Genomic DNA, 72,089 nt, shown 5'->3' on the forward strand with positions numbered 1-72,089 from the left:
ATTTTTGATAGAGCTGCACCTTACATTTTATTTTAATTGAAACTTGTGACTGTCAACTAGTATATATTAAAACTTTTGAAGAAGTCATGATAGAAAGGACAATTCAGATGATTTATAACAAAATGGATGATCAAGATTAGCAAAACGAATCCCATATTAAATTAACAAAACATTACCCCCCCCCCCCCTCCTCTCTCTGTCTCTCATCCTTAGAACCAATCAAACTCTTATACTCAACTGGAATTAAATAATTTTTTTATACATAAAAAAAAAAAAAATCATGTAAGATCCAATATATATACTAGTATATCTAATATTTTCTCCAGTCGAAAAGTCAGAGGTTAGGACTCATAAATCTTCAAAAAAAAAAAAAGAAGTTTGAATTGAATGATGTGTGTTGCTTCTGCTTTCAGAAGAGACAGAGAGGTCAAAGTATTTAATGAATTTCTAAATACCGTGTTTAAGCTTTCACTGGATTTGGAGGAAATAGGACAAGGGGATTAGGTATGTAGTCAGCAAATGCTATGGGTTGGGGAAGTAAACCCTTTTTTTTTTTTTTTTTTTTGTTATTTTAGTCAGTTTTTTTTTTCATTATTTATTTTTGGGTTATTTAGTGGAGAAGGAGATAACCCACTGGAGAGGAAATCTGAATAATTAATAGTTTTGTAATTAATTTATTATTATTAGTTGGTGGGTCTCTTGTCAAACACTTTACAAATATTATCCTAGCTTGTGTAAATACTAATTCTCAACAACCCACTTTAGTAAAAGCATAATCTCTTCCACCACCATTCTCTCCACCACCCACCAACCACCACCACCGCCCCTACTCTGTTTTTAGAGAAACATGTCTTATTACGTAAAAGTTTGATGATATATATTGCTGACCTACAACCTAATAGTTTAAATTTTTAGATAAAATAGTAATTTAACATGGTATTAGAACTAGTTACCAGGATGTCCTGAGTTCTAATCTCATCATCTGCTTTAATCTTACAAGTTTAACCTAATTAGACAATGTAATGACTAATTAATACTAATTTGATAGATGCAAATTAATTACCAATGCAGCTTCGAATCCTTTGTTATGTCGTATGAGTTGTACTTTGCATACTCAAAATTTTGATACCTAATATCATAACACTAATATGAATTAAATGATGTGTGACTATTATTATGCGTCAATCATAGTAAAGTCCTGGGTAAATTGCGATCCTAAAATTTTAAAGCAAAGAAACTCAGAGGATATGAAAGCAGCAATCCATTGCATGACATGAGTTTTTATACCTTGAAGTGATGATATTATTCTTTTATTATAATGACAAAAAAATAAAAATATTTCATTTATACTTCATAGAGTAGGAATGAATCATTCCCCTTCCCTAGACATGGAATGATTAGACGGACTAATTAATCCTACTTATTCACTTTTTGAATTCTTAACAAGACTTTAGTTTGTTGTTTAACAAAATGAATAGTTGAAATGTTGAAAAAATTAAAATTATAGATATATATAAGATTTATTCTCGACTTCCAAGTAAGACCGTAATCACCGTGGATAGACTATAGGTTTAATAGTGTCTCAACAATAAGAGTGATAAACTCAAGTCATAGAACAAGTGCTCAATTCAACATGAAGATACAATTGGTTAATTCACTATTTGAAGAAAAGAAAAGTTTCAATATTAAGAATGTGTGGTATTTGCTTTTTTTCTTTAATGCTTTCTTCCTTTTATTAGTTTTGCACTTCCATCTTCCAACCATTACCTAACACACCTACTTTATTTTGTGAAAATAACTTTTCTTTTCACTCAAAGTCAATTGTCTCTCTCATTTTTCTTTTGATTTTACGTATTATTAATATTTAATTTTTTTCAATTTTCAATTATATAAAAACAAACTTTCATTTTGAGTAGAATTTAATATAGAAGAAAAACACAATGTAAAATGAATTCCTCCTTATTTTCGTTTCATTTCGTTTTTCCAAGTAAAATTCTTGATCCAAACGGACCATTAATGCTTTGGGTGTGAGTGGTATTAGTTTTAACTTTTGATTATGAGAATTAATTAATCTAAGAGTCAAAGATGAGTGGTGGTGGTGAACAGCTATATGCATAAAGTTAGATTAAAAGTAGTTAACAAATTGACCAGCAAATTAACCATTGGAAGAAGCTAGGCAGCATTTTTGGAAATGAAAATACAACATGGCGGTACTGTACTGTATTAATTGTATATATGTCATCTACCACTTAACTTCGTATCATACACTTACAAATTTGTAGGAGACCTAATTGAAGTTTTCTCAATGTAGTCTAAGCCTTCCAGTTGAAGCAAAGACTTGGACATCTCAACCATTAATTATTTTAACTCTCCCTTTCTCTCTCTCTCTCTCTCTCTCTCTAATCCAATTCATCCCTTGCAAGCTAGCTAGCAAGCTTACCTTAGCTACCTGCCCTATCTCTCTCTCTATATATACTTTCTGCTTCTTTCTTTTTATCTACTGCCACAAATCAATCTCTCTCTCTCTCTCTCTCTCTCTCTCTCTCTCTCTCTTCTTCTTCTGTCTTCTCAATGCATGCCACAGTTCAATGCTGCTGGTGAGGGCAGGAGCAAATTTGACTATGTATGCATGGCTTTCTGAAGAAGGTATGTGGCTGTGTGGGTGTATGCACACGCACAGAAGGTACGCATGTGTGTGTGGTGTAAAAACTAATTGGGGATATTGGCCAGGTTCAATCAGATAAAACCTTCCTATGGGACTTAAAAGGGTAGTTTAATCTGATTGAGCCGTGCCAATATCACATATCACATATGCATGCTGATTGATGACTGAGCAAACCCAATTTATTTATCAGTTTGTGTTATAGAATTTGTATGTTGCCTATGTTGATTAATAATTAAGACGATGCGAATTTCGTTTTTAATTAATTCTTTCACTCAGATCCCGTTTAGAACTTGAAAATATTAGAAAAAGAAAAAAAGAAATTAAGAAATTCAAGTTTTCATGTTTGGTTATCAAAGAAAATTATTGAAAGAAAATAAAAATATATCAAATTCACTAATTTTATTTTTTAATCATATAAAAACTAATTTTAATTTTTAATCATATAAAAACAAACTTTCCTTTTTTAATAAAATTTAATATAGAAATAAAACCCAATAAAAATAAATTTCTTCCTTATTTTCCTTTACTTTTTTTTCCCTTCCCTAAGTAAAATCTTTGATCCATACGAACCATCAAAGTTTGTATTATATTTAATTAAATTTGGACTCGAAACTCAAGTTTTATTTAAATTTATACAAATTCAAATTTAAAATTTTGAATTTATATTTTTTTAATGAAATATATATATATATACACGTATGTTTGTATAAGTGAACAACCTGCCTACCTAATTTTTGAAAAATAAAAATGGATATTGCAATTCACTTGGCCAGAAGAGTCTCCAAATCATATTCTCCACATAAAATTGAAAATACTTCAAATACGAGACAAAAAAAAAAAATCTTCTCACTATAGTATGAATTTTATGTCTTAAATTTGAATTTGGTGAACAAATTTCAATACAACTTGGAATTTGACTTTTCCTAACATAGGGTGAGGGCGTTTCTATTGGAGAGGAATTAAGGGCATATATCAAAAGGTTTCCATCCATCATTGGGTCTAATAGGGCTTAAGGCTTAGTGGGCTGTTCATGTATAGGGAGCTTTAGGGCTAAACTTCAATCATTAGCTCTAGAATTGCTTAGGCAACCACTTATTCAACCTCGCAAGTGCCAGACCTTCACTGTTTAATTAAGAATACTCATTTGTAATTCTTTTGTCTCTGCCGTAATTGTTATTATTATTATTATTACTATTGTTGTTGCTTTAAGAGAACAAACATAAACACAATGATCACCTTTAAATTAAGAACAATTATGCATTGCATATTATTCAGATTCAGTTCAGACTCGAACCTCTCAAAGGAATAAATGTCAAACCACTCTTGTATAAATTTGGTTGGCTTATATCCTAAAACCTTTATATGTGCAGAGCTCTTCATATTTACTCTTGGACATAAAAGGTTACATTAATACAGCCTGTGACCATCAATAGGAAGAACCATTACAATGGATCTTCCCCCTCCCACAACACACCCCTCCTATTCTCTCTCTGTTGAGGGGAAATCACACAATTGAATTAAAAAAAAAAAAAGACTCGAGAGAAATATTATGCAACCACCAATCCATCAAAATGCATCAATCCCAGATAGTCTCAAGAAAAACTTGCATGCAAGAGGACACTACATGTAATTTACAACGCACCAATTTCATTGTGCCATGTCAACATTTTTCAAATGGGAATCCATCAGAGCCATCCTCATTTTGGTGCAAGTCGATTGCGTTTTCAAAAAAGAAAAATTGACAAAGCACAGTGAGATTGGTAAATTATAAATTCATTGACAAAGCACAGTGAGATTGGTAAATTATAAATTCAGCATCCCCTTCGAATGCAATCGTGCCATTGATCTCAAAGAGAAACAATAGGCAAGAGCTAATGCTCTGAAACCGGTGGAGTATAGGACATCACAAGATAAATGGTGCTGTAAGCATGCAGGCAGCAACGGGCATTTTCTTCGCAACTCCCTTTCCAAATTGAGCTTGAAGAACAGCGACCAATTTCCCTGCCGCAAAAGATTCCCGCAACTGGCACCCCAGGGAAGTTCTCCGTGAATGGGGAGCTGTCAATATTGGAACACCCAAAAAACGACTCACCACGACCACAGCAAGAGAAGAGGAGACCCCCAAAAACTTCCTTCTTCTCACCATAACTGGCAGTACCCTCCACATAATTTCTTAAGTTTGCAGAGGTATTGTTACAAGAAGAAAGTGCAGCATTGGAATCTGAATGGTAGAACCGGAAGAAATCACCCGTTCTAATACCAAAACCATTGATGAAAAGGTACTCCTCATCTCCTCTGTTGAAAACGAAAAACACCAAACAATTTTTCAAGAACAACTAAAAAATGCAAGAAAGCTGTGATATTATCCTTTTCTCTTTTTGAGAGAGAGCACAAGTGGTTCTCTCAGATAAGGTAGCACCACCCAGACGTGTGACAGCTATGTTTTCTTTCTGTTCTAATTTATTAATGGACTTAATGAGAAAAATCTAAAGATATAACGAGGAGAGTTCCATATCTTACCCTAAAACCTCATGGAAAGCCAAAGATGTCATCAACTTCACCTTCCCCGGCCCAAGAGAGTATTTTCTTCGTTCCTTAACCCCAATGTACAAATCAGGGCATTCAATATGATCCCCCATCTGTTTTAAATTCAGAAAGAGCATAAAGTGAGAAGATATAAAAATGCTAATGCAGACATTAAATGCTTGCAAATTCTTTTCTTTTAATTACTTGTCTTCGAAGCTGTGCAGCAACTTAGGAATGTACCAGTGCACGAGCTTAAAAACAATTAAATAACTCAAAGTCGACGAAATTGACATTCCCAAATATGTACTAGCATCAATTTTTTCCTCTCTATTTACAAGACAATAATGCCAGACCATGTAGTGACTACAAACTAAAAACTTTCAGGAAGGGGAAGTTCTACTAGGAAATAAATCAGCATTAAGTTCCCAAGAAAGAGACTGCCTCAACATAAGGCAACAAATTTCCAACACAAAATTGAGAATCAAGTAAGTTCTATTTAGAAAAAAAAGAATATTACTGTAGCATATACAGTTCTAAATTGAGATTCAAATCGTGGATTGAAATCCCAGTTTTGCCAATAGAGAATTGATAATCAGAACGCACCACAAATTTTCAAAACCTATTCCCAATGAGATGTATATGTATAAAAAAAACAAAATACAATCGTTAGATATTTTAACAGATAAGGACTGAGTGCCAAGTGGAATAGCCCTTGCATTCAAGAACATACAATACTAAATTTAATCACAGAGAAAGTAAGAATATAGTGCTAAATAAACTGTAGAGACCATAATAGACGTGTGTAATAATTGACAGAATATAATTAAAAATTAAGAAATCAAGAAACCTAATAAAAAATGAATATTATGGCATTTAACAATTAAAATAATCATATTTTATGTGTATACTTTCACCAGGAACTAGAAAGCAAGGAAAAAAACAAATAAAACCAAGAAAATAATTTTAAAAAACTAATAATTAAACTTTGAAGTAAAGAATTCTCCAAAGCCTCAAAACTCCAAAACTTCAAATAAAACCAAGAAAAATGATTAAACAAGAACTGAACTTTAAAGTTGAGTCTCCAAAACTTCAAACCCGCCTCCAGCCAACCAAGGTTGCCGTCGAAGAGTCCCTTTTTCAATGGAAAAACAAGAGAAGCCCCACAAGTTTGAGAGGTGAATCACACAGAACCAGGCTTCTCAATTCATCAGATACCAGAAGGCCAAGAGTCATATATTTTTTGTCTCTTTGAAACTGTAGTTTTAAATAACTGCTGCAACCGTTACATGGAGCAGCATTTTTGGGATCTTGATACAGTTAAGACATTGCAAAAGCAGTGAGAATAACGATCACATCATGGACTGCTACTTCTATGCCCTCCAGAGTTTGTAAGGAGACCGCTACAGTTATTGCACTACTATTATGAAAAATGTATATTTTTCATCTATTATTTTTCTTATCATTTTCAATAATTTTTCCTTTATCGTCAATGCAAAGATAAGAAGATTATAACAAGATGATAACTGTTGAAATACATTGGAAATATTTTGAATATCATGCATACTTGGTGAAATTATTCGATATGATAAAATATACAAAAGTGTCGTAATATTGATGTCATGATACACATTGTGTTAATTAACACATCACAAAATGTTCAGATGATTCCAGAACTTAGTATATGATTGAGTTGAAACTAAATTGAAATGAATAACTTTGATTCTGGTACAGCACGACCATATGAGCACATTGAGCAGACTCGTGAGTCAGCTCAAAGACAAGTAAGAACCGATTACTGCCATTTTGTCATAGCTCAAGTTTTAAGTGTTTGCATGGATATTCTGGATTAATCTCAGTTCAATTATTTTATACTTGATTGTTACATGTGAATAGACATTTATATATGATTATCTAGCATTAAAAATTGAATTTTTATTTATATTTATATTTAGTACGATGCCAAATCTAGACAGCAACACTTGCTCCTCAATGCACATAATTTTAAAATGCACATATTTTCTAATAAACTCAAATTAACATTTGTTGCTTTTTTTTGCTCTTATAGCTCTGAAGTTTCCCAAATTAGGGAATACAATCTTACCGTATTGTTGCATGATGTTCATTCAAGAAAACTAGGTTTTATTAACAAAAGCAAAGAGATGATGTGTCATTCAAAGTCTCAAATGGCTAACCCTAACCGCATGCATCTACATAACATTCTCTAGTGCAGCTTCAACATAACAAGAAGAGAAAAAGAAAAGAGAAGAGTAAAGACACAGTTGTTCATATAGTCAAAGGGAGATACAAAAGTGGATCGAATATATTCTTGAATGCTCTTTGATTGCAAAGCTCAAGTCTATCAATCAGGCTTATTCTAAAAGAGCAATCTTTTTGAAAGTTGTGAGACTTAAAGCCTATGTGAACTGTGAAGCTCCACTGTAGATTCAAGGCTTCTAAACAAACAGTTTCAGTGAATAAGCTGTGGGAGAAGTTCATTCAATGTGCAGCTCATCCTACGAATCTGTCAACTCATGCTAAAGCTCAGGAACTGCTTAGCCATATGACGTGCCACATACTTGTGCTCATTTACTTGGTTGAGAGTTTTTTTTGGTAGTTTTGGATCTAAATCAATGAAGATCGAGTATGCTTAGACTAGTAGTTTGACTGTTTGTTCAAACTACGTATCTAAGCTGTGGGAGAAGTTGATTCAATGTGCAGCTCATCCTACTAATCTGTCAACTCATGCTAAAGCTGAAGAACTGCTTAGCCATATGATGTGCCACATACTTGTGCTCATTCACTTGGTTGTAAGTTTTGTTTGGTAGTTTTGGATCTAAATCGGTGAAGATCAAGTATGCTTAGACTAGTAGTTTGACTGTTTGATCAAATTAGGTATATCCATGGACTAGTCGTCCCGTTGATTGATTGTATTGATTTGAGAATCCGTGTGCCAAGTGCGCATGTGCTATTGTCAAATAGTGGAATAATAAAGTGAGTCCCTTGGGTATTGAAATAGGTCGCATGAGACGACCAGTATTAGTTTTGGTGTATTTTCTGATTTCTTGTTATTGGTTTATTATTGTTTAGTTGCTTCCGTTAATAACATCCATGATATTCTTGTCAAAATTATTAATGATGTTAGTTTTGTTAAGACAAAGAATGAATGTAATAATATAGATAATAGGAAAATGAAACTAAATGCAAAGTCCATAAACTTGACGCAATGTATACTTGATCCAAAAGAGTATACAAGGGAAACAAACCAAGTGATAGAATCTAAAATAAATATGCAAATGCATGAATATGAGATATTTTGTATGAAAGAGAATGAAATTATGTTACTGGCATTATTTAGCCCAATGAAAGCATAGGGAAGTTGTATACTGATGATGATGATGTGAAAAAAGATTCCAAGGTCGTTACACCCAAATGGGAAGCTAAAACGGCAGTAAGCATCTCAACAAGCTAGAGCTTGATGAATTAATTGGGTCACTTACTACCAAGGTCTTAAATTTCAATTTCGACTCAAATTTCGAAGCTCCAAAAGTATGGAAATTTCTATTTCGAATTGAAAAAATAATGAAAATTAGTACTAAAGCATGTAATTCTTTGTGAAACTTTAAAAATGGTTAACAAATATAATAATGTTAGTTTTAGAACTAATATATTACAAGTTAAATACATTTATGTTGTGTATGAGGTGGAAAAGTTGTAATACAATATGTGTATCAAACATATTTGTAAGATAAATGTGCATTAAACATATTCAGTTAATACATATGAAATTCATAAATCATTTAAATATTATTTATTATATAAATAATGATAATTTAGACATGAATGGTTAAATAAAATATTGTTGTGAGTTTATTTTTTCATATAATTTCAAAATCATTTATCTTATGTTTCAATAAAAATAAATAAAATAAATTAAGAGAGAAATTTTACTTCACTCCTAAATTTCTCATTTGAATTTCAAGGAAATTTCATTGCATAGTTAAAATTTCAAGAAGTTTCGCAAAAAAAATTTCAAGATTTCGATAAATTTCAAATGATTCATTGAGATTTTGACAGCAATTATGCAAGACAGAAATCAACTACTATTTCGATTTCGAGGGTGATGGAAACCGAAAATTTTGACAATTTCATGGAAATTTAAGACCATGCTTACTACCCATGAGATCACAATGAAGAAAAAATGTAAAGGAAGCCACAACGAGTCATTGCAATTGCAGAAAAAGATAACTCATTCTTAAGTCGAGAAGGTTCAAATGGAGATGATCAAAACAAAAGTCATTCTTGCTTGAGTAGCAAATTCCTTAAGAAAAAGGGTTCTTTCAAGAAGAGGTTTTACAAAAGTTGGCAACAAAGACAACCAAAATAAGAACAAAGAAGTGCTACGAATGCAAAAGGCCAGTGCACTATAGAAACTTTTTTTTTTGGGGGGGGGGGGAGAAGATAATAAAAAATATATTAAAATAGAAAATACAAAGTACAATGTGTGAAGGACAAGACATCCTCCAAAAAACAACTAAAACAATTACAATGATGCTTCCCTCCAATCCAATCCCTAGATCAAACGGTGACATCCGCCAAAAAGAACTCAAACGAGTGTGCCCAAAGAGAAGCCAAGAAAACTACTCTATGTCACAAAAAATGAGGAGAGACTGCATTAGCCTAAAAAATTCTCATATTCCTCTCAATCCAGAGTCCACACAATAACAAAGACCGCAATACCCACACTTCACCAAATCAAGAAAAGGGGCACAACAAAATTGGTTCACCACCCAACAATGAAGAAAAAGGTGTACATTAGTTTCATTAGACTCATGGCACATTATGCACAGATTACAACTGAGTGTCTTATAGGGTCTTCTAACCTGAAACAGATCACACAAATTAATCACGTTGAGAGTCATGGTGACACAGGGGCTGCATCAATGATCTGCAGCCAAGAAAGATAGAAGGAAGAGAATGGAAAGGAGAGGGTAGAGAGGAGATACAAGGGGGAAACACACGTTCGCCTTGTCAAATCAAATTCAACACCAACTTTTACATGGTGTTAGGGAGTGACAATGTAATGGGGAAAAGGGGGAGAGAGATACTGCTATAATTGTATTCTCCAGGGATTTAGAATGAATATATGTTTATCTATGTTATCGTTTGTATGGTTATTCTCTTATAGTTGAATAATACAAGTAGTCATTTTCATTGTGGTGTTTTGTTGCCTTGGATTGTGATGTCTCTGATTGTTATAGTCTTATTTGGTGTATAAGAATATATTGCTTATGTGATATCCCATTGTTCCTTGTTTTTCTTAAGTATTGAGACTCACCTGGTACTCGTACTTGCAGGCTTGAACATGTGAGACTTGACTGACTTGTCGAGGGAGAGCTCTCAACGAGTGCCACACGGCCCTTACTTGAGTCCCATTTTGGGGGTCCGTGACAGTTGGTATCAGAGCACAGCGTGTGCGAGCACCATGAGTGGTAATATGAGAAACAAGTTAGGAAAAGTGGAGCGCATTGAGGCGCTTGAGACGAAACTTGTAACCCTGGAGACAACGTGCAGTGAACTCCAAGGGTTGGTGGCAACATTGATAAAGGAGAAAGGCGTGCCAACAGAGCTTGAGGACACTGAAAAAAACCCCAGAGAAAATCTCTATGGGGTATCAAAAGTTGTAGAGAGACTTGAGGAACTTGAAAAATTAATTCGACGTGTGAAATCCTTGGAGAAAAGGCCAAGATAGCTTGAGGCGGCTGGAACATATTGAGGGCATATTGCCATCTCTTTCATCCCAACGGGGAGAGCCAATAGAGCTTGAGACCTCCTTACGGGAGCTAACAGATAATTTTGATTTCCTTGCAGAAGATGTTAAGGAGTCCATTACTGTTTTGAAGGAAGATTTGAAGGAGATGGGCAATGTCCAAAATGTGGTGGTCCAGGTCCAGAGGGATTTACAATAGAAAACTGTGAAAGTAAATGCAGTGGCACAGATAGCTCGAAGGCCGGTTGCAGATCCAAGTGAGGGTTTTCGATTGAAGGTACTAGAACCTAAAAGTTTTGGGGGTACGCAAGATGCAAAGGAGCTGGACAATTTCTTCTTTGATATGGAGCACTACTTCACGTGCTCACGAGTGGATCTAGAAGTGGACCAGGTAAATATGACAACGGTATACCTGGTTGGGGATGCAAAATTATGGTGGAGAACTAAATGGAATGATATTTAGCACAATAGATGTGTTATTAACATGTGGGAGGGGTTGAAACAAGCATTGAAGACCCAATTCTATCCAGAAAATATGGAGTACATAGCAAAGTGCAAAGTAATGAAATTGCAACAAACCGGCTCAATAAGGAGTTATGTACGGGAATACCAAGTCTTGATGTTGGACATCATAGACATGACTGAATCAGATAGACTGTTTCATTTTCTTCAGGGTTTGAAGACATGGCCAAGGAATGAAATACGTCGGCAAGGTGCTGGTGATCTCTCTTCTGCCCTCGCTGCTGCTAAACGGCTGGATGATTTTTCAGACAATTCTAGGAAGCGAAATTTCCCTATGTCCACCAATAATGATTCCAGGCCTAGTAAAGTGTACAAGCCCACAAATGAGGGAAGGGATAGGGAGACAAATAGTTCTTGGAAAGATAAAAGAACGCCCATGAATAGAGAGTGGAGGGGCGGACGAACAGGGGGTGGAGAGCGTCGTGTGCCGATCTCATGTTTTCTTTGCATGGGTCCACATCGAGTGGCGAAGTGCCCTAAAAGGCTTTGAATGCTTTAAAGGCCCTTCGAGGGGTAACCGAAACATCGATAGCAACCCCAAAAGAACAACAGAATATGGTGGGAGCATTGAGATTTTTGGGGGCATTAGAGCGCCAAGTAGTTACCAACAAATCTCAGGAGAAGGGATTAATGTACGTTGATCTACTTTTGAATGGAAAGAAAATCAAGACCATGATTGATACAAGAGCCATCCATAATTTCATTGCTGATTCAGAAGCCCAACGGTTGGAATTACAAGTAGATAATGATGTGGGGAAGTTAAAAGCAGTGAATTCTCAAGCATTAACCACGGTAGGAGTGGCACCTAAAGTAGCCTGCCAAATGGGGTCGTGGTCTGGAACAGTTGATTTCATCGTGGCACCCCTCAACGACTTTGATGTGGTATTGGGGATGGATTTTCTTAAAGTGACACGCTCAATGTCGATCCCAGCTGCGGATTGTCTTGTGATAATGGGAAATATACCTTGTGCGGTCCCCGTAGCCTACAACAATTTCGATGAGAAAAAGTTGCTTTCATCCCTTCAATTCAAGTAGGGAGTAAAAAGAGGAGAAGCTTCTTTCGTGGTTCTACCGGTAGTTTCAGAAGATAAAGAGATAGGGAAATATCTAGTTGAAATTAAGGAAGTTTTAGAAGAGTTCAAGAAGGTAATCCCGGAACAGCTACCAAGGGTTTTACCACCCCGACGACAGATTGACCATGAAATTGAGCTTTTGTCGGGAGTAAAGCCGCCAGCACGTGCCCCTTATCGAATGGCGCCGCCGGAGTTAGCTGAACTTAGAAGGCAACTGAATGATCTATTTGCAGCAGGGTTCATCTGTCCTTCAAAAGCACCTTTTGGGGCCCTAGTGTTATTTCAGAAGAAACAAGATGGTAGTTTGCGCTTGTGTGTAGATTATCGTGCTCTTAATAAGGTGACGGTTCGCAACAAGTATCTCATTCCACTGATTGCTGATATTTTTGACCAATTAAGTACAGCCAAATATTTCACTAAACTGGACTTGAGATCGGGATATCATCAAGTGCGCATTGTAGAGGGAGATGAACCGAAGACCACTTGTGTCACCCGGTATGGAGCATTTGAATTCCTTGTCATGCCTTTTGGGCTAACAAATGCAACTGCTACCTTTTGTTCTCTAATGAATCAGGTTTTTCGGGACTACCTTGATCAATTTGTGGTTGTTTACCTTGATGGCATAATGGTTTTCAGCGCATCCTTAGAAGAACATAAAGATCATCTTCGGAAGGTGTTTCAAAAACTTAAAGAAAATCAGTTATATGTAAAAGGGGAGAAGTGTGGTTTCGCTCAAAAGCGTATTAAATTCTTGGGGCATATCATTGAGGAGGGCCAGATACGGATGGATTCAACTAAAATACAAACCGTCAAGGAGTGGCGAGCACCTACATCCATCAGAGAACTGCGATCTTTCTTGGGCCTAGCCAACTACTATCGAAAGTTTACAGAGGGGTACTCCAGAAGAGTTGTATCGTTAACATATTTACTGAGGAAGGGGGTACCATGGGCGTGGACAGAAGAGTGTCAATCAGCATTCGTTGAATTAAAGGAAAAGATTGTAAAGGATCTTGTGCTAATCCTTCCTGATGTGACAAAGCCATTTGAAGTGCAAGTAGATGCCTCAGACTTTGCATTAGGGGGAGTTCTCTTGCAGGAAGGGCATCCAGTTGTTTTTGAAAGTAGAAAATTATCGGGTGCCGAACGGAACTATACAGCACAAGAAAAGGAGCTTCTCGCAGTGGTACATTGTCTTCGAGTGTGGAGGCACATCTCTTGGGGTCCAAATTTGTGGTAAAAACCGATAATGTGGCAGTTACTCACTTTTTGTCACAACCTGGACTAACGTCAAAACAAGCCCGTTGGCAGGAGAAGCTAATTGAATTTAATTTTGATTTTGAATACAAAATAGGGAAGACGAATGAAGTGGCCGATGCTTCAAGTAGAAAAAACGAATTGGCAGCATTGAAACTCATCAGTCATCTATCAACTAGTAGGGTGGCGTTATCCTTGAAAAATCTTATCAGGGAACATTTAAGTATAGACCAGCAGGCGTAGTCACTGAGCAAACTAATAGAAGAAGGTAAGATACGACAATTCTGGGTAGAAGATGGACTGATAATGACTAAAGCCAGGAGAGTCTATGTGCCCAAAGCTGGAAACTTGAGGAAAACTTTACTAAAAGAGTGTCATGATACATTGTGGGCTGGTCATCCGGGATGGTGAAGAACTCATGCATTGATTACACAGGGGTACTATTGGCCGAATATGCAAGATGATGTGATGAGTTATACCAAAACTTGCTTAATCTGTCAATAAGACAAGGTAGAAAGAAAGAAGACCTCAAGTTTATTGGAGCCATTGCTAGTTCCTGCCAGGCCATGGGAGAGTGTCTCTTTGGACTTCATTTCCTCGTTGCCAAAAGTAGAGGAGTATGACACAATTTTGGTGGTGATTGACCAATTCTCAAAGTATGCAACTTTCGTACCAGTCTCGAAGCCATGTTCAGCAAAGAAGACAGCTCAGCTATTCTTCAAGCACGTGGTGAAATATTGGGGTGTTCCAGAAAGCCTAATCAGTGATAGGGATGTCAGATTCACGGGGGGATTTTGGGGTGAACTCTTTCGCTTGATGGGTTCAAACCTTAATATGTCCACCAGCTATCACCCACAAACAGATGGTCAAACCGAACGTTTTAATGGGATGCTGGAAGAACACTTGCGACATTTTGTTAACTCCAATCAAAAGAATTGGGTTACTTTATTGGACACGGCACAATTCTGTTTTAACTCTATGAAATCTGTAACTAATAAAAGCCCTTTTGAGATTGTGACAGGTCAACAACCGACTCTCCCGCACACTCTGGATGGTCCATACAAAGGGAATTACCCGAAAGCATACCAATTCACGAAAAATTGGTTGCAAAACATCGAAATCACCCGAACTCAGTTAGAAAAAGCATCTAAGCGCATGAAGAAATGGGCTGACAAAGGGCGACGACCACAACAATTTGAAGCTGGAGATCTGGTTCTTGTAAAAGTGCCGCCAGAGACATTTCGCTTTCTTCGTGGTAAGGATAAAAGGCTGTTACGCCGTTATGAAGGTCCAATCAGAGTGATCGAGAAGGTGGGACATGCATCTTATCAGCTTGAGCAACCCGAGTGGATGAAAAGCCAAAGACGTCCAGTCCATCCCGTGTTTCATGTAAGCAATTTAAAGCCATTCCACACAGATGAAGCAAATCCGCACCGACAAAAGTTAAGGAGATCAACAATTTCCAGAAGGCAGCCTGTCAACAAAGAAGTCCAGGAGATCATTGCAGACAGAGTCGTCAATGCAGAAGGTCGTCAACAACAACAATTTCTGGTTCAGTGGCTGGGGCTGGGGGAAGAAGAGAATAGTTGGGAAAAGGCAGAAAACCTTCAGCATGCCATACAGAAGATTGAAGATTTCAAAAATTTGAAGACAACGACATCAACTTCAACAACAGAAGAGTGAGAAGGCCTTCTACAACACATCGACGAGGACGTCGATAAAATGAGTGGGGGAGGATGTTAGGGAGTGACAATGTAATGGGAAAAAGGGGAAGAGAGATACTGCTATAATTGTATTCTCTAGGGATTTAGAATGAATATATGTTTATCTGTGTTATCGTTTGTATGGTTATTCTCTTATAGTTGAATAATAAAAGTAGTCCTTTTCATTGTGGTGTTTTGCTGCCTTGGATTGTGATGTCTCTGATTGTTATAGTCTTATTCGGTGTATAAGAATATATTGCTCGTGTGATATCCCATTGTTCCTTGTTTTTCTAGAGTATTGAGACTCACCTGGTGCTCGTGCTTGCAGGCTTGAACGTGTGAGACTTGGCTGACTTGTCGAGGAAGAGCTCTCAACGAGTGCCACACGGCCCTTACTTGAGTCCCATTTTGGGGGTCCGTGACACATGGCTTTCACACACTATTCATAAGAGAGCCTCTAACACATGAAATTACACATATACCCATAAAAATACACTAAATTACAAACATACCCCTAAAATACACAAACATTACAAACAAACCCCCAAATACACATAATTATATTCTAGTTAATATTAAACACACATAACAAAATTGATTAATTAAACACAACAATTCTTGTCCAATTCTTCTCCATTAATCTCTAACAAGGGTCAACCCATGGTTTAGGTTCTTGACCTACATCAAACCTCTCCCATTCCCCAATTAGAAAAAATTCAGCCTTGAATTTTGAAGTGCTGGAGGATCAAAAGTTAGAAACACACTTGAACTCTTCAAAAGTCGACACTTAAGTGAAACAAGAAACCATGCTCTATTGACAGCACTATAGAATTGAATTGAGAACCGACATCAATGAACCCATGGTGGACAAACTCAACAATAGGAATGTTTGAGACTCTCGATGTCCTCAAACACATATCCTAGCTTGTAGTGTCTTCAAGTTGAGTTTCTTTGGCTGATTCTTTGTCTTGGTTGGTTTGTAGAGTGGGCTTCAAGATGATCTTCTTACCATTATAGTAGAAGATATGTGTTCTCATGTCCTTGAGTCACACCCAAATCATCCAACCAAGGAGAACCAAATGAGTATATGGCCAATATTCATAGGTATGATATTGTTGGGTTGGGTTTCCCTCCTAAGTGAGGATGGCCCAAACTTGCCCAATACGGGCCCATGTGTGGAGAGGCCCATTTGGGAGAATAGGGTTAAACCCTATCCTTTGTTGTTGCAGAGTGTGGTGAACAATCAGAAAATAAGAAAGAAAAGAAGAAAGAGTCCAGTCTTGATCAACTGCTCCGATCAATGAGCGTTTGTGGGTCGATTGAGCTGAAAATTTACAGGGATGTTCATGACACGTGAGTCTTCATTGTGAACGGTGGAGATTGGATTCTGAGCATTCGGTGTCATTTTTCAGCCCGTGGACAGCAGCCTCTGTTTTGGTGAGATCTTTCTTTAATTCTTATAGAAGTTGATTTAAACCAAGGAATTCTATTTCTTGAAGATAGTTGCTGATTGTATGCCTCTAGTTGAGACTAGAGAAGACTCATGTATCCCATAATTTTTGATAGTGGAATTGTTTGAGTGGACTACAGTCCCATGGTTTTTCCTTCTCATACCGAGAAGGTTTTCCACGTAAAAATCGTGTGTCTTGTACTTCTGGTATTTGGATATATATTTTCCGCATATATATTGCTCTATTATATAGTTTCCTGCAAATTCACACAAAGAAGGAATTTGAGTATTGTTGTTTCTCCCTACAAGTGGTATCAGAGCTAACAGTTTGGTTCGTAACTCTGGGTGAGCGACATCGTAAAAGTCGAGACGTGAAACTAATTATCCTAACGTGCTAACAGTTGGAGGACCAAGTGTGTGACCAAAACCAATAAGGATCACCTAGGCCGGGGATGGATCCGAATAAGGTCAAGACATAGGAGGTAGGATTGGTTCAGAGGCACGTAGAATGCAATCCGAAGTACGTAAGGCTCCAGTGGTAAGGCCCACTTGAGCAACTATTGGGGAATTTGACTTACTGTAAGCGGAAGCCTAGAATTACATTAAATTAATTTTTGATATGTACATCCCAATCTTATATAATACAATCACCTATTCTAAACAAGGAAACACTCCCCTTACCGAATAATATCAAATCCCCCACATTTACCCACTTTCCTAATTTGTTTATTATTTACAATGATACTTGGGATTTTAACACTCCCCCTTAAGTTGGATCATAAATATTAATCATCTCCAACTTGTTAATGAAATCATCAAAGTCTGTCATCCCAACCATTTAATGAAGATATCTGCAGTTTGTTCCTTGGTAGGTACATAAGTCATACAAATAATTCCTTCTTCAATTTTCTCTTTGATAAAGTGTCTCTCCACTTCCACATGCTTAGTCCTATCATGTTGAACTGGATTGAGAGAGATGTTGATAGCTGCCTTATTGTCACGATAGAGTTTGATAGGAAATTTCACCGAGACCTTTAATTCTTCCAAGAGTTTCCGTAACCACAGTCTTTCACATATCCCTTGAGCAACTGCCCTGAATTCAGCTTCAGCACTAATACGAGCCACTACATTCTGTTTTTTACTTCTCCAAGTTACCAGATTTCCCCAGACGAATGTGCAATAACCAGTGGTGGACCTTCTATCTTCCACTGATCCTACCCAATCTAAATCTGTAAAGATCTCTACTTCCTTGCTTTCACATTTCTTGAAGAAAAGTCCTCTTCCCAGGGATCCCTTGAGATATCGAAGGATCTTGTACATGGCATCTAAGTAGGCTTCTTTTGGTGAATGCATGTGTTGGATTACTACACTGACTGCAAATGCAATATCTAGTCTAGTATGTGATAGGTAGATTAGCTTGCAAACCAATCTCTGATACCTTTCCTTTTCAACTGGTATTCCACAGTCTTCAACCCTCTTTACTGTTTCAATCGGGGCTTCGCTAGGTTTGCATCCAAGCATGCCAATTTCAATTAGGAGATCAGTAACATACTTTCGCTGAGAAACACTAATTCCTTTTCTCGTTCTCGCAATTTCCATGCCCAAAAAATACCGCATTTGTCCCAAGTCTTTAACTTCAAATTCAGCAGCCAAAACTTTCTTCAATCTCTCCATCTCTACTGTATCATCACCAGTAAGGATTACATCATCAACATATACAATTAGAATTGTTATCTTACCTCTTTCAGACTGTTGGAAGAACAGGGTGTGATCTGATTGCCCTTTTCGATAACCTTGATTCTTTATTACTTTTGCAAATCTGTCGAACCATGCTCTGGGAGATTGTTTGAGTCCATACAAGGACTATTTGAGTTTACACACTCTGTTTTCTTCACCTTTCCCACTAAATCCTAGTGGTATAGTCATGTATACTTCTTCTTCTAACTCGCCATTTAAAAATGCATTCTTAATATCAAGTTGTTGTAGTGGCCAATCTAGGTTGGCTGCCAAGGGCAAAAGGACCCAAACTGTATTTAAGTTTGCCACTGGTGCAAATGTCTCCGTATAGTCAATGTCATAAGTCTATGTAATCCTTTTGCAATAAGTCTGGCTTTATATCTTTCAACTGTCCCATCAGATTTATATTTCACTGTGAAGACCCATTTACAACCCATTGGCTTCTTCCCTCTCGACAAATTTATCAACTCCCAAGTTCCACTTTTTTCTAGGGCCCACATTTCCTCCATGACTGCCTCTCTCCATTTAGGTATTTCTAGAGCTTCCTAAATGTTCTTTGGAATTCTCATCCTATCAAGGTTAGAGACAAAAGCACGATATCTTGTAGACAAGCTTTTATAAGACATGTATTTAGACCAGGGGTATTGAGTACATGACCTAGTTTGTTTTCTAATTGCAATAGGTAAATTGATATCATCAGGTACAGGATTATCAGAAGAAAGCTCAATTACCATATCAGGATTGGGCGTGGACTCATGGTTATTCGGAGCCATCACCGGTTCCAACGCTCTTGGTGCCTCAGGTACGAGATTCTCCCTATTCTTTGTGTTCGGCTTTCTTGAGTAAACAAGTATGTCTGCTTTGTTTTGCTTTCCTGTTTCTCCCCCTGAGGTTAAGTGTTCTGTTGTGTTTGGCAGGTCAAGAAGTGATGCAATGGAAGGCTCGATAGTTGGATCAGGGAATAAAGCAATGGGAGGCTCAATAGGTGGTACGAGTTAATATGACCCAGATTCGGTAGTAAAGAAGTCAAAGACTCGATCTTCACTCCATTTCTCCCTCTGAAGAGAGGGCATTGGGAAATACGGAGTGGTTTCAAAGAAAATAACATTAAGACTAACAAACAGCCTTTTTGAGACAGGAGCATAGCATTTGTAGCCTTTCTGGGTAGGGGAATAACCAAGGAAGACACATTTAATGACACAGGGATCCAATTTATCCCAGTGGTGTGCACGAACATGAACAAAAGCAGTACAACCAAAGATTTTCAGCGGTAGACTGGAGCGGAGTTGAGAGGTAGGAAAGTGTTCTTGGAATTTCTGAAGAGGGGTGGCAAAGGAAAGTACTCGACTCGACATTCGATTAATGAGATGTGTAGCTGTTAAGATGGCATCTCCCCAAAAATAGTTTTTCATGTGGGTAGTGAACATTAATGCCCGGGCTACTTCAAGTATATGTTTATTTTTTCGTTTAGCGACCCCATTTTGTTAAAGGGTATCCACACAAGAACTCTAATGAACAATCCCATTTTCTTGAAGATAAGTTCCCAGAATAGTATTAAAATATTCCGTACCATTATCAGTACGTAAAATTTGAATATGAGTCTAGAACTGTGTATGAATCATGGAATGAAAACTGATGAAAATGAAGCGAACTTCAGTTTTGTCTTTCAGCAAGTAAACCCAACAAAGACGAGTATGGTCATCAATAAAAGTGACGAACCATTTTGTATTGGTGCGATTGAGAGAACGTGAGGGACCCCACAAATCACTGTGAATCATAGTAAATGGGCGAGATGGTTTGTTTATGGATGAAGGGAAAAAAGTACGGCGGTGTTTTGCAAGCTCACACACTTCACATTGAAACTCAGAAGACATTTTATTTGAACAAACAGAAGGAAACAAACATTTTAAATATTGGAAATTGGGATGACCCATCCTTGAATGCCATAACAAAAGTTCACTATCTCTAGAAATAGATGCAGAATCACAAATTGCAGTATTACATAATTCACTCAAGCTTGCCTCCTCAAAGTAGTAGAGTCCCTCATATGCCTTAGCAGTGCCAATCGTCTTTCCAGATGATAGGTCCTAAAAAACACAATGAGATGAAACAAATTTAGCAGAACAATTTGAGTCTTTTGTGAACTGGCTGATGGATAATAGGTTGCAAGATAACTTGGGAACATGTAGGACAGATTTTAAAGTTACAGAGTCAAATATGCAAATACTTCCCTTACCAGCAACTGGTGAGAGAGAGTCATCTGCCATTTTTACTCTCAAATTCCCAACATATGGTGAGTAGGATGAAAACAATTGATAAGAACTAGTCATATGATCAAATGCACCCGAGTCAATTATCCATGGAGATTTGTAACAGGATGCAGTATTTAAGGCTGACAAATAATTACCTCAGTGAGCCAGGGAACCAGAGGAAGACTGACCCAATTTGTTTGAATTGACAAAATCATTTTACACAACTGATCTAATTGCTCAGGATTGAATGCACTACTTGGGGAGGTATTATTGGTTTTTTCTCCTTGTAATTTTTCAGTTGACCCATCAGTGCTAGCCTGGTACCCACGATTTTTTTTGGTATTGTCTCGGCTTCCAATCTGCCGATTTTCCATGAATCTCCTAGCAGGTATCTTTTGAATGACTTGTTTTGTGGCAATGTTCACACTATAATTTACCTTTTTGTGGTCGTTGACTGGATCCCCCTGAGCCTTTTGATACAAGGGCTGAGACATCAGGCCCATTAGTGTCCCCATTTGAATTTGGGGCAGATACGGATAGGTCCAGCCCGACCCAGTCACCTTGGGGCCTCAGCATCACACGCCTCCTACTCTCCTCCCTCCTAACTTCTGCGAAGACCTCTCGGGTTGAAGGAAGAGGTCGCCAGCCAAGGATGTGTCCCCTCACGTCATCCAGATCTCGGTTGAGGCCAACAAGAAACTTGAAGACCCTTTCTTTTTCAAGCCTCCTTTGGTATCGTGTGCTATCACCGGAGCACTCCCACTCCTCGTCGATGCTCAGATCGAGCTCCTTCCAGAGATGGGTCATCTCCATGAAATACTCCGTGACTTCCCTATCACCTTGCCTCGTCTGCCACAACCAAGATTTGATGTCAAAGATTTGTGAATAGCTCTCAACATCGGAGTAGGTTTCGCAAACGGCGTCCCAGACATCCTTCGTCATGGGTAAGAACAAGTATATTTTACCAATCGCTGGCTTCATCGAGTTAACGAGCCAAGTCGTGACCATGGAGTTTTCGGATCTCCATGTTTACAAGGTGACAGCATCAGTAGGGTTGGGTTTCCTCTTTTCACCAGTAAGGTAACCTAGTTTCCATTTTCCTTCAATCACCAACTTTATGGATTGAGCCCATTCTCGAAAGTTTTTCCCATTCAATTTCTCCACTGAGAGTGCAAAGATTGTATTGTCCAGCCCATTCAAACCCCCAGCGGACGTAACCTCGGAATCCCTGTCGGATTTTCCAGATGAGGTTGCCCCTTTGCTGGTGCTGCTGGCCATTGTTAGCTAAGGTTAAGAAACCCTAGCTCTGATACCATGTAAGCGAAAGCCTAGAATTACATTGAATTAATTTTTTCATATGCACATCCCAATCTTATATAATACAATCACTTATTCTAAACAAGGAAACAATACCCTTACCGAATAATATCAAATCCCCCATATTTACTCACTTACCTAATTTGTTTAATATTTACAATGATACTTGGGATTTTCACACTTACTCTCATAAGGGAGACGATTTCCGTTCAAGGAGGAACAGTTGGAACTCCAAAGTGAGGGGGAGATTGTTGAGAATTCCACTTGTGAGTTTGTCTCACATTGGAAAATTTGAGTGGATGATGGGTGCTTATATACATGGTTAGGCCAAGACCCAATAGACTTAAGCTTTTAAGTCAAGTTGGTGTTCACCCCATGTGTATCAAGCCCACCCATCTTCCATCCAAATTTTCCAATATAAGACAAACTCACAAGTGGAATTCTCAATAGATATCACACCAAACATTAGCAAAACAAACACCCATTTAGATAGGAACCAAACATTTTTCACAGACATGTAACATGGTCTTATCAATCAAAGATATCTCATAAAGCTTCGGGTAAGGTTCAGGATAAAGTTACAAATGGGTGACCCAATTTGTGGATACCATATCCAAGGGGATCTTCCATCAATGATGATTTTTCAAATGCACAAAGTACAATAAATGGCATCCTTTTTCCAATAATTTGCTGCCATATTGCTGGATTTATACAGATATGTACACCGCAATTATATATCACCAGAGGACCTTAACACAGTTTGGCCACAATTCTCAATCTATTCATGTAAAATCAAAAAGTTTGACTCTCGATTTTCAAGAAACATGTTCTAGTCACCTTTAACCTTGAGCGTCATGTAGAAATGAAACAAATTCACTTAAAGAACTCATAAATCGCAGCAATAAACCTGACTTTTTATGCTGGCAGCAACAATTTTTCCTTTTTTCATAGCAAATTATCACACTTGCTCGCAAAATATCAAGTCCATATGCAAAATATCATGCCGCAAATCAAAATATCACATAAGAAACCAAAAATATCATAGCTGGATCAATCTCTGACAAGCATAGCAGTTGCTGGAAATTTTTCCCACGCACGCTGCCAGCACACAAAGTGCATGAGTAACTGGCAGCAACTTTCCAGTGAAAAATTTTGAGGAGAAGATAGATCAAGCAATGAGTATTGCAATGGCGGTGGTTGTGTGCAAAAATAGTTCCAGGAAATTAGGGATTTAAGAGGGCTGATGGCTGAAAGTTTTTTCTGCCAGCCATGGAAGAAGAGACGCTGGCAGCAGGGACAGAGCAAAAAAGAGGAGAAACTTCAGATAAGCAGAGAGAAGGAAGAAGAGAAGAAGAAAGGAGGGACGATGGGGAATCGAAATGGAAAAATGAAGATGGAATTTAGGCTCTCACACCAAACGATGCAGGGGCAGCATCAATGATCTGCAGCCATGAGAGATAGAAGGGAGTAAAGGGGAAGAAGGAAGAGAGAAGGGAGGAAGAGGAGATACGAGGGGGGAACACATGTTAGCTTTCTAAATTCATATTCCACAACCAACTTCTACATGGCTTTCACATGCTATATATAAGATTTTCTAACAAATGACTACACTAGTACCCCTAAAACTACATTAAGTTACAAAAATATCCCTAAAAAACACAAATATTACAAACAAGCCCCCAAATACACATAATCCTATACTAGTTAATACTAAACACACATAATGAAACTAATTAATTAAACACAACAGTCCTTGTCCAACTCTTCAGCATTAATCTCGAACAAGCGTCAATCCATGGTTCGGCTTCTTGTCCTACATCACATAGTCCAGATGAAAGTCCAAATCTCAAAAGCAATGTTTGCCTCCCAGAGATATGGTTCAAAAGGAAATGATTGGGGGAAGGGCTTTCAAAAGGTAATGGAAAAAAAAAAAAAAACAAAACAAAACAAAAAAAAAAACAAAAAACAAAAAAACAAAAACAAAAACGAAAGGAGAAAGAAAAAGACCCCAATGAAACCCCTATCTTCTCCTATACCCGTATTGCAGGGGGGGAAAAAATGTTCCAGAACACTAAGCAAGGCACTCAGTTCATCAACCTCTCTTTCATTGAGATTCCTATAGAATGGAAATCATAAGAAAGACAACCCGCTCAAGAGAAGAAGAGATGAATGGTGCATTGTAAAGTGAAGATAGCTTAAATAGATGGTGCACCAACCTCTCCAATGAAACCTTACCCACGCAGCATTCTCCAAAACTGAACCTTTGTGCCATTTCCTCCTCTAAATCAGGTAAGAGGAAAGAAAAAAAAAATGAAATAACTTGGGAAACAAACTTCCAAGGACTCGCATTAAAAACAATACCACTTCCTCTAGTATCCATCCATTTTGAAGAACTCCATACTTGCTTCTAATTACCATGTTCCATAGGAATTAACTTCTAAAGAGAACCTTCACAATCATAAAAGAGGTTTTTAAGATACCACATTAGCAAGCCCTAGTCCTCCTTCAGACTTAGGTTTTTTAGCCACATCCCAACTAACCACATGGTCCCTATCATTCTCCCCTACACTAGACCAAAGAAAATCTCGCACGAGCCTCTCTAGCAACCTAGTCACGCTCATGGGACTCTAAAAAACAAAGAAATAAATGAGCATGTGATGCAGGGGCAGCATCAATGATCTACAGCCATGGAAGAGATGAGAAGAAATTGAGGGGGCAGGGGGGGCATTTGGTTCTTGGCATCTTTCAAGATTCACAGAAATGTGATGCCTATGGCATCTCATTCCCCCATTTGTTTGAGCATGAGAATCTGACGTGGTGGAAGTGTTCACATTCGTCGGAAGAAAGGATTCCCACGAAACATGGGCATCCTATTCCCACTTCCCCCCATGGATAAGTTTTCCCATAGGAGTATTACTTTTTGGACCAAATTGCCCTTACTATCTTGGCTTCTAGAGTCCTAGACAACAACGCCCTTATAATATAATATAATTACTATTATTATATTTAAAATAATAAATTATTAATGAAATAAAATTAAAAATTTTAAGTTGGTATAAATATTAATTGTTGGGTGACTAGGTAACAACATATCTAAAAAGTAAAAGTTGTCAAAATGAGAATGCAAAAATGGATGAGTGGTATTGTAGGAACCCGAACCCGGAAAATAAAAGAAAATGAATATAGAAGAGAGAAACAAAGGAAAACAAAAGAAAAAAAAGGAATTTAGCAAGGCAGGGACAAAACCGTACATGGTTTTCTCTAAAGAAGAAAAACTGTCACCGATTTTAGGTCAATAGGGCGGGTCAACCAGAAAACCGGCGACGGTTTTGTGGTGACAGGGGAAACCGTCGCCGGTTTTCCTCTGGGCCTGCTCACCTATAAATAGGTTTGAGTTCATTTTTTTTTAGAAATTCTCAAAACTCTCTCCTCTCTCCTAGGGTTTTGGAACTTTTTCACTATAAAGCCTTTCTGAACTCTGTTTTGGGTCCCGATTGTCTCTCCCATCCACAGTCTAGCAAATTCACAAGTTTTCACCAGTTGGAAATTCTAGGTTATTGCCATTTCGAGTCGTTCGAGTTCGTTTTTACATAAAAAGGTAATGGGATTTGTTTACATCAGTTATTTTAGAAAACTAAACCGGTAGAACTGTAGCTGATGTTTATATGTACATTATGACTGTTCATTTGGAAAATTCTACCAGGTAAAATTGTCGGTTACGGTTTTGGTAAAAACTAGGATTTTCGCGTATGATCTCCAAACTTCTCAAAACTCCTTTATTTGCAGTAAACTTAACGTAGAAGACGCTAGAAACCCTTGTTTTTCATTTAAATGATATTTTACGAGCCATATACCATGTATAGCATATTTTGACCAAATGAGTGTGACATATGATATGAAATGAGAATATAATGAACTGAGATACATGTTTATGAATTATGGGAACTGGAGTTCCAAATGATTGTCAGGAAATGCAAAAAAGAGATGTCGGTTAGATACCGAGCACTATGTATGTAAGAATTAAATCGAGAGGATATGTTCCGGTTTATACCACAGAAAGAATGAATGTGTGAAAGAACGAACGAAAGAATGAAAGTGTGAAAGAATGAATGAATGAGATTGTGAAAGATACTGGAACTACATAGATGATTTATGAAATGAAAACAGGTTAATATACTTTTATTATAAATTATATAACCGCCTTAGACAGCTTGTTACTATGAAAGCCTTAAAAAGCCTATTATTATCAGAGAGCCTTAAAAAGCTTATTATCAGTAAGCGCAGTACCGTTGCTAGAATATGAGGTAAAGTGCAACCACACAACAGTTTCTTTTGGTGTGGGTATCGAGATAGTCAGTTTGGTATGAAGGGCCACTGGTCGACTTAAGGGCCAGGGTGGTGATGGCCAAATCGAACTGGAGAGACATGATGCCTGACAATACTTGCACGAACAGGGCTAGATCAGAGCTTTATTATCACACAACCCTTGCCATGGGGGCAGTAGATGACTTAGTTATGATGTTTCAAAGCTGGGATGAGTTCAATATGCATATACATGATTTAAAAACTAAATTGGGCAAAGTCACAGGTTTGAGTACCAAGCGGAGGGATTATACAGTGTATGGGCCTGTACCCTACCCTAACCTCGGGAACTCTCGCTTGTAATGATGTTAAATTATCTTTTGCAGGAATTATACATATATCTCCAATATTACAGGATTGAGAATGTTTTAAATGTTTAACTGCTTCTACTGCAATAAACTCATGTTGTCACACACTGATGTAATATTATCCACCTTACTGAGAAGTGTCTCACCCCTATATACAACCTTTGTTTCAGGTCCTACAGGAAACCGGTCTTAGCTCCTAGAGGGATTTTTGGATCGTAGTATTGTTTTTGGTTTACGTAAGTTAATTACCCTACGCATGATTTAGAACTAGCAATTGTTGTATTTGCACTAAAGATCTGGCGGCACTACCTTTACAGCGAAAAGTGCGAGATCTTTACGGATCACAAGAGCCTCAAATACTTCTTCACCCAGAAAGAGTTGAACATGAAACAACGCAGATGGCTTGAATTGATTAAAGACTACAACTGCACCATTAGTTACCACCCAAGAAAATCCAATGTGGTAGCTGATGCCTTGAGTCAGAAGTCAATAGACGCGTCAGTTCCAGCAGTTGTTATGCAGCATCAGGTTATGATGGATCTAGAGAGGTTGAGAGTGGAGTGGGTGGACCAGGATCCACAAGCGTTCATTTCCAGTCTAGTTGTTTAGCCAGCTTTGCAGGAAAGAATCAGAGTTGCTCAGAAGGAAGACGCAAAGCTGATAGAGATTATGGAAGGGGTCCAGGAGGTTTTAAAGCCAAATTTCAACGTATCGGGAGATGGGATATTGAGATTCCATAGCAGGATTTGTGTAACGAATGACGCCGGGATTAAGCGGGCCATTCTACAGGAGGCACACCGTTTGCTCTACACCGTACACCCAGGAAGTACGAAGATGTACAGAGATCTGAGGGAATCTTTCTGGTGGTCTAACATGAAAAGAGAGATCGTCCGTTTCGTAGAGCAGTGTCTGACATGTTAGTAGATTAAGGCAGAGCACCAGAGGCTAGTAGGACCACTTCAGCCACTTGATATTCCTAAGTGGAAGTGGGAACACATCTCGATAGATTTTGTATCGGGCTTACCTACAACGGTGCACGGGCAGAACGTTATATGGAATGTAGTAGATCAGCTGACGAAAACTGCACACTTTATTCCCATCAAAGTCAACTATTCTTTGAATAGGCTGGCAGAGTTATATGTGCAAGAAATTGTACGACTCCACGGCATCCCAGTTTCTATCGTTTCAGATCGAGACCCACGTTTTACTTCTCGATTCTGGAAGAGTCTATAGGATGCCTTGGGATCGCAGCTCACATTCAGTAGATCATTTCAACCGCAGACAGATGGACAATCCAAGAGGACTATTCAGACTTTAGAGGATATGCTACGAGCGTGTGTATTGGATTTTGGAGACAGTTGGATACGTTATTTACCACTCTTGCAATTTGCGTATAATAACAACTACCAAGTCAGTATAGAGATGGCACCATATGAGGCATTGTATGGTCGTCGGTGTCGATCTCCGTTGTACTGGGACGAGGTAGGCAAGCGGAAGATACTAGGACCGGAACTGATTCAGCAGACCTCCTCAAAGGTTGAGCTGATCAGGGAGAGGATCAGGGCAGCACAGAGTCGGCAGAAGAATTATGTAGATACTCTCCGATGAGAGCTCGAGTTTGAGGTAGGATATATGATATTCCTGAAGATTGCTCCAATGAAAGGAGTGATGAGATTTGGGAAGAAGGGGAATCTAAGTCCTCGGTATATTGGGTCATTTGAGATCCCAGAAAGGATAGGTTCGGTGGCTTATCGAGTGGCATTACCCTCAGCACTATCTAGAGTTCATGACGTGTTTCACGTATCAGTGCTGAGGAAGTACGTGTCAAATCCTTCACACGTGCTGAGTTATGAACCTCTGGAGATCGGAGATGCATTAGCATACGAGGAAGTACCGGCACAGATTCTAGATCAAAAGGTACAGAAGCTACGCACTAAGGAGATACCCTTAGTGAAAGTGTTGTGGCGGAACCACACAGCAGAGGGAGCTTCATAGGATTTAGAGTCAAAGATACGTCAGAAGTATCCTCAGTTATTCACAGGTGGTCAGTACTAGATGGGTAAGTAGAATGGTATGTAAGTAAGCACGTATGTATGTATGGTAGAGTAGGATGTTTAGGTTTAAAGTATGTATGGTCTCCGGGAGAGTTTTGTACGAATATTGTAATCTCCAGGGACATTATGATGTAACCATGGTATTCCTCCGCCATAAGTGAGGGCAGGTAATAAACTTGGACCAAAGCCGCTATGTGGGTGGCTGCCGACTCTTCTGTAGATCTAAGTCATAAGTATAGAGCATTCTTAGTAACGGTTAACAAATTTCAAGGACGAAATTCTTACAAGGAGGGGAGATTGTAGGAACCCGAACCTGAAAAATTAAAGAAAATGAATATAGAATAGAGAAACAAAGGAAAACAAAAGAAAAAGAAGGAATTTAGCAAGGCAGGGACAAAACTGTAGACGGTTTTCTCTGAAGAAGAAAAATCATCGCTGGTTTTAGGTTAATCGGGTAGGTCAACCACAAAACCGGCGACAGTTTTGTGGTGACAAGGGAAACCATCGCTGGTTTTCCTCTGGGCCTGCTCACCTATAAATATGTTTGAGCTCATTTTTTTCTAAAAATTCTCAAACTCTCTTTTCTCTCTCCTAGGGTTTTGGAACATTTTCACTACAAAGCCTTTCCGAACTCTATTTTGGGTCCCGGTTGTCTCTCCCATCCACGTTCTAGCAAATTCACGAGTTTTCACCGGTTAGAAATTCTAGGTTATTGCCATTTCGAGCCATTTGGGTTCGTTTTTACGTATAAAGGTAAGGGTATTTGTTTACATCAGTTATTTTAGAAAACTAAACCAACAGAACTGTAGCTTATGTTTATATGTACGTTATGACTGTTCATTTGGAAAATTCTACTGAGTAAAATTGTCGGTTTTATGGTTTTGGTAAAAACTAGGGTTTTGGCGTATGATCTCCAAACTTCTCAAAACTCCTTTATTTGCATTAAACTTAACGTAGGAGATGCTAGAAACCCTTGTTTTTCATTTAAATGATATTTTAAGAGCCATATACTATGTATAGCATATTTTGACCAAATGAGTGTGACATATGATATGAAATGAGAATATAACGAACTGAGATACATGTTTATGAATTATGGGAACTGGAGTTCCAAATGATTATCAGGAAATGCAAAAAAAAGATGCCGGCTAGATACCGAGCACCATGTATGTAAGGGTTAAACCGAGAGGATGTGTGCCGGTTTAGACCACAGAAAGAATGAATGTATGAAAGAAAGAATGAACGAAAGAATGAAAGTATGAAAGAATGAATGAATGAGATTGTGAAAGATACTGGAATTGCATAGATGATTTATGAAATGAAAACAGGTTAATATGCTTTAATTATAAATTGTATATATGATGTTGGAACCGCCTTAGACAGCTTGCTACTATGAAAGTCTTAAAAAGCTTATTATTATCAGAGAGCCTTAAAAAGCTTATTATTAGTAAGCGTGGTACCGTTGCTAGAGTATGAGGTAAAGTGCAACCACATGACGGTTTCTTTTGGTGTGGGTATCGAGATAGTCGGTTTGGTATGAAGGGCCACTGGTCGACTTAAGGGCCAAGGTGGTGATGGCCAAATCGGACTGGAGAGAACATGATGCCTAACAATGCCTGCAGGAACAGGGCTAGATCAAAGCTTTATTATCGCCCAACCCTTGCCATGGGGGCAGTAGATGGCTTAGTTATGATATTTCAAAGTTGGGATAAGTTCAATATGCATATACATGATTTAAAAACTAAATTGGGCAAAGTCACAAGTTTGAGTATCGAGCGGAGGGATTGTACAGTGTATGGGCCTATACCCTACCCTAACCTCGAGAACTCTTTTTTGTAATGATGCTGAATTATCTATTGCAGGAATTATATATATATATCCTATATTACAGGATTGAAAATGTTTTAAATGTTTAACTGCTTCTACTAAAATAAACTTATGTTGTCACACATTGATGTAATATTATCCACCTTACTGAGAAGTGTCTCACCCTTATATACAACCTTTGTTTCAGGTCCTATAGGAAACCGGTCTTAGCTCCTAGAGGGATTTTTGGATCGTAGTATTGTTTTTGGTTTACGTAAGTTGATGTATAAGCACTGCGTTTTAGCCAGGTTGTCTTTTTGGGAATGTAATGACAGATTATGTTTAGTATGCATGGATGTATGTAAGATACAGTTAGATACTCTGGAAGTCTATTAGAATATGTATGAAAGTTTATGTTTTCCGCTGTGCATGAGAATACAGATCAATATGATACACCCGTATGTCCCTGTTTACGGCAGGTAGTTTATGTATGTTACCAGATATATGCAGGTTATGTATGAATACTAGCACTCCGGGCCCACAAGGAGGGTCGGGGCGTTACAGTTGGTATCAGAGCCATAGCAAGCCAGAAGTGTGATAAGATTCACACTGTCTGGTTATGGAAATGCTTAGAACTTAGGTTGCTAAATTCTGTAGACTAGACTTTACCAGAGTATAGGATGAGAATAAGATCTTCGAGTTTTGCTTTGCAGACCTGGAAACAGAAATCCATTGAAAGACTTCTATGCTTTTCTGGATCAGTCGACGGTTCAGAAAATCACGGCAATCTATTAACGGTTTTGTTTCTAAGTGGAGGGGCGAAACTTGAGTTAGAATGAGAATGTTGAGTTATCAGAGTACGTCGGTATTAGGAATGTTAATTTAGGGAAATGAGTTTTATAGTATTGTAGTATTAGCCTATATGTAGGTTATTAAGTTTCTAAACAATTTTCTCAATTGCTTCTTCAGGATGGAGTCCAGGAATAATACTACCAACGATGGAGACAGTAGCAGTGAGGGAGCTGGCCTTGAGGCCGGCAGCGACTCCACGGTTGTACTACGGGACTTCGCGCAGTAGCTTATGGATGAGGTGGTGCAAACAAATAGGAGGCAGGACCATCCCACAGCTGAGTTGAGATGCTCCATCGATCAGTTCACCCGATTGAAGCCTCCGGCCTTTGCAGGGATCCATACCCGATCCGAGCCGAGAATTGGATTCGGGAGATCGAGAAGATCCTGGATGTCTTGAACTGCACGGAGAAGCAGAAAGTGGCCTTTGCAACGTTCAAGTTGACAGGCGAGGCAACGAGATCGTGGGAATTGGTAAAGATGCTTGAGGAGCATCAATCGATACTAGTGGCGATCTCATGGGGCCGTTTTAAAGAGATATTCTTTGAGCGGTACTTCCCAGCCACGGTCAGAAATGCGAAGATGTAGGAATTTATGAATCTAACGTAGGGGCAGTTATCAGTTCAACAGTAATCTGTCGGGTTCTAGGAGCTATCATGATTTGCTCCATTTATGGTACCGGATGAGGCAATGAAGGCCTCGAAGTTTCAAAGGGGTCCGAAGAAAGAGATCCGAAAACAGACAGCGATCCTGTAGTTGCAGAACTTTGCTATTCTGGTAGACAAAGCCACTGTAGCATAGGAGAGTCTGCAGGAGGATATTGAGGTGCAGATCCCAAAGAAGAGGTCAGCGCCTCCCAATTCTTATTCGGGTGCAAGGCAGGGTGCTTGGAAGAAATATGGAGGTGGGGAAGGCCAGTGGTGAGAGACCGGGGGTGGTACATCTCAGAGTACCCCATTTTCCCAACTTGTCCTTCTTGTGGCAAGCATCATCCAGGGAAGTGTTTCTTGGGTTTAGGAACTTGCTTTCGGTATGGTAAGGCAGGACATCAAATGAAATATTGTAACATGCCGAGGAGCAACGCACCCCCACAATAGCCATATAGAGGAGGTGCTCAGGCACAACGTGGTGGTAATCAGAGGGGTACAGGCCAGGCAAAGGTGTATTCCCTAAGTCCGGGCGACACAGAGAACGCCGGGGATGTAGTCATAGGTATTATTTACATGCTTTCGAATAAAGATGTCATATTATTTGATTCAAGAGCGACGCATTCCTTTATTTCCCGGGGATTCGTCAAACTATGTGGCTTAGATGTGCAGCAGTTAGATGATGATTTAGCAGTGGCTACACCGCCAGGGTCAGTAGTCGTCTGTAATAAGGTGACTCGGGATTTCCCAGTAGAGATTCAGGGGAGAGTTTTACCAGTCAGCCTTATTATGTTTGATATGCATGGCTTCAATATCATTCTAGGTATGGACTGGCTATTAGCCAATTATGTCAGTATCAATTGCCATAGGAGAGAGATAGTATTCAGGCCTCCTGGGGAGCAGGAATTCAAGTTCGTAGGGTCGTGTGTGCGTTCTGCACCACGGACCCTCTTAGCTATCTAGGCTAATAGATTACTCCGGGAGGGATGCCAAGGGTACTTGGCGTGTGAAAGAAACGCCGAAAAAAGAACTTAAGCCGGAGGAGATTCCTGTAGTGAGCGAGTTTCCCGATGTGTTTCCAGAGGACTTGTCGAGATTACCTCCAAATCGCGAGGTGGAGTTTGCTATAGAGTTGATTCCGGGTACGATGCCAATATCGAAAGCTCCATATCGTATGGCTCCAACAGAATTGAGGGAATTGAAGGAGCAGCTACAAGAGCTATTAGATAAAGGATACATCCAACCGAGTGTTTCACCCTGGGGAGCACCGGTACTGTTTGTAAAGAAGAATGACAGGTCGGTGAGGATGTGCATCGACTACAGAGAGATTAACAAGGTGACAGTAAAGAATAGATACCCGCTATCCAAAATTGATGATTTGTTTGACCAGCTACAGGGCACGCAGATCTTCTCTAAGATCAATCTGTGATCTGGGCATCACCAGCTGAAGGTGAAAGCGGAGGATGTACCAAAGACAACTTTCCGAACCCGGTATGGCCACTACGAATTCTTAGTTACGCCATTTAGTTTGACGAATGCACCTGCAGCATTTATGGATTTGATGAACAGCGTGTTTCACGAATATTTAGACCAGTTCGTTATGGTATTCATAGATGACATCCTAGTGTATTCTAAGAGCACTGCAGAGCATGAACATCATTTAAGGCTGGAAATGCAAGTACTCAGAGAGAAAAAGTTATTCGCTAAACTGAAGAAATGCGAGTTCTGGCTGGAACAGGTTGCATTTCTAGGGCATGTAGTGTCCAAGGAAGGAGTATCAGTGGACCCTAACAAAGAAGAGGCGGTAGTGGACTAGGCGAGATCGAGGAACGTACATGAGGTTCGTAGTTTCTTGGGTCTGGCCGGGTATTATCTTCGCTTCGTCAAGGGCTTTTCTAAGTTGTCGGGTCCTCTAATGTAGCTTACGAGGAAGAATAGCATATTTAAGTGGACTGAAGAATGTGATCAAAGCTTTCAGGAGCTGAAGCAGCGTTTAATTACTGCTCCAGTACTAACCATTTCGTCAGGGGTTGATGATTATGTGATTTACAGCGACACATCCCAAAAGGGACTTGGGTGCGTATTGATGCAACGAGGTAAGGTTATTGCTTATGCTTCTCGTCAACTCAAAGGGTATGAGAAGAATAACCCTACGCATGATTTAGAACTAGCAGCTATTGTATTTGCACTAAAGATCTGGCGGCACTACTTTTACGTTTAAAAGTGCGAGATCTTTACAGATCACAAGGGTCTCAAATACTTCTTCACCCAAAAGGAGTTGAACATGAGACAACGCAGATGCTTGAACTAATTAAAGACTACGACTACACCATTAGTTATCACCCAAAAAAAAAAAGCTAATGTGGTAGTTGATGCCTTGAGTAGGAAGTCAGTAGACGCGTCAATTTCAGCAGTTGTTATGCAGCATCAGGTTATGATGGATCTAGAGAGGTTGGGAATGGAGTTGGTGGACCAAGATCCACAAGCGTTCAATTCCAGTCTAGTTGTTCAGCCAACTTTGTAGGAAAGAATCAGAACTACTCATAAGGAAGACTCAGAGCTGCTAGAGGTTATGGAAGGGGTCCATAAGGGTTTAAAGCCGGATTTCAATGTCTCAGAAGACGGGATATTGAGATTCCATAGCAGGATTTGTGTACCGAATGACGTCGGGATTAAGCGGTCATTCTAGAGGAGGCACACCATTCGCTCTACACCGTACACTCAGGAAGTACGAAGATGTACAAAGATCTGAGGGAATTTTTCTGGTGGTTTAACATGAAAAGAGACATCACCCGTTTCGTAGAGCAGTGTCTGACATGTCAACAGGTTAAGGCAGAGCACCAGAGGCCAGCAGGACCACTTCAGCCACTTGATATTCCTTAGTGGAAGTGGGAACACATCTCGATGGATTTTGTATCAGGGTTACCTGCAACGGTGCATGGGCAGAATGTTATATGGGATGTAGTAGATCAGCTGACGAAGACTGTACACTTTATTCCCATCAGAGTCAGCTATTCTCTGAATAGGCTGGCAGAGTTATATGTGCAGGAGATTGTACAACTCCACGGCATCCCAATTTCTATCGTTTCAAATCGAGACCCACGTTTTACTTCTCGATTCTGGAAGAGTCTATAGGATGCCTTGGGATCGCAGCTCACATTTAGTACATCATTTCACCTGCAGACAGATGGACAATCCGAGAGGACTATTCAGACTTTAAAGGATATGCTGCGGGCGTGTGTATTGGATTTTGGAGACAATTGGATACGGTATTTACCACTCGTGGAGTTTGCGTATAATAACAGCTACCAAGCCAGTATAGAGATGGCACCATATGAGGCATTGTATGGTCGTTGGTGTCGATCTCCGTTGTACTGGGACGAGGTAGGCGATCGGCAGATACTAGGACCGGAACTGATTTAGCAGACCTCCTCAAAGGTTGAGCTGATCAGGGAGAGGATCAGGGCAGTACAGAGTCGGCAGAAGAGTTATGTAGATACTCGCCGATAAGAACTAGAGTTTGAGGTAGGAGATATGATATTCCTGAAGATTGCTCCAATGAAGGGAGTGATGAGATTTGGGAAGAAGGGGAATCTAAGCCCTCGGTATATTGGGTCATTTGAGATCCCAGAAAGGATAGGTTCGGTGGCTTATCAAGTGGCATTACCCTCAGCACTATCTAGAGTTCATGACGTATTTCACGTATTAGTGCTGAGGAAGTACGTGTCAAATCCTTCACACGTGCTGAGTTATGAACCTCTGGAGATCGGAGATGCATTAGTATACGAGGAAGTACCGGCACAGATTCTAGATCAAAAGGTAGAGAAGCTACGCACTAAGGAGATACCCTTAGTGAAAGTGTTGTGGAGGAACCACACAGCATAGGGAGCTTCATAGGAGTTAGAGTCAGAGATACGTCAGAAGTATCCTCAGTTATTCACAGGTGGTCAGTACTAGATGGGTAAGCAGAATGGCATGTAAGTAAGCACGTATGTATGTATGGTAGAGTAGGATGTTTAGGTTTAAAGTATGTATGGTCTCCGGGAGAGTTTTGTACGAATATTGTAATCTCCTGGGACATTATGATGTAACCACGGTATTCCTCCGCTATAAGTGAGGGCAAGTAATAAACTTGAGCCGGAGCCGCTATGTGGATGGCTACCGACTCTTCTGTAGATCTAAGTCATAAGTATAGAGCATGCTTAGTAACTGTTAGCAAATTTCGAAGACAAAATTCTCATAAGAAGGGGAGATTGTATGAACCCGAACCCGAAAAATAAAAGAAAATGAATATAGAAGAGAGAAACAAAGGAAAACAAAAGAAAAAGAAGGAATTTAGCAAGGCAGGGACAAAACCATAGACGATTTTCTCTAAAGAAGAAAAATTGTCGCCGGTTTTAGGTCAATAGGGCGGGTCAACCAGAAAACCGGCGATGGTTTTGTGGTGACAGGGGAAATCGTCGCTGGTTTTCCTCTGGGCCTGCTCACATAAAAATAGGTTTGAGCTCATTATATTTTAGAAATTCTCAAACTCTCTCTTCTCCCTCCTAGGGTTTCAAAACTTTTTCACTATAAAGCCTTTACGAACTCTGTTTTGGGTCCCGGTTGTCTCTCCCATCCACGGTCTAGCAAATTCATGAGTTTTCACCAGTTGGAAATTCTAGGTTATTGCCAATTCGAGCCGTTCAGATTCGTTTTTACGTAAAAAGGTAATGGGATTTGTTTACATCAGTTATTTTAGAAAACTAAACCGGTAGAACTGTAGCTTATGTTTATATGTACGTTATGGCTGTTCATTTGGAAAATTCTACCGAGTAAAATTGTTGGTTTTACGGTTTTGGTAAAAACTAGGGTTTTGGCATATGATCTCCAAACTTCTCAAAACTCCTTTATTTGCATTAAACTTAACGTAGGAGATGCTAGAAACCCTTGTTTTTCATTTAAATGATATTTTACGAGCCATATACTATGTAAAGCATATTTTGACCAAATGAGTGTGACATATGATATGAAATGAGAATATAACGAACTGAGATACATGTTTATGAATTATGGGAACTGGAGTTCCGATTATCAGGAAATGCAAAAAAAATATGTCGGCTGGATACCGAGTGCCATGTATGTAAGGGTTAAACCGAGAGGCTGTGTACCGGTTTATACCACAGAAAAAATGAATGTATGACAGAAAGAATGAACGAAGGAATGAAAGTATGAAAGAATAAATGAATGAGATTGAAAGATACTGGAATTGCATAGATGATTTATGAAATGAAAACAGGTTCATATGCTTTTATTATAAATTGTATATATGATGTTGGAACCGCCTTAGTCAGCTTGTTACTATGAAAGCCTTAAAAAACTTATTATTATCAGAGAGCCTTAAAAAGCTTATTAGCAGTAAGTGCGGTACTGTTGCTAGAATATGAGGTACAGTGCAACCACACAACAAATTCTTTTGGTGTGGGTATCAAGATAGTCGGTTTGGTATGAAGGGCCACTGGTCAACTTAAGGGCTAGGGTGGTGATGGCCAAATCGGACTGGAGAGAACATGATGTCTGACAATGCCTGAACGAACAAGGCTAGATCAGAGCTTTATTATCGCACAGCCCTTGCCATAGGGGCAATAGATGGCTTAATTATGATGTTTCAAAGCTGGGATGAGTTCAATATGCATATATACATGATTTAAAAACTAAACTAGGGCAAAGTCATAGATTTGAGTACCGAGCGGAGAGATTGTATAGTGTATGGGCCTGTACCCTACGCTAACCTCGGGAACTCTCACTTGTAATGATGCTGAATTATCTATCGCAAGAATTATATATATATATCTCCTATATTATAGGATTGAGAATGTTTTAAATGTTTAACTGCTTCTACTGAAATAAACTCATGTTGTCACACACTAATGTAATATTATCCACCTTACTGAGAAGTGTCTCACCCCAATATACAACCTTTGTTTCAGGTCTTACAGGAAACCGGTCTTAGCTCCTAGAGGGATTTCTGGATCGTAAAATTGTTTTTAGTTTACGTAAGTTGATGTATAAGCACTGGGTTTTAGCCAGGTTGTCTATTTGGGAATGTAATGACAGATTATGTTTAGTATGTATGGATGTATGTAAGAGGCAGTTAAATACTCTGAAAGTCTATTAGAATATGTATGAAAGTTTATGTTTTCTGCTATGCATGAGAATATAGATCAGTATGATACACTTATATGTCCCCGTTTAGGGCGGGTAGTTTATGTATGTTACCAGATATATGCAGGTTATGTATGAATAGTAGCACTCAAGGCCCACCAAGAGGGTCAGGGCGTTACAGTAACATTAAAAGACAAATTAAGGAATAAACATATTCGCATAAGTTAGACACAACTCCTATAGAAGATAAGATAATGGAGGGACGACTCAGATGGTCTAGGCACCTGCAACATAGGCCAAATTGTGCACCAGTAAGGAAGAGTGTGCTAGTTACTATGAGGGACAGAAGAAGGGTTAGGGATAGACCTAAATAACTTAGAATGAGATAGTGACTAAAAATTTATTAGCCCTAAACTTGTCGAAAGAAATTTCCCATGATCATATAAATTGGAAAAAAAAAGAAAAAAATCATGTAGCCTACTCCATCTAGTGGGACTTAAGGCTTGGTTTTTAGTGGTCATAGTTGTTGTTGTTGTAGTATCAATATTAATTATTTTTAATTAGAAAAATATTATGAATGTTAATTAGAGATATAAATTATTTTTAAAATGTCTAAAAACGTGTAATTATTTATGTTAATTAACATCTTATTTGACATTTGTAATTTATTAAATAAAAATAATATTACTATATTGCCCTCAATAATTTAGGTCCATCAACTAGTAAGTGTTATTAAATTTATAATTGTTGAAAATTTTAAGATATAGATTTAATAAAGTATTTTTAGTAGGTTTTTGGGTTGGAAAAATATAATTGCTCTTATATTAGTTAGACACATGTCAAGGATATAATGGTCATCTTCTTAAAATACTTGTTAGGATTTCCATGTTGAACTAAACATTGACATGGGAATCCTGTCTACATTCCTAGGGATCTTACAATGCGAACCAAACAAAAATATTCCCATGAAACAAGCATCCTATTCCTTGAAAGGAGATTCTCAAGAATGTTATTCCATGGGAATTTTTTTTTACATAGCAAACCAAACAACCCCTAAAGAGAGGAAATGGAAGAGGGGAGAGAGGAGATACTGGGATGCAAGGGGGAATCAAACGTTCAACTCAATTCAAATTCATCAACAACATGGCTTTCACAACTATTTCTAAGAAAGTCTCTTCACATGAAATTACATAAATATCCCTAAAACTACATTTTGTTACAAACACATCCTAGAATACACAAATATTACAAAAAGTCCCCAAAATATAATCCTAATAAAGGCAAACTAAACACACATAATAAGACAACTAACTAAGCACATTTGGGTTTAGGACCCAATAAACCATAGCCCTATTCTTCAACATAGGCCTAAAACGTTTCATCCAAATGCCTGCTTCTTGTCCTACATCAATTCCATCCTTCCAAAAAAACTCAAACATCCTACATCAATTCCCTCCTTCTAAAAAGAACTTAACGTCGTTGAGTTGAGGAAAGTACCAAGGACTACATCACAATTAATAGAATCACCTTGTTCCACAAGAAATGAACCTGCCATGTGCTTTAACTTGGTTAGTGGAAGAGCTCGAGATGGCATCAACTTAAACTCCTCCAATGGTGAGGGAATAAGAATTCTCATATCCATCATGTTTAACCTTCCTATCAAATACCATGGACAACCAAAAAGGAAATGACAAATTTTGAGGAAGGATACACATTGCACTATTTACACAATGGAACCAATCTTGAAGTTAAGTAAGCCACAATCACGGACCTTCAAGTTGGTATTATTTACCTAAGCAATTTCGTATGGTTCGGAATGAGGCTCAGCTTCCAAATTTAACTTCTTCACAGCTTCTTCAGAAACTACATTTGTACAACTACCAGGATCAATAACTAAAATACAAAGTTGCTTTTGGCATATCACCTGAGTTCGAAAGGTGTTGATCTGCCTGACTGCCTCCAATCTTCTTTCTCTTCAACCTTGTGGGAAAAAACATATGTCAAAGCACTAAACAGATTTTTACATCGCCATCATAATCTAAGTCACTTGGGTTTTTTGTTTCAACTTCAACTACTTGGTGTCATCATCATTATTATCTTCTTTTTCTGCAACAGCCATGACGTGGTTATGACATTCTGCAGCTCAATGTCCAAAACCTTGACATTTAAAGCATTTGAGTGATGGTTGGCTCTTAGAAGTTGTTCCGAAATGCTCAATAATCTTCCAAGCAGAATCAGTATTAACTCCTTTAGCCACTTGCTCAAGTCTTCTCTCATACAACTCCATTAGTACTCTTCTCAAACAAAGGGCTGATGTAGCTCTAGGAGGATTACATTGCATGTCTTTTCAATCTGAGTGGCAACCTGTACTATATCCCCAACTGTAACAAGATGGCATGCAGCAAGTTTGGAGGCAATAGCTGGCTTCACCCCTTTTCTATACAAAGCTATCATCACATCCTCTTTCCATTCTACATCGGCACGAGTAGCCAAATAGAATCTACTAGTGTACTCCATCATTGTCTTTTTTTCTTGCTTCATATCAAAGAGTTGGAGAAGAACACACTGATGTTAATTGAGACGCACAAATTGCTCCTGCATGGCTTGCTTCATCTCATCCCATGTTGTAATCTCACCAAATCTTGTTCTTCTAAAGATCTCTTATTTAGTCCACCAAATTCGAGCAATACAACTTTATAGCCTCATTTACGTCATACCATGGGAAATAGTGCTTCAAAGAATACATCCAATCATCATTCATCAGGAGAACCATCAACATTAAAATCTGAGACTTCTAGTTTAATGCCTTTACTCAAATGATTATTTCAGCCTTCACACAATTCGAAAGTATGAGGGACAGCAGCTATTCCACCATCTTGTTTGATAGGAAGATCCATGGGTCTTCTACCTAAGGCTGCAACTTCGGTTGTTAGCCTATTCAAAGCATTGTAATAGTCTCCAAGAAATTTTCCACGTTTTGTACCCTACCGGATAACAGTTCCACCTCTGCATACACTTCAACATTGGTTACGCTGATGTAATTATATATCACCAAGGATTCTTGAACAATTTACTAAGAATCCTCAATTATTCATGGAAACCACAAATTTTACTCTCAATCTCTTTAGAACAATCTTCAAGTAAATCAACTCTCATAAACAACTTACAAATGGCAGCAAATTGCAGCAGTTTTGTCTCATTATTGATGTTGGCGAGCAAATTTCTATCCGTTCAAATCATATTATTATGCTTGCTCGCAAAATATCATGTCCGCAATCAAATCATCACGTTGCAAGCCAAAATATCATAAAGAAAACCCAAAATCTTGCAACTGGAACAATTTCTCACAAAATTGGGAACTGCAGGACAGATTGGAAGTTTTTCTCATGCACGTCGCCAGTGCGTGAACCTTCAGCAATGAAATTTCAGCAAAGGTATATCAAGGGGTGGGGAATACAGTGATAGTGGTGGTGCGATAAGAAAAGTACAGGATGTAAGGGATTTTGAAGGGCTGGCGACCAGAGAATGTTTGGCCGGCACATGGGGGCCTTCTGGTGGTTGGATGGTGACAAAATTTTAGGGCAAGAAGTTTCGGAGGTTCTGATCATGACGGTGTGGAAGGTTTCAAGAAAATCTTCCTGGAAAGATGTTTTTGAAAAAGGGGCACATGACTGGAATTTTTTAAAATGTTCAGAATTATTTTTTTTTAGACTAAAATTTTAGGTCAGAGAGCATGGCGGAAGCATCTGGATTGGGGGTTTAGAGTAAAAACGCAAGAGACAGAATTGAGTGAGAGAAAAATAGAGAAGAAGAAAGAAGAAGAAGCAGCAGTGCAGAACAGAAAGGAGAATCAGATCAGAAGCAGATCAAGGAGGGGGGAGAGAAGTAACAGAACAAAGAAGAGAAGGGAGAAGAGAAGAAGAAGAAGAAGGGAGGAGGAAAAGGAAGAATGATTGGAAGAAAAAATGGGGGAATGAAAATGGAAGACTTGTTACAGCTCCCAGGAGATAGGTATGTCCTCTTCTACACCTTGACCCTCCTACCCACCCTCCCAACCATACGGCCACAAAAAGTCGAAAAAGCAACAGAAGTAGGATTACCACCTAAAGGGAGACCTAATAGGACTGCACCCAAGCAAAAGAAATGCAACCGCCTAACACCATAATACCCACCGAACTACCAACACCCACAAAGAAGCAGCCTAGAAGCAAAAAAGATGACTACACTAGCCACATGGAGAATTGGTAAGAGTGAGAGCTGCTCAGAAAGTGAATTCAAGAAAGAGGAGATGGTCAACTTGTGTCTTATAGAACAACTAGAAGAAAGTCATGTGGTAAATGAAATCTCTTATACCCGTACTATTAATGAACTGCAAATGGAACTTTACTCTCAATGTTTTGGCACTTCATGGTTTGAAACAACCATCACATGCTTGGTATGATAGATTGAATAGTTTTTTTAAATTGAAAATGAATTTATTAGAGGCAATGTTGATAAAACCTGGTTTACTAAATCCAAGAATAGTGAACCTTAGTGGATGATATTACTTTTGGTGCTATGGATGAATCCTTGCGAATAGATTTCCTTGAGTTGATACAAACTGAATTTGAAATGAGTCTCATGGGTAAGCTAAACTACTTCTTGGATCTCTAAATTGAACAGTGTGAAAATGGCATATTCATTAGCCAAACAAATTACACCCAATAATTACTAAAAAAAATATGGCAAGCAAAACTCAAAAGACAATGCTACATCTGAGTACATGATTAAAGAAAGACTTCGAACAAAAAGGATAAATCATTTTATAGTAAACTCTATCGAGGTATAAAACTGGATCTATAACCTATTTAACTGCAAAAGATCTAATATTTAACTTAGTGTTTTTCTAAAGTAAAGCTTGATATAACCTAATAGCTTAAGTTTTTAGGTAAAGTCGTAATCCAAAATGGTATCAGCGTTGTGACTGCCAAGAGGTCCTGGTTCTAGTCTTACTACCCGCATTTATAGCGTCGTGGTTATTGTTTGTTTATCTCTCCATGTGCAACCCGGGGAGTGTTAAATTTTGTTATCAGCATGTTATCAATCTAACCAAGAAAATAATCTACATGATAACACATGATATTTGGGGTTAGGATTGTTTCACATTTAATTTCTTCTTTTTTTTTATAAATGATTGTTTCACATTTAATGAGCTCATTTAGATATTCTAAAATATTTCTAAGAGGCTTTTGATGACAGATAAATTTTAATTTTCTTATTTGCTTGATCCTTGTACGTGTATGAGATTATGATTTTTACAAGCAAATATGTTCCAAATGATTTTTATTTTTAATATTATTATTATTATTATTATTATTATTAAATAAATGGTTTCTCAAAAAAGAAACAAAAAAGTGAGAACTAAATAACAAACCCAAACAGTACCGCCTGCCATCCAAAAGAAACCCAACAGACACTACCAAAGAAAACCACTTTTCAATCCCTTTTCATCATAGTTAATGGAACATTGCAAAGTCGCTAATTCCCGTTGTCCCTTCTTAGCCTTTTCATCATAGTCGCATAAACCACAAACCTATTTTATCTAGCAAACATTGAACAGAAAACCCAAGGTGTGCAAAATACCAGCCTTAGTCTGCTCAATCTTCTCCCCTTCCTTGCCTATGCCATCATCCTTTAAAAATAAAAACTCCCTTTAAACCATCCATTGAAGATGGAGGCATTGAAGAAACATCACCCAATAAATCAACAGAATCTGACTCACAACCTAAGGGTCTCTTTGGTAAGATAGTATCACTGTCAAAAATTATAGAAAAGAAAACCAAAAGTAAAAACCGAAAACCCGAAATAAAAACTAAAACCTAAAGACTAGTAGTGAATATTTCCCAAACCTAAACAAATTAAAAGCCGAATTGAACTCAAGTTTGTCTTTGTCTTTGAATCAAACAAAAATTAGAATCTACAGTTTTAAAAATAATACAAATGAAAAAGAATACAAATAATTACAATAATATTATTTAATTATTATATTTTTAATCTCAATTTGTAGTGCTCCAAGAACAATCTTACAGTCCGTTCAATTCAAAATGGTAAAAAATTAGTTTTTTTTTATTGACTTCTATTATTTTTTCAAATTTTTAGAAATTTCTTGGATATTTTACTTATATTTGAAATTCACAAAATCATTTTTATTGTTTTAATCAAATATTTTGTATAGAATGAAAATTTAATCCACAAATTCGTGGACATAAAGTAATATAGCACAAAGTCGCCACAACAACTGAAAACTATAAAATCTGGTTTTCAATTTTTACCACAATCCAAAACAGAAAAAGAAAACGAGCAGTACAAATAAATGCGTTGTCATAACCAGTTTCTTCCTTGTACAGCAACAAAAGCAAAAAAATAAAAATAAAAAATTATGCCAAATAGCCCCTAATTGATCATGAACCTCATACATATGTATCCCCCGTCACAATGAAAATCACTATCAATGCAAACTCATCATCAAATGCATCACCCTGTTTCTTCTCCTTGATCATTTTTTTAAATCTTTGAAAAATGGAGGCAATTTTATTGGTTTATGCAAAACTGACTCCATGAGATGTCTCATGCAGTACAGGGGAGACTACGTGCGTTCTCCCTCTATCTCTAAAATCTTAGCTGTTGGGTGACAGAATCTACATTGTTGCTCATAATCATCAGGACAGCACACCTTCATGGACAGCATTCTCTCAGTTGCAGCCCTAGCTGATCATAGCCTTTCAGGTGCAGAACCATCTGCTTATAGTCTTTCAACCTTCACAGCTAGCATTCTCTCAGTCGCAACCCTAGGGACTCACAGCCCAGCGGAAGCATCTGCTTGTAGTCATTCAAAGCCCTTAACCCCTCTTTCTCTCTCTCCCATGCGCACTAATGGTTACTTGCAACCAAGGTGGATCTTGCAAAAGTTGTGGCCTTCACCCACTTTTACAGGAGAATCCACATAAAAGAAAAGAATCTTTAATTAAGCTCACAAATGATTGAATGAGTAACCTCCAACACTAATGAATCACTCTATGAGTCAACTCACGGTTCACTAGTGTCCTCAGTCATAACCACACAAAAATTTGCTTTGCCCACGTTGAACACACACCCATACCATGTGGTTCCTGCTTAGGAGTTAGGAATTAAGACCCTTCCACCTAAACGCCCTGTTCATTTATACTTTGAGAATCCTAACACCTTTGGCTGACATACCACTCAATTTTAATCCCAATATGTCCTCCTTGGCCATAAATTTTAAATTCTTCAAAGTTGAAAGACTCAATTTCCATAAACTACTCAAATTTCAAAATTGGGAATCCTTAAGTGCAATTAGCTGAACCCTACTATCCTCCAGTGGTAAAGATTTCTATCCAAATCTCATTGATAATGTGTCCTACTCCAAATTTCCCAGTCATAGTTGAGCAAAGGGCACCCATGTTGGGTTTACCCCTGAACTAATGGGGTCTTTGTTTGATGTACCTACGCATGGAATATCTTCCATCAACAACCTCAGGAGGAGAAAATCTTTAAAAACATTTTATGGGTCAAAATAAAAATCAAAATTAGACCTTAGTCTGAGTTGTGAATCCGTGACAGGGTCCTCCATGACAAGGTTGCCTGTAGCCTCCAACTCCTCATTATTCCCATGCATACTTCTAATGACATAGTGATGCAGTCATGCAGGACCAAATGGCAAAATACATTCAGCAAGAATATAATAGAAAATTAAGAGAAAACTAAGAGGATATAACAAAAAATAAATGGAACAATAAGGAGAAAGGAAAATCAAAGCAAAGGCTCAATTAAGGGCTTAATTCTCAATATCCAGATCTGCCTCTCATGGTTCAACACCAAGCCTTTATATAGGCTTTCTCTTAATCCTTAACAAGTAAACAACACCTTGGGAATTGATATCAAATCCTAATTAATGAAACATAACATCAAACCCCAAAAAATTAGAACACATAATCGTAAAATATATAAATCATAAAAACCTTAGATAAGCATAAAGACCCTAGATAATCTACTGATTATTAGCTTATAGAATACCAGTCTAAAAATGCTGCAAAAAAAATAGACAAAAAATTCTAAAAATAATAAACTAAAAGATTGCCCAAACATCCTAAAAATGCCAAACATTTCCATCGCATGTCATGAAGCTCATATTGCATCATGCTCCCCCCGTCTAGTAAAAATTTGACCTCTGATTTGAAATATTTGAAGGATAAAGAACTGACCAACCAAACAAACTCGTATTGGACAGCATAAGCAGAATCATGAGTCAGCTCATGGACAAGCAGGACCAAGTACAGCCATTTTGTCATGACTCATAGCTCAAATTTATGTGTTCACATGGATTTTTTGGACTAATCTCGGTTCAGTCATGCATCAGTTTGGAGCATTAAAGATTCAATTATATATTTATATATACTGTATAATGCCAAATTTAGAGAAGCAGCACTTGCCCCCTGAACGTGCATAATTTTAAAATTCAAATTATTGAGTTGTGGCTAAATGTTTTCTAAATTCAGATTAATTTTTGTTGCCTTATTCTTTGCTCTAATAGCTTTGAGGTTTCCTAAATCTACGGAATACAATCTGGGCTTCATTAACCAAAAAGGAAAGGAATATTGTCCCATTCAATGCCTCAAGTGGCTAACCTAGCCATGTGCATCCATTTAATATGATGTAGAGCAGCTTCAACTTAAAAACAAGAGAAAAAGAAAAGGAGAAGATCAAATTCATATATTCAAAGAGATGCAAAAGTGAAAATAATGCGTTGTTGAGAGCTCTTTGATCCCAAAGCTCAAATCTTTCATTCATGCATATTCTATAGTAATCCTAAAGCCTACATGAAGGCGAGAGGTTGTGTTTATGGTGGAGATTGGACCCACCCAAAGGCCTTAACGAAAAATCAAATATTGATTTTATTTCTGATCTCTTATGATTTGTTTATGGGCAATATTTCTATGTAGAAAATTAGGAAAGTTTGTATTTTAGAATTTTGGGAACTAAATACTTGTATATAGTGGGTTTTAAGCCTTTGAAGGTCGCATGGCGGACATCCATATGGAGATCCAGGACCCCAGTAGACAACTGGCCAACAAGTTGGCTCACATGGTCACCAAAATGAGAGGAAAGGAGTGGGTGATGATACTAGACCTTCCGGCTCAACTGCACTAGCCAACATATACTAGAACTTGCTGCTCAACTGCACTAACCAACAAGTAAACCCCAAAAACCCATCTGGGTAACTTAAATCGTCAGACCTAACCCCGATTATGGAATCAAGGTCATGCTGCTCAATTCTAATGGGGAAAGTGAATTGGATGACCTAGTGGTTAACCATTTAAACAGTTAAAGCCATACCCTATTTTTAAAGGGCTACGCCAACATTTGGCAGAGTAATACCAAGTCACAGAAAAATAAGTGTATAGTGGGGCCCAAACTAGGTGGATCCAAATGAAAGAGGTGTTGATTCAGAAGTCTGTGCCAGTTAACTATGCCTGGGAAGTCTATTCTCAGTTGTGTTCATTGACTCAATATGGCAAGGACACTGATACATACAACAGAGAATTTCACCGACTCCTTGCCCAATGTCAATTCGATAGGAGTGAACAGCAAGAAATCATGAGGGGCGTGGGACTAATAGTACCGCATCCAGGTCAAGCTCAACAACCAACACCTTGTGATGAGACTGTGTCCTGTGATATGGACATAAAAAGAGAATTTATCTTTATGAAGGACAGCAAGAAAAAGTGATCAGATCACAAGAATCTGAAATTTGTGGCCATATTGAGTCCCCCAAAGCCTATAGATGATCGCTGAAAATCCCTAAATACAATGCTAGGAGTGCGGGAGAAGGATCATGTATCTCAGAAGTGTCCTAAAAATAAGCCCATACATATAGAGGAAGAGAAGATTGGGCTGAAGGAGTACAATGACTTCTAAGAACCTTTTGACCCAATTAGCAACGATGAATAGGATTTCAACAATGCAGAAATTAGAACTTGATTCAGTGTGCATCATTTGTGCCATTGACTCATCGGTCAACTGGGATTACATGTTCTAGAAATGGAGGCAGTGCACATTTCAGATTTTGAGAAGGTTTTGGATGAGGAGCGAGGGAATATGCCATGGCATCTTGGAATATGCCTCCGACATATCGTATTGATCATAAGGGGAATTTTCATCAAGTTACAATGCTATATTTGATATTCTCTCACTACAAAATGTTGGAGAGGCCTTCAGTCCAAGTATCACATGATCTACAATGTTGTGAATATGCTATCCAACGTTGGTTTAAACCATAAACAGAGATGTGCAAAAACATTGGGTTGTCTTGGACCCATTCCCATTCTCTAAGTCCAACTTCTGATTATCAACGTTCGAGATCGAACTTCTCTATGGTGGGGAAGAATGATGGCAAGAGAAAGTATTAAGTGTAGAGGCTTGGATCCACCTGGAAGACTTGCATATTATTCAAGAAAAGATCCAGATTTTGATTTAATTTCTTACTTCTTATGATTGGGTTATGTAAGATTTCTATACAGCAAATTAAGAAAGTTTTCTTTTAGAATTTTGGAAAATAATTACTTGTATAAAGTGGGTTGGAAGCCTTTGGAGGAAGCACTGATTAATGAATTAAAATTTGGGGTTTTTGTTACGGTATTAAGAGTGAATTGATTGTGTGCCCATGTGGCATCATCACATGAACCTATAAAGCTCCATTGTAGATTACAAGCATATGAATATACTGAGTTTACTGCATCATCTGTTGGAACAGTCAACTCACTCTGCTGCTTGTCGTACTTATCAGTCGATTCATGCTAAAGATCATGAGCTACTGAGCCATCGATTTGACATGCTAATTCACCACATACTTAAAGCTCTGATCTTCCATATCTTGTGCTCTATATAAGTCTCATTTATTTTGTTGTGATATTTGTAATACTTGTTGATATACTACTTCTTGTAGTTTTGGATCTAGTATTTGTTTGGATCAAGTATCCTTACACTGGTAGTTTAATTATTTGTTTGGTTTGAGTATCCGTGGACTAGTTGTCTAGTTGATTGATTGTTATTATTGTTGGCTTGCTTCCGCAATTTGTTTTGACCGATCATATTTGCACGAATTTTTTAATGACACCCAATAACCCCTCCACGCCCACTTGGAATCATAACCAGACCAAAACAATACATAATTGTTTATTGTTTGCAATTTTCACGCGAGATAGGTAAATTGAGAATCTGAAGTGTGCAATACTTTTGTTCAAAATTTTATTTATTTTGATAATATTAGTAATTTGGTTTTTTTCCTATATTTTTCAACTTCAACCTTCCTTTTTTCTAGCTTTTGTCTTTTATTTTTAGGAAAAATACACTGACGTCCCCTAATGGTTGTCAAAAAGGCATGGACCTCCTTAACACTAACAAAAAGATAATGGTTTCACCTAACATTTAAATATAAGACACATATATCCAAATAAAATGGTTTCACCTAGCATTTAAATGTAAGACACATATATCCACTTTGTAGCTCACCTTACATGAAGTCACCATATGCCCTTAAATAATATGTGAACAACACTAGCACTAACCAATGCAAAGTTGACCCTTTCAAACAACATGTCGATGGATAAGAAGAAGAATAAATATGAAAAGATGTATCAAGTATTTGATTCACGTGTTCGTTTCTCCAAATATTTTCACAATTTAGATGTTAGCTACCAATAAGGGCAACACAACAACTAACTTTTATTTTTGTAGAAGATGTCAAGTGATGGATGGGGTATAAGTGCCATTTATTTAAATGTCAAGGGAAGCGGCATTTTTTGAATGTCAAAGGAGGTTATGTCTTTTCAAAAAACCTTAGGTCAATGTATTTCACACTTTATTTTAATGGTAAATTTTAGGATAATACTATATTTTTAAAGCTTAGGTTATACTATATAACTAGTTAGTCTATTTTTATTAGATTTTTATTACTTTAACTAGGGAACTTGTTTAATTTGTTGTATGTTCTATGTGCCAAATAGATTAATGGAGTGTATCATATTAAAAGCTAATGTATTTTGTTACATTAATTTATTCATCAAGCATATGATTATGAAAAGTGAATATACATATATATATGCATGTATATAATATATTATTTTGTCAATAGCATTTTAAAACCAATGTAAAATTTATTACCCTTACAAAACAATGTTAGTAAGTTTAACTAAAGGATCAAGAAATACAATAAAAATCTTTTTCAATGGATTAAGCTGTTAAGGGCTTAAATCATATGATAAGATCATGTATGCTCGAAAAAGTTTACAGCCATTACACTAATTCCAAATATGTGATATTCTCAACTCTTGCTTTTTGCTACACTTATTACAATTATGCCATGCTACACACAACTCCCAAAACAATGTTGAAGACAAAATACTGCCAAACATGGAAACAAAGCCTTTTTGTGAGAGAAAAGCAATCAAAAAGGTTATTTTTTAGAAGTTTAAAACCAATCAAGTCTAACTAGTGTTAATCGACCTAATTGATTCATATCAATTGACTGATTTGCACCTGAATTCATCAGTTCAGGGTCAATTCAGTCACATTCTTGATTCACCTATACAATTCATCTCATTTTGAGGGTGATCCAATCCAAAGTATGAGCCAATTCTAACAAGTAAACCTCTCACGCAGATATGGAAGTTCCAACATTGATAGCCACAAGTGAGGTCTTCGGACAACAACAACTTCCAAATGGTCCAACTTATGACTCAGCTGATACAACTCAAATCCCAAAATCAAACACAGATAGGGGCCAGCTGAGAAAATAGAAACAAAAATAAAAAACATATTTAGGAAGTTTCATCAGGTGATTGCCAAATACTTAATGGAACCAACTAAAAACAGTACAGGATCACAAACTAGATAGGTTACATTAACTGGCTAAAAACAGTAGAGGATCACACATTAGATAGGTTCAGCTGTGTCCCCTAATGCTAAAATAAATACATGAACATGCAATCAAAAACCACATATTGTACCTGCAAAGAATATAAATACTCAGTGATCATGAAAAAATATGAACCCGGCCTTCAGCCAATGTGGTTCATCACCTGGCTCCCTTTGGGGATGTCCAGGGTTTGATTCCCTTGGGATTCATCTCCTCCCAGTTTTTAAAGGGAGGGGGATTGGGATTAGGGATTAGGGATTGGAGTGGGGGTTGTGTATTGAGGAGGGTTGTCCTTATCTTCAAAAAAAAAAATTCATGAACGAATACTTAAGTTTTTACAAAATCAACAAAATTTAATGATCTAATAACAAGATGACTGATAAATGTTTAAATAGCTGTTCTCATTGTGAACAATAAAATCATCATTAAGAAAATATGAATCCAATTCAATAACAAAACAATTAAATTTATTACCTCTTCTGTACCACGAAAAATCCAGAAAGAAACATTTTATTAGAAATGACAATTACACTTAACCGAGAAACCCACTCAAATAGCCACTTTAGTAAGTTCGTGAACAACTAGGCATCATTAAAAATATATATATTCAATCCAGTTTGATAACAAAGTACTTGAATGTATTATCTCTTCGGGAAATAAAAAACATTCTGCTGGAAATGGTAATTACCAATAAACTGCAAGTTCACCTTTGAAAAACACTTGGTTACCTCATCATTAATAAATGGTAATTACCAATAAACTGCAAGTTCACCTTTGAAAAACACTTGGTTACCTCATCATTAATATCATTTAGAATTCTTTGACCATCAAGAATCTCATTGAGCCCTTCTCTTCTGGCAGTAAGCCATGTAGAGAGGTCAGAGCCCTTGGCTCTGGCAGAAGCTGCTTTGTATAAGGGACCCACTGGTGACAAGCCGCTTGATAACTCAACATGAAATTGAATTTCCCCTATACCTGTTATTGAATCCCACCAAAGAAAAAAGTACATAATAATAAATTATGGTTTTATGTAAATGAGGGAGAAAAAAAAAAACTCAAAACACATAATTACAAACAAAACATTATGATTTATGCTTATTGATAATAGCAGTAAACCATTGAGAGCTCAAACAGCAGAATTATGTAGTCCTAAGTCATGATCATTAAGTAGAGACAGAAGGCTGAGCATGGCAAGGTGCCTTGACTCAAAGGAAAAGGTGAGGCAACCTTAAGGAGTAACAACATAATGATAGTTGTCTTAAGCCAACTTGCATTCACTCACCCGAGTCTCCTTATATAGACCTTGCTGCTCTTATGGGCATAAGACCGTCTCTTAAATTTCTCAGAAATTGTCAAAATTTCCGTTGAAGTTTCCACTTTCCGCCACCCATAGAATCAAAATGGCAATCAATTTCAGTTTTACAAAAATTCTGTCTGAATTTCCATAAATCACCCGAAATTTATCAAAATCTTGATACCAGCAAAATTTGTCAAAATTTTAACCACAGAATGAAAGTTTCTTGAAAATTAATCTTTACATTCAAACCCCAAATTGAATTTTCTCTCTAAATCTATCTTCTTTTTTGTTGAAACTAAAGAATATTATAAGAAGGATATAATTAGCTTTCATACTTTTGAAATTATATGAATAATTAAACTTAGATATTAACTACAACAATTTATTTGAGACCGCTTATGTATATACTATCTAGATTTGTATAACAAATAAGACCTAATTGACTTGTGAACTTCATTTATATGAATTGAATATGTTCAGTGTGATTATTATATAAAAATTATTCCACCTTACTCACAACATACCTGTTTTTGATGTATCTTATTTAAATATTTTGGTTCTAAATCTTGCATTATTAAGTCCATTAATAGGTTCTAAAGTTTCATGAAAGAATTCCATGCTTCACAGCTAATTTTTATCATTTTTTAAAATTCAAATCAGATTGACATCGACATCAAAATTTCCATCAAAATTCCAGTGCTTTTGAAGCCTCGAAATTTTAGTTTAAATCAAAATTTAAGATCTTGAATTGGTCATTTTTAAGTTCAGTCAATGTGGGCAACTGCATCAACTGACTTTGCAAAAAGCTTAAATACACCTATTATATAATTTTATTTTTTTTTTAAATGGCTTTGGAATTTTTTATAATTGTCCCTTCTCCAAAGATAACATTAGAGTCAAATTAAAATATTAAACATTTCATGCTTCTTTCAAAAAAACTATAAAAATAAAAGCAAGGTTTGGATTTAGGGAGCAGTTATACATTAAGATTGTGATATGTCTCCATATATGAGCCACATGAAATCCCATTAAGAGAAAGTTATCATTTTTTTTTTTTTTTTGCATCAAATGATACTTAATTAAAAGACGGCAAGAAGTCCTTAAAACTAAAAATGAAAAGAAAAATTATTTTGCAATGGCAGATTATATTGTCACAAAATAATTTCAGATATCTCAAACCAGATAATATAATCTGTCACAAGATGAAAATAAATATCATTTTCTTTTGTTACAAGGTATGCATTTCGTCAAACAAATCAGCGCATGTTTGAAATTAGTTCGAAGGAATAAAACAATTTTCTTAGTACCACCCAGTTAAACAAAAAGAAAAGAAGAATTACTGCGAGATTTGTCTCTATCCCTTGCAAATACAAAAGCAACAGCATCAGAACTGTATTCTACACTTCCATACACATTTCTAGCATCGTCTCTGCTTCTGTATAAGAAACTGCTACTAGGATCACCAACAATGGCAGTTTCAACAGACAGTGCCGCATCTGCAGTGTGCAAGAGTTTATCAACTAATCATGCACCAGTTGGGCCACATTAACCAAAAAAATAAACAAGACACTAATCATATTCTATGTCTGGGTAGAAGTAGCCACCATTCAAACAAAGGCTTTCATATTTAGTTTCATACTAACTCGCTACTAGTCAAGACTAAAATGACAACAAACAGAGGTTCGTCATTTATTCATCAAATGCCAAAATCATAACTAAAGTAAAATTGTTGATAAAGCTGAGAGGCCTTTGGTATCACTATCAAAAATTATGAAAGTGAAAGCTAAAAACCAAAAACAAAAAATAAAACGTGAATACCAGCAACCTAAAGAGCATCCCCAAGCCACAAGGCTCCCCACTTTGTGAGGGTATGGGGACAGTTGTCACACTGCACCCCTCTTTATGAGGGTAAGGGGAGGGTCGTCACACTGCATGCAGTCTTGCCCCTACTTTTATGCAGAGAGGTTGTTCCTTGGACTCGAATGCTTGACCACTGGTCACAATGGAAAATATATAATTAAAATAATAAAATATAAATAATATAAATTAGAAATATGATAATAAAATAAAAAATTATTATAATTATTTTACTTAATTATTATAAGTCAAAACTCAATTCTTATTGCTACAAGAACAATCTTATTGTACATGACAATTGGAAAATTGCAGAAAAAAATAAATAAATAAATAAATTATTATTTTCTTTCAGTTTTTTTATAAATTTCACAGATATTTTAATTTTAATTATATTTTAGATTCAAATGGTCATTTTATTTTAATTTTAATTAAAAGTCATGTACAAAATGAACACTGTCAACAAGTTGCCAAAACTTAGGGCCCATTCAGTATCACTATCAAAAACCATGAAAACGAAATCCATAAGTGAAAACTAAAAACCAGAAACAGAAACTAAAAACCAAAAACCAACAACCTGGTTAATATTTGTAAAGTGAAAACAAATTAAAAACTTAATTAAGAAATGCACATTTCATCTTTAAATTAAAAATAGTTTTAAAAATTATATAATTATTTTACTTGATTTTTATATTTTCAAAATGCACTTTACAATAAAAATCTTTTTGTCATGACTATTATAAAATATTTAAAATATTTTATAATTGATTTTTTTATTTATTCTTTTTTGAAATTTATATATATTATTATTTTAATTATATTTTAATTCATATGATCATTTTATTTTTTTATAATTAAAAATTTTATATAAAATGAATAATTTGATTCAAAAAAATATTTCCAGATATTAAATTTTTTGACAACAGATTGTCAAAACAACTAAAGGTCATAAAATCTTATCATCAATTTTTGCAAATAGTTAAAAACCAACAACAGAAACAGAAAATTAACAGCATAAACAAACATGTTTTTATAATCTGTTTCTTCACTATGCAAAAACAGGAACAAAAAAATAGAAAACAACAATGATACCAAAAAGAAACATAAAAACTATAGAAGTTGGTTTTCAGTCTATTTCAGGTAAAAACCGACAATAAAAATACAGAATTAACAACATAAACAAACATGTTGTCATTATATATTTCTTTAGTTTGCAGCAACAAAAAAATAAAACAGAAACAAAAATGATAGCAAGACAGACCTTGAAGAATTGAGGATATGGAGGAAAATAAAATGATTGTGACATATTAAGGAATGAATCCAATGACATATTAAGGAATTAATTATACTGTTTTTTTCCAAATTTATATTTCAATAGCAAAATGCAGCATCCTTCATTTCTAAACAAATTTGAGTGGACGGTAAATAAAACGAGTACAAAAAAGAGCAAGTATAAAAAGAAATACTCACCTAAGTTATCAAGAACGGATTTTGTGTCAATGTGTTGACCCTATAACATCGTTAACACCACATGTTATTGATGCATCATTTTTTTGCTCCCTCACTTAGAAAAAAATTAAATGATTTGATAACAATAAAAACTTAGTTGAAGAACAATAACTCACTCCACATATTAAAATTGCAGCAGGGGATCTGCAACCTGAGACAGAAGCTGCATAATCCTCAATATTCATGACAAATTGATCAACCATAGCTACTTGAGGTGGCTGATGTTTACAAGAAATCTTAAGTCAATTCCCCTTAATACATGCAAGCAGGAAAAAGAATTCAAAAGTACTCTACAGGCCATAACAGTGAGATTGAGATCTAAATTTTGAATCTAGCGTTAGTGCCTGAACATTTGGCATTGGTACCTTTGAATGCCGTAAAAGTGGGATTGCTTCCACTTTTAATCCCGGCATGAAGCCAATTGTCAGGGTGATCCCTTGTCCATATCCAATCAACTCCCCGTTGCAGTCATAGTCGGCAACGTTGTAATCTTCATCATCATAAGCCATTTCCCATTTGACCTATAAATGTTTTATGAGAAAAAAATTAAGTTCCACAACGTTGGTGATAAACAAAGAAAAACAAATTAACAAAAACCAGAGATGCGTAAAAACCTCTTTGAACTCATCAGTAAGAGCATCTCTACCAATGACTCCATGAGCTGAGCAAGTAATTATTGGGATTCTGGGTCCCAACCCTTCCATCATCTGTACCACAGCTCTCATTAAAACGCTACCCCCACACAAAAACGCATGCGGGTCGGCTTATAAATTAAAGGGGTTTTAGGCTTTTAGCACATAACCCGTAGACATCCATGAATGATGCGCAAGTGAAAACTTATAAGAAACATGACATGTTCTCTACAAATTCTACAAATGAATCAAAATTTTGCAAGCATCTCGTTTCAGCCATTAGCAAAAAGCAGAAACCGAAAAAGATTTGAAGGGTTTTAGCTCATAATTGATACAAAGAAGGAGCGGTTTGCAAGAAATATATTTACAAAAAAACATGTCTTCTACAAAATTTACAAAGGAATCAAAATTTTTGCAACAATCCCCTTTCAGTCCTAAATGCAAAGAAGGATTTTAGCTCATAATTCGTACAAGTCGGTGAACAGTTTCCAGGCTGAACCGCAGTCCAACGCAGGCGAGCGCGAAATGGGGTCGAATGGGCTCGGAAAGAACCTTGTCTATGACTTCTTTTACAGCATCCTGTGTTTGACCCAGAAGAAAATTTCAGTGAGAACGAGAAAGGGAAATGAATTTAAAAAAACTGATATTCAATTAAAAACTGCTTTTGAGAGCTTGGAGGTCGAGCTTTAGCTTTTTGAACTGCATAAATTTAGAAAAAATCATAAAACCCAATACAAAATTGAATTAAACTTTGTTGAATTTCGCCAGTTTCAAAATCCGGGTCGCAGTTCAAACTGGAATTGGGAATGAGGAAGATACATACACGCTGAGAACGGTTCAGGGAGAGCGCGGAAGCGAGCTTGGGACGAGAGAGGATGTATGCGCAGACGTGGTTCCAGGAGCGGCTAACGCACGCGGCGGATGCGAAGGATAAGGCGGGGAGCCTCGAGAGAATGTTCTGAAGGAGGTCTTCGGTCACCAGATCGAAAGCTCCGCTGCCCATTTCCATTATCGTCTTCTTCATCGAGGATGGCGGTTGTTTTGTGTTCTTTCAGTGTACAGAAGCCAAAAGGCTTTAGTCTGACTAAGAGATAAAGAGGCCCGGCTTACTTGGACGACGCCGTTTTACGTATAAATGGAATTAATTAAGACTTTAATAATTGAAAAAAAAAAAAATGTGTCATTAAGAAACTATAGTAACTTTAAATTCAAGCTTACCATTCCTCGGGTTATACGATAATTTAAATTTTGTAATACTATAAATGGTGCCGATTTCACAATTTTTTTAGTAACATATTTGTTTTTTAAAAATTAACAATTTTTAATAAAAGATCAAATTAAAAAATTTAAACGCGTTTCTTTTAATGACCGAAACCTTGTTTATTTAATTCCCATTTGCAAAAAGATCTTACCGAATCAAAATAACGATAATAATTCATTATTATCATGTTTGGGGCATAAATTTAAAAATTTTAGATTAAAATTTGTCTTAATTTAAATAAAATTTAATATAATTTTATATTATATTTTATTTAAATATTTTGCAGAAATTATTTATTATTTTCAAAGAAAGTAGACATTTTTTTGGCATACCAACTACAAAATAAAAGCAAAAAAAAAAATGAAAATACACATACACACCAAACAACTTCAATTAAAATGATTATGTTTAAAATTATAATTTCAAATATTTAATCACCGATGTAAACATGTTAATATGATATTTTCCATATATCATCCTGTGGTTCTATTTTCACATTTTAGACCGTCTTAACTTCTTGTGAATATTTCAGTACTCTAATATTGAATAATATTTGAAAAGTTTGAGATAAAATTCAAATTTATCAAGCAAAATGATATTTGGAGAGAGGCATATATTTTTAAAAAGGATGATGGGCAATTTAGGGTGAATTTGCCCTGATTTGAATGAACTTATCCTTTTAAAAAGTAGAAATTATCATAACACATCAGCTAAATATTATTTTAGCTTTTAAAAGACTAATTACATGTTTGGTAAACTTTTGAAGTTACAAATTTAATTTTTTATAAGTAAAAGTTATATTTTTTTCTCGAAAAATAATTCTATTTTATGTGTCTTTAGCTTTTTCAAATGTTGCAAAATTATGCACGCATTAATTCCATTTTCTACAATAGATATCTATTTTGATCATTTAAATATTAGGCATTTAACAACTATTTTTATCAAACACTATTAGTTTTTTCTTTCTAATAATTTTGTCTCCACAAATGAGTTGGAAAATTTTCATACCAACCTCAATTAATTCAATTTATTTTTTAAATTTTTCTTTATAAATCATAAGGGGCCAACTAAGCCTTTACTTTATCATGTAAAAGGAAAATTATTGACCTTATTGGTCATATCCCGTTTTGATTATGACAAATACTCTGTTATTTAATGGTTGATGAGTTTGTGCGAAAGACCAATCGGAAGTATCATATGGTGCATGCATATGGCACATGAAGTGAAGACCTGAAGATTCTGAAATTTATTTCACGTTGTATTGTAATTTAATCATTTATTTGGATCTGTAATAGTAACATAGGAACATGATCTGTAATAATTAATGTCTTATATGCATGGTAGAATGAATAAGTTCAAGATCATAGATGGACCTTAGGGAACACCCTTCGTCGACCGACACCTAATTTTTTGGTATCCTTAAAAAGACCTAGAATGACCATAGGATCCACATAGATGCTTAAATTTATATGCTCATATGGATAGGGTTAAGATATAATGGACTTATAACCGTAATGTATGAAAAATATATGTTTGATCAACCGAACTTAAAAGCATAATTTCTCACGGTCAACCGAACCGGCCTGGGTCAACAGTTTTACCATGGCACAGTCGATCAAACCCTGCCTAGTTCAAGTTATCTGGTCAACTGAACTCTCTCCCGGTCAACCGTTTGACCATATGGTCAACCGCACTAATTGCTTAAGTCAACCACCTGGTCGACCGAGTTCCCATGTGTGTTTGGCCAACTGCCTGGTCAGCCGAATCACTTAGTTCAAATCCACATGGTCGATCGAACTGCGTGGAAATGACAAATCGTGTTTGGGAACCCTAGTCTAGTCGACTGAACTTCCAGTTCAAATTTTACCCGGTCGACCGAATTTGGTCACTTGATCAACCGAACATCACCTTCAGTCGACCGGTGCTCTTGAGTTAGAAATTTTTTTTACCGCAGTTAAATTTTTTAAACAGGATTAATGGTGTCAAAATATTTTTAAACAATCCTAATTGTAATGACCCGAATAATAATGGTATTTAAACAGAAAGGAAGGAAAATAGAAACAGTAACAAAATGAGGCAGTCGACTTCGTCGACGAATGCAAAGCGTTTGTCGACAACGTTACACTTTGGGATGCAATGACCCAAGAAAATCTATCAGGTCATCATCGACGAACACAGGGGTTTCGTCGACGAGGGTACAAGAGGGCCTCATTGATGAAGACTAGTTTCTTTCACGAGAAGATACCGAAAGAGGATTTTTTGAAGTCTGAAATTCGCCAACAAGGGTGCAGGTTCGTCGACGAACTTTCTATAGGACTCGTCAATGAGGTGATGTGTCTCGTCGATGAATCTGACCCTATAAATAGTTGAAACTCGAATTTTTAACGCAAAAAATCAGAAAAACTCTCTCTCGCTCTCTCTTCTCCCTATGGTTTCTCTCTCCTCTCTCTTCGATTTCAGCTCCGTCGTTCGTCGGATCAACGATCTGAGGCTACCATGACACTCTTAGGGAAGTTCTCTCTAAATCTGTCAGAGCGGATTGTTGGTGGAAGCAAGTTCGAAATTTATCCCTAAGTTGAGGTAAGACTTTTTATGCCAAATTTAATCTTTTCGCAGCTATAGGAAATGATACTTACGTGAAAATATTGAAATTTAGTTATGTGAGTTATTAGTTTCAGGGTGTTGCTCGGGGAACCCTGCGGATGCAGAACAAGTAGGTTTTTAAGGGGTTTCTTCTCAGTGTCAGGGAAGAGAATAAACTAAAGCAGTCATTTTCTACACTTATTACTATTAATTATCAGCAAATTAATTTTCAGGGAAGCATGTATTATATTTGAATATTATTGAGAAAATGTATATTATTGGGAAAATACTTTTGTTATACAGAAAATGTGATTTTAGAATGAAATGTATGGATTTACTCAGTTTTGTGTGGCATTAATGTTATTTTTCATGAAAAAGTATTATCATATGTCAATTTTATGAATAAACATGTTTTCAGGAATTATGAAATGATACAATACGTTATGATTTTGAAGTACATGATAAGTGACTTATTTATTCAGAATGATATGTATGAGATATTCAAAGCAAGGCCGTTATTGATAGCCAGTGTTAGGCCATGTATGATATATGATTTTGGCGCGAGGTCATATTTACGAAATGTTCGGTGCGAGACCGTATTTATGAAGTTATAGAAATGCCATCAATCTATTTATGTTAAATGTTATATTATCATGTACTATATGTTATCAGAACTCAGATGTTAGTTTAGTTTAGTTTTAGGAGCACGGTACTGTAGTTATATAGATCAGATATCTATGTTCAGATTACTGCTAACCACCCCACGAAGGGGTGGGAGATGAATAGTTGATGTGGCTTTCAATGTAGAGTTGTAGACGTCCACCTGACAGTCCGGATTAAGGTGTGGCGGGCTCATCGTACTTATAGACATTTTTTACTCAGCAGCAGTCGCCAGCCATTGTCAGGTCCCGCCTTCGGACTGCACAACCCGTCATGGGGGGTAATACATGACATCAGTTAGTTATTCATCTTGGGTATGTTTTCAATATTATTAGCTATATCAGACAGTATAATTAGTATGATTTATAAAAAATATGAAGGTATACGTTTTTGCAGTTATTAAATGATTAATGTTTTCTGGTATGGAAAATGTACTGTATATTTGTATTATCATTAAATATTCATGTTGCCACACAGTTGTATTTAGTTTATTTTCCCTTACTAAGAAGTGTCTCACCCCGAACATTAAATGATTTTCAGGGAACCCAGAAAGGCCGGTGGATGGAGGCCGCCATTGAGATAGAGTAGTACTACCCCATTAGGAGGGTAAGTTTTGATCTAGGGGCGGGAAATTCATATTGTAGGTCCCTAGATATGTAACGTCCCTCAATAAAAATACAACATAATAAATAAATGGTCGACCCGAACCCGTGGGTTGCGGGAACACCTGTCAAACACAGCGGAAAACCTAGCAGCAATAAACTTAAAAATCCATACATCCACCCATAAAACGTAATACCAGAGTTTTTATAACATAATAATACTGTACTTCTGTACATATCCATATACATCAAAATATCTCTAGGGTCACACAAAATAACTCTAACCCTAGTACAAAATCTTACCCTTCTCACGGGTAATTTCACTAACTCAACGGCGGCTTTGACCCGCCGGTCTTTCTGGGGCTTCTAAAAAATTTAATAATGTTGGGGGTGAGACACTTCTCAGTAAGGGAAAGTAAACTAAATACAGTTATGTGGCAACATGAATATTTAAAGTGCTTATACATATACAGTACATTTCATAACTCTGTAAATAATCATAATATCATGCTGGATAATCATGTATTTTCATATTCGTTAATAAATCATAACATACATAAACATTTGTTATAACTCGTAATACTAAAAATATACCTAGGATGAATAGCTAGCTAATGTCATGTATTATCCTCCATGACAGGTTGTGCAGCCCGAAGGCGGGACCCAACAATGGCTGGCCGACCACTGCCGAATCAAATATGTCTGTAAGTACGATGGGCTCGCCACACCCTGGTCCGGACTGCCAGGTGGACGTCCACACTCTACTGAAAGTCACATCAACTATCCATCTCCCATCCCCTCGTGGAATGGTTAGCACTAATACGGGCTCGTGCCAAATCTGATCTACCCATAGCTACGGTACCGAGCTCCTGGTCTAAACTAAACTAACATCCTGGTTGTGATAACATATAATACATTATCATACATAACATCATTACGGCCTCGTGCCGAAAACATAGATACAGCCTCGCGCCGAAATCATACGTATGGCCTCGTGCCAAAATCATAGTAAATATGGTCTCGCGCCAATAATATCAATACGGCCTCGCGCCGATAGCATAAATACATGGCCTCGTGCCAAAATCATATAAATACGGCCTCGTGCCGATGACATAAATATGGCCTCGCACCAAATACATTTCAGGTATTTACATTTGAAAATAATTTATTTATCATATATTCGTCAACTCAATATAACATAACCCATCTTTCCAAAATACCTGAAAATATATTTTACTCGTAAAAGCATTCATATTTTATCTCATTTCACGTAAAATAATATTCATGCCACACATGCTCTATTAAAAGTCATACTTCATATTTTAAAATTATGATTTTCTGACATCTCATACATACATATACTTTTTAAGCATCATAGTAGTATTTTCCCAATTGTACGTTTCATTCATAATAAACGAATATATCATATGTTCTTCTGAAAAATAAAACTACTCATAATCAATAATAGTTTGCATGGAAAAAAATTGTTTTAGTTTACTTCCTTACCTGACTACTGAGAAAGCCCCTTAAAATCTTAGCCTGACCCCCGTAGGATTTCCTACTCAATATCCTGAAACTCAAAACTCCCAATATTAATCATCAGTATTTTCATGCGTACGTCAATTTCTATAATTACCATGAAGTCTAATTTGGCTTAAAAAACCTTACCTCAACTCTGGGATGATTTCCAACTTCGTTTCCCTAATGATCTGCTCCAACAAACTTATAGGGAACTTTGCCAAAAGCGTCATTGTAGCCTCAGATCTTCGATCCGGTGTAAAACCAGCCCAAAATCGAGGAGAGAGTCGAAGAGGAGAGAGAGAGAGGCTTCTTAAAAAATGAGATATTTCTCGGATTTCCATATTTATAAAGCAGTGAGATTTGTCGACGAGCCCGACCTTCGTCGATGAGTCCTTCACAAATTTCGTTGACGAGACCCTGTATTCGTCGACGAAATTCAGGCTACCTCAGAACCCCTCTCGGCATTTTCTCATCGACGAAACCCTGTGTTCGTTGACGAAATCTTTAAAGCCTTCATCGACGAAACCCTGTGTTCGTCGACGAAATCTTTAAAGCCTTCATCGACGAAACCCTGTGTTCGTCAACGAAGCTTGGCAGCTTCCCTTCTTTTCCCTTTTTCAAATTTTCCTTTCTTTATTATTTAAATTTCATTTAAAAATTCGGGTCGTTACAAGATATGAGTATACTTTTTGTATTTTTGGAAATTGTATATAAATACAGTGTTTTGGGATTTAGTTAACTCTGGTGTTATATATTTTATGATTATAAGAATGTGATTTATATTTACTGCTACTTAGGTTTCCGTTGTGATTGTCAGGTGTGTCCCCGTTACCTAAGGGTTCGGGTTGACCTGGTTATTAAATATGTTTCATTATGTGATAAATTAAGCAGGTCGTTACACTAATAATACCCTACATGTCCTAAACGGTTATATTTTTGGGGAACTCTATATATACCTCTTCATTTGCAAAAATTAGAATGAGATTAGCAGTAATAATTAGCAAATATCTTCTTATTTTCAAAAAGCCAAAATCTCATATTCAAGTCATATACTACTTCTCTTACTCTTTCATATTGCAAATACTTCTTTGTAAGAGTATTCTTGTGTTTTATTTCATTAGACTTAAACTATTTCTTACTTGTTCTGATTGAAATTTATTTTTCATAGAGAGTAAGCTTTTAGTTTTTCTAGGGGGCTTCGTAAATAAGCCACTCGTAGAAAAACTTCTTAAAGCTTATGAATTTTGCATTTTCATTGCAATACTCAAAAGTTCATATTGTATTTTGATTGCTAAAATATTTTATACATCATTTTCAAAAATATCTCTTGTGCTTATCTTTGAGAAATTTATTTTGAAATATTTACTTGAGTGCTAAAAGATCTTTATTACTATACCTTTTGATTGAAATTATCATTTTATTACAAAGATCAAATAAATATTTTACAAACCATTGCTTGAATATCTTTTGTGGTTTATATTAAGAAAAATTATTTGTTGAGATATTTGAAGTTTGTTTGTGATATTTGTTTGTGCATTGTGATTAAAATCACTATTTGTCACAAAAATCATACCATTTACACTCTCACGCACCGATTGTAATATTTGCATAAATATTTGAGAGTAGACACTTAGACTATATTGAACTTATCAAATCATATTTTTTGGTAGTGTATTGAGTATACTGTACATATTATAGTACATATTTGCTTGTGAAGAAGTGTATTCCCGTGGACAAAAAAAATTCATATCATTTGTTGTATTCCAGGCGTGGGCCTGAAGAGGGAGACTAGTCCTGTTGAATAGTCTCGAATTGATTTAGACCCAATTTGGAAAGTTAAGTGCGTCATCCTAATAAGGCGTGTTGGTTGAGGTCAGCCCCTTTAATTGACGCGATTGTAACCGGTGCTACTCCACCCGTTTAAGTGAGCCGTAGTGGAATCTTTATACTGGTGTAGCAAAGGCGAGGGCGTAGACACTTTGGCCTAATATCGATAACATATCGCGTGTATCGTTTACTTTTTCCACACTTTACATTACTTCACGTGTATGTTTATTTATTAATTGTATAAACTAACCTTAGGTTGTGTAATACTGTTGTTAAATCTATTAACCTATGCGATAATTTTTTAAATACCAAATTCAACCCCCCCTTGGGATTGCACCAAAACAAACAAAAATGTTAAACCATCAATACTGCATCACAACAACGAGAAAAAAATCCTACTAATATTTCTTGCATATAAGATTTAGAACCCTTCGAGATGATACATTATCACTTGAATAATTAATCTCATAAAAATACTAGGTGTGCTTTGGTGGAGTGCTAAAAATAAGATACCACACTATTTAGTGAGTCCCAATATTAATATGATTTTTTTTTTACTTTTTTTTAATTAACAACAGTATGCCAGATATTTTTTGTCCAAACTAATTTGTTACCTATGCCAGCCGTGCTCCCAGTCAACACACAGGAGATAAATCATGGATGTGCAGTGCAAGCGGCAGGACTTGAACCCGGACCATTGGGGTTACCAGCATATTTTAAGGCTCGCCTTTAACAAAAAAATGAAAGAGTAATTAAATTTAACATATTCTAATAAAAAATGCATTTCCTCTTTTAATGGGCCTAATAAATATGTGTTCACTTACTTTAGACATGCATTCATTTTTTTTAGGAGTACAATAAATGCATTTCCTTTTATGTTGAAAAGCCTAATCAAGTCATGACTAAGACACTTGAATGATTGAAATTTGTGGCCCTTTTATGTTAAAAAAATATTAAATTTCAAAATAAGTTTTTAGTTGATTGGTTTATTAAATTTTTAATTTAAAATTACAAAAATTAAATTAAAATTTCAAGGCCGAAGAAGGTCACTTGTTTTGCCTTTAATAATAAGAAATTATTATTAGTACTTTTTTTTTTCCTCAGAGTATAAATGCAAAATTGCAATCAGAGTGAGGGAGGAAGAAGAAAGAAGAATCAAACATGGAATTTTATTATAGTTTACTATATGATAAATGTATGAGTTGTCATTATTTTATTGAGTTAATTTATATATAGTGATAAATTATATTTAGGAACAAACATAGTTAAGACCCCTCAAGCTCAAATCAGTATAGGATACTAATAATTAAATATTGCCCATAATATTTACCTTGAATCTCAATTACCAAAAATTAACTTACAGATCATTAGGGAAAAAAGCTTATGAAAAGTCTTTGATTAATTAGTTTTTTTTGGTGATGAATTGAGTTTGACATATTTTTAAAATCAAATTTAAAATAATTTATTTTGGTCAATATGTTGATTAGGTTTTGGAACATACATACAAGAACTCGTGCTATTTTTGACTAATTTTTTTTTATAAAATAAAAAATTCTATCTACTTATTTTAAAATTTTAAAATTAAAAACCAAGGAAAATGGGGTTGAGGTTAGGAGCAAAGTAGGATTTTTTTTTTTTTACTAAAAAGGGGCGGCACCTTTATTTATTTATTAATAAACCCTCACTTTTGGCGGAGGAATACCGTGATTAAAAGATAAACAAAAGGGAGATTATAGAAAGATAAAATAAAATCTTTCCAAAAATAACACCAATAACCAATCAAACTAGAACAACAAAATTAAACAAAACTAACAAAAAATATAGAGACAAAAACAACCATAAACAAATTAAAATTTACCAAGCAAAACTCGAGGGTTAAACTAACAACGAACGAAAGTGAGACCCCACCTATCCATCTGTAAAATACCTTTCAAATAACATGGTAGAAGGTGTAACGATCCGAATTTTTAAATGAAATTTAAATAATAAAGAAAGGAAAATTTGAAAAAGGGAAAAGAAGGAAAGCTGCCAAGCTTCGTCGACGAACATAGGGTTTCGTCGACGAAGGCTTTAAAGATTTCGTCGACAAACACAGGACTTCATCAACGAGAAAATACCGAGAGGGGTTCTGAGGCAGCCTGAATTTCGTCGACGAATACAGGGTCTCGTCGACAAAATTTGTGAAGGACTCGTCGACGAAGGTCGGGCTCGTCGACGAATCTCGCTGCTTTATAAATATGGAAATCCGGGAAATATCTCATTTTTTAAGAAGCCTCTCTCTCTCCTCTTCGGCTCTCTTCTCGATTTTGGACTGGTTTTACACCGGATCGAAGATGTGAGGCTACCATGACGCTCCTGGCGAAGTTCCCTATAAGTTTGCCGAAGTAGATCATTAGGGAAACGAAGTTGGAAATCTTCCTAGAGTTGAGGTAAGGTTTTTAAGTCAAATTAGACTTCATGGTAGTTATAGAAATTGACGTAGGCATGAAAATACTGATGATTAATATTGGGAGTTTTGAGTTTCGGGATATTGAATAGAAAATCCTACGGGGGTCAAACTAAGATTTTAGGGGGCTTTCTCAATAGTTAGGTATGGAAGTAAACTAAAGCAATTCTTTTCCATGCAAACTATTTTTGATTATGAGTAGTTTTATTTTTCAGAATAACATATGATATATTCGTTTATTATGAATGAAACGTACGATTGGGAAAATATTGCTATGATGCTTAAAAAGTATATGTATGTTTGAGAAGTCAGAAAATCATGATTTTAAAATATGAAGTATGACTTTTAATAGAGCATGTGTGGCATGAATATTATTTTACGTGAAATGAGATAAAATATGAATGCTTTTACGAGTAAAATATATTTTTAGGTATTTTGGAAAGATGGGTTATGTTATATTGAGTTGACGAATATATGATAAATGAGTTATTTTCAAATGTAAATACCTGAAATATATTTGGCGCGAGGCCATATTTATGTCATCGGCACGAGGCCGTATTTATATGATTTTGGCACGAGGCCATGTATTTATGCTATCGGCACGAAGCCGTATTGATATTATTGGCGCGAGGCCATATTTACTATGATTTTGGCACGAGGCCATACGTATGATTTCGGCGCGAGGCTGTATCTATGTTTTCGGCACGAGGCCGTAATGATGTTATGTATGATAATGTATTATATGTTATCACAACCAGGATGTTAGTTTAGTTCAGACCAAGAGCTCGGTACCGTAGCTATGGGTAGATCAGATTTGGCACGAGGTCGTATTAGTGCTAACCATTCCACTAGGGGATGGGAGATGGATAGTTGATGTGACTTTCAGTACAGTGTGGACGTCCACCTGGCAGTTCGGACCAGGGTGTGGTAGGCCCATCGTACTTACAGACATATTTGATTCGGTAGTGGTCGGCTAGCCATTGTCGGGTCTCGCCTTCAGGCTACACAACCTGTTATGGGGGGTAATACATAACATTAGCTAGCTATTCATCTTAGGTATATTTTCAGTATTACGAGTTATAACAGATGTTTATGTATGTTATGATTTATTAACGAATATGAAAATACATGATTATCCAACATGATATTATGATTATTTACAGAGTTATGAAATGTATTGTATATGTATAAGCACTTTAAATATTCATATTGTCATACAACTGTATTTAGTTTACTTTCCCTTACTGAGAAGTGTCTCACCCCCAACATTATTAAATTTTTTAGGAGCCCCAGAGAGACCGGCGGGTCAAGGCCGCCGTTGAGTTAGTGAGATTACCCGTGAGAAGGGTAAGATTTTGTACTAGGGTTAGAGTTATTTTGTGTGACCCTAGAGATATTTTGATGTATATGGATATGTACAGAAGTACAGTATTATTATGTTATAAAAGCTCTGGTATTATGTTTTATGGGTGGATGTATGAATTTTTATGTTTACTACTGCTAGGTTTTCCACTGTATTTGACAGGTGTCTCCGCAACCCACAGATTCGGGTCGACCAATTCTTTATTATGTTGTATTTTTATTGAGGGACATTACAGAAGGTGTTATTTTTCGTATATTACATTGTTTCTTATTTCTTATTTTTTAGCAAAAAAATCAGTCGCACTATTGTCTTCTCCATATTGATGTGTCATCATGACGTTCACTCCTTCTAGGAGTGAAGTAGGATAGTAGTTGATAAATTGAATTTTTCAAACTATATATGGCAAAGGTTTTGAATTTTGTTTTATTTTTTGATAGAGTTGAATTATAAAACAGAAGTTACTAAAGAAAAATAATTCTAAACTTATTAGATATTAAACAATGAGTAGAATTATTAGGAGGTGTTGAATTTTGTAATATTTTATTATTTCTCTTAGATATTTAGTCATAAGGAGTTCCATTTTTATATGATGATGATGAGAATTATTTTTACTTTATATTCAAAATAGAGTAAGGAAGAGATTAACTAAAAAATTATGTCATTCATGACGTCTTTAGGAAAAAAAAAATTATAATAATTTTAAAAAACCATTATCCTCTTATTATTGGTGCTTTATAAAGGTGGGATTGCCAATTAACGAGGGTGACCAATTAATGCCTCCAACACTAAACAAAAAATATGAAAAAAAATAATCTAACTCCATAAGAAAAAGGGTTACATCTTAATTTTAGGCTTGGAGGTGGACCCTCTACATTGGGTACTTCTTAGGTTTTTTTTTTTTTTTGTTCTTTAAATGATCCTCAAATATATATGGGTAGGGGTAGGCATTCGGTCGGTTGGATTAATTTGATTAATTAACCAAATTAATAAAAAATTTTCAATTAAAAAATCTCATTAACCAAATTGAATTGAAATTCCATAATAACCGAATTCAAAACTGACCGAACCGAATTTCAATTAAATCGTTTATCTGATTTTAACTGATTTAATATTTTAATAATATATATAATATAAATAATATAACATTTTAGTATATATAATATATATAATTATTTATTATTAATTTATACTATTTGATTAATTTGGTTAATCGAATTAACCAAAATAAAAAATTGAAGCAAAAAATCGAAAACCAAAATTCAATGAAAATAAAAATTGAACTGAACTGAATAAATTTTTAACCAAATTGAATTGATCGAATTTATTCAGTTAATTCGATTAGTTCGATTTTAACCAAATTATGCTCACCCCTATATATAGATATACACAGACTTTATTTTTTGCATCAATAAAATGTTGGGATCATATGCTTTTCAAAGAAACCACGGTGATCCATGGACATGAGTTGAAATTTAAAATAAAAAATAAAAAATCTTATTTGCATAAGACCCTTTTCCATTAAGGTGAGTTCAGATTGCCATTTTCGCTCAAATTTTCTTTTAAAAAATAAAAACTGGGTATAATGCATTTGATAAATATTTTTTTGTTTTAAAAACCAATTTTTAGTTTTTTTTTTTTGAAAGCTTTTTAAAAGCTATTGATTTTGACCTTTTGAAAAGTTAAAAGTTAATTTTTTCTCAATAAAATATTTTATTTCTGTTAGGGTTTGTCCCACATCAGTTGTGGAAGGGACTTGGTGATCAATTATTAAGTGTGAGGGAAAATTTTATCCCATGAGTTAACTTTTGGGGTTGAGAAGATCCAAAATCACCCATCACTGGTATCAGAGCCCATGGTTTCTCCCTGGGATGTCGGGCATGTGATGCTGCCAATTTGGTGAGCCCAATTCGTGAGGAGTTTGAAACTCGATGTGTGAGGGGGAGATTGTTGGGATTTGTCCCACATCAGTAGTGGAAGGGGCTTGGTGGTCATCACTCTATGAGCTAAGTTTTGGGATTGAAAATGTCCAAGATCATCCAATAATTCCATGTGGTCCTTAGATGTTCTTAAATATTTAAAAATTATAAATGCATTAATTATATTTTTGAAAATACATATTCGTTTTTATTCATTTTAAATATTTTTAGACACTCAACAACATTTTTACCAAACACTCTAATATGCTTTCTTTCTCTTTCTAAAGGTTTTTTTTTTAAGGGGACCAAACAATTTTATAATAATCTCAATCAAATCATTTTTATTAGTTCTGCTTTAAAAGTTCCTTTTTAAAAGCCAAAGAAAATCAATCTCAACCAAACTAAGCCTTCGGATGAGTTTGGTACGCCTTTTCATTTCTCATTTTTGAAAGTAAAAATTGGGTATAATGTATTTGATAAATAGCTTTTTTATTTTTTAAAAAGATAAAAGTTAGATTTTTTCCCAACAAATTATTATATTCTGTTATTATTCTTAGGTTTTTTTTTTTTTTTTCAAATGTTGTCAAATTATCAATACATTAATTATATCTCCTAAAAATATATATCTATTTTAGTCATTTTAAGTACTTTTTTAGACGTCATATAGTTTTTTATTCAAACACTAAAAGTTATTTTTTCACTAAAAGTTATTTTTTTCTTTCTCATAGTTCATTTTTTATAGAGACAGTTGGTTAGAGATGAAACAGTGTTGCCAATTTCTTTTCGATCTACTCACATTTATCTACCTCATCCCCTAACCGTTATGTCAATTGACTAAAGCGAAAACTGAATTACTAGCCGCATCCCTAAGAGGGAGGATTTAGAGATGAACTTGGGAAGCACCAATACTAAATGCTAATTCTCCTTCTTTGCCAAGTGTAATTGAGGGTTCCTAAAATATGAAATGAGAGGAATCTCAAAGTATGCTTTCTTCCTTTCTTCTAAGATTTTATGGTAAATGCATATGATCGTTTGAGAAATCAAAATGTGTGCGAAGGAAAACTCAGCTATGCGAAGGGATTGGAAGAAGAAAATCCCTTTAACACAAGAATTGTCTTTTGATTTTGAAGAGTAAGTTAATGCTGCAACATATGCCCGTCACCGAGAGTAGACTACATTTTATAACATCAATATCCTAGCCTCCAAGGG

General features: G+C 36.4%; 1 protein-coding gene across 1 annotated transcript; it reads right to left on the minus strand.

Moving 5' to 3' along the window:
* Positions 1–3,902: 3,902 nt before the first annotated feature.
* LOC131160694 (F-box/LRR-repeat protein At5g63520) lies at positions 3,903–57,776 on the minus strand. Its single transcript, XM_058116550.1, has 10 exons — positions 57,525–57,776; positions 57,173–57,280; positions 56,684–56,776; positions 56,435–56,590; positions 56,186–56,287; positions 56,031–56,070; positions 54,047–54,202; positions 52,203–52,384; positions 5,186–5,304; positions 3,903–4,960 (listed from the first exon to the last, which is right to left on the minus strand). Exons 1-10 carry the CDS (start codon positions 57,723–57,725, stop codon positions 4,537–4,539), a joined length of 1,581 nt encoding a protein of 526 aa, XP_057972533.1. The 5' UTR covers positions 57,726–57,776; the 3' UTR covers positions 3,903–4,536.
* Positions 57,777–72,089: the final 14,313 nt, after the last annotated feature.

This window comes from Malania oleifera, chromosome 7 (genome assembly GCF_029873635.1).
Source record: "Malania oleifera isolate guangnan ecotype guangnan chromosome 7, ASM2987363v1, whole genome shotgun sequence".
Classification (NCBI taxonomy): domain Eukaryota; kingdom Viridiplantae; phylum Streptophyta; class Magnoliopsida; order Santalales; family Ximeniaceae; genus Malania; species Malania oleifera.

Coding starts and splice junctions, on each gene's coding strand:
- LOC131160694 (XM_058116550.1), bottom strand. CDS start 57,725: ATGAAGAAGACGATAATGGAAATGGGCAGCGGAGCTTTCGATCTGGTG. Junction 54,203..56,030: donor ATCCGTTCTTGATAACTTAG/GTGAGTATTTCT, acceptor TGCACACTGCAG/ATGCGGCACTGTCTGTTGAA. Junction 52,385..54,046: donor GGATAGAGACAAATCTCGCA/GTAATTCTTCTT, acceptor ATTCAATAACAG/GTATAGGGGAAATTCAATTT.